Source organism: Saimiri boliviensis, chromosome 9, assembly GCF_048565385.1.
Source record: "Saimiri boliviensis isolate mSaiBol1 chromosome 9, mSaiBol1.pri, whole genome shotgun sequence".
NCBI classification, from domain to species: domain Eukaryota; kingdom Metazoa; phylum Chordata; class Mammalia; order Primates; family Cebidae; genus Saimiri; species Saimiri boliviensis.
The window spans coordinates 102,364,075-102,425,022 of record NC_133457.1 but is presented as its reverse complement, the minus strand read 5'-3'; the positions used below and the strand labels follow the sequence as shown (position 1 = coordinate 102,425,022).

The 60,948-nt window shown below is 49.3% G+C and overlaps 1 protein-coding gene and 1 long non-coding RNA gene across 4 annotated transcripts; both read right to left on the bottom strand.

Annotated features, from left to right (window-relative positions):
* Positions 1–3,723: 3,723 nt before the first annotated feature.
* Positions 3,724–37,807, bottom strand: BPI (bactericidal permeability increasing protein). 3 transcript variants are annotated; one of them, XM_074406514.1, is made up of 15 exons: positions 37,588–37,807; positions 34,219–34,333; positions 32,811–32,939; positions 31,204–31,365; positions 29,946–30,009; positions 24,444–24,507; positions 23,776–23,867; positions 19,854–20,030; positions 18,798–18,857; positions 17,190–17,357; positions 15,942–16,009; positions 11,907–11,949; positions 8,555–8,618; positions 7,384–7,475; positions 3,726–5,888 (listed from the first exon to the last, which is right to left on the bottom strand). In XM_074406514.1, the coding sequence occupies exons 1-15, from the start codon at positions 37,715–37,717 to the stop codon at positions 5,754–5,756; spliced, it is 1,563 nt and encodes a 520-aa protein (XP_074262615.1). In that variant the 5' UTR covers positions 37,718–37,807; the 3' UTR covers positions 3,726–5,753. The 3 variants fall into 3 exon arrangements, with proteins under 3 accessions (XP_074262617.1, XP_074262615.1, XP_074262616.1); XM_074406515.1 differs by having other exon boundaries at positions 7,384–7,460; XM_074406516.1 differs by lacking the exon at positions 18,798–18,857 and having other exon boundaries at positions 3,724–5,888.
* A 13,391-nt stretch (positions 37,808–51,198) lies between these two features.
* Positions 51,199–58,661, bottom strand: LOC141585537 (uncharacterized). Its single transcript, XR_012519081.1, has 3 exons — positions 58,542–58,661; positions 56,014–56,153; positions 51,199–53,152 (listed from the first exon to the last, which is right to left on the bottom strand). It is a non-coding gene; the product is annotated as an uncharacterized LOC141585537 (long non-coding RNA).
* Between the last annotated feature and the right edge of the window lie 2,287 nt (positions 58,662–60,948).

The following is a 60,948-nucleotide window of genomic DNA, read 5'->3' as shown; positions in this document are numbered from 1 at the left end:
TGGCCTGGATTTGAATCCTGACTCCCCCATGGGGTGACTTTGGGCACTTTGTGACTCAGTTTCCTCATCTCTAGTTGGGTTCAGCCAGAGGGTGGGATGGCAGGAGGTCAGATGTCAGGGCACATTTCCCTGCTCTCTTCTTCTCTTGATCATGTTAAAAGTAAAATGCTCAGTGCCGCAAAGTGGAACCGACACTCAAGCAGAAGTTTTCTCAGCAAGGCAATTTACTTCTATGGAAGGGCGCCTCCTGCAGGCAAGGCAGAGGCAAGGGAGAGGGCTGAGAAGAAGGGAGGGCAGGATCCGAATGACGACCCTGTTCCTGTGTCCTCCCCCGTGGGCTGTGGTCAGATGGCACAATCTAGGCTAATTCTGATTGGCTATTGTTGACTTCATCAAAGGAGGCGAGGGTTGGCTTTTGCCGGGTTGGAAGGACGGATACATAGGTGGTGGGAGATGCTTGGGTGTGTTTGGTCACAGCAGAGATAGGGAGGGCTGATAAATGAACGGGTAAGCTTAGTTTTTAGATAGAGCAAAGAACCAGAAACCAAAACCCCTGAAGAGGAACTATTTGTTCTTAACGACAGTCCCAAGTGTGGCAGTGGCTGTGCCCTTCCCTGTAAGTCCTGTCCGGGGCTCCCACTCTCTCACTGGGCTGGGATACCCAGATGCTTTCCTTAGCTGCTTTCCCTGGTTGGTTTTGGCCAGCTTGTCCCCCAGCTTAGAAATAGCCTCTTTATTCAAATCCCAAGAGCCACTGGAGTTGGGCTCTCCTTTCCTGCCTGAACGCTGACGGACACAATCAGCAACGCCGAGCACTTCTTCTGCACTTCGTCACCCTTTGTGCAAATGCCTGCCTCTTGCAGAGAGCTTTGAATCTTTTTCCAAAGTCTGTACAGGTTTTTGTCGAGGCCCTGCTCCTAACGGGCTGGGGGAACTAGAACAAATGCCACCCCTTTCTGTTCCTCTCGTTCCCCCAAATGCAGATGAGGGCTGGGGACTAGGACAACTTTTCAGAAACAAAGATGTGTAGGCAGATCATCCAGGGATCTTGTTTAAATGCAAATCTTCCTCCATCCTGTTCTTCTGGGGGCTAAGCCTCTGCATTTTAACAAGCTCCCAGGTGAGGGTGATGCTGCTGACCATGGATCGTGCTTTGAGCTTCGGGAACAAGAGATTAAATGAACTCTGAGTTCCCTCCAAGCTCAGCAGTTCTCTAACTCTTCACTCTCCTTTTCCATAGTTTTCTATGACGGTGCCCACACTCCTGAGAACAGTGACTCTTGAAAGAGAATGATGTTATGCATTCCTGAAGTTCTGAATCCCTGCAGGGTACTTTGGAGTTGGGAGTTTAATATTTATGGCAGCCTTTCCCCAAGCTACATCACCTGCAGATCTGAATGTGTGCCTGTGTGCACACATACGTACAGACACACACACATGAACCCTGAGACACGCGAGCCTGCAAAATGAAAGTGGTAATGTCAGTGACGATCCTTTGTGGCTTGAAGGTTGCGTGTCTTGAAATGCCAGCCCTGGAGCAGGGCTGTCCGTGAATACACAGCTCTTCACCCCAGAGAGCCCTTGTGTTTACAGATGGGGAACTGAGACCTGGAGAGGGAGAAGAACTGGTCCAGGTTACACTGTGAACCTATTGCTGGAGAGGATAAACCCAGATGTCTGGCCAGCCAGGGCCTCTGATTCGTGGGGTCAGGCCTATTCAGGCAGACAGACCTGGATTATACTTTGAGAATCACTGACATAATGATTTTGGGTCATGCAGATGTGGGTTGAAATCCCAGATTGTTTTTAAAAGAAACGCTTATTGATCACCTACCATATGGCAGGCATTGGGAATATTACTGTGGCAAGACAGATATAGTTTGTTTTTTGTTTTTGAGGCAGAGTCTCACTCCATCACCCAGGCTAGATGGAGCGCAGTGGCATGATCTCAACTCACTGCAACCTCCACCTCCTGGGTTCAAGCGATACTCATGCCTCAGCCTCACAAGTAGCTGACTACAGGGATGTGCCACCACACCATGCTATTTTTTTATTTTTCATGGAAACGGGGTTTTGCCATGTTGCCTAGGCTTTTCTCAAACTCCTGGGCTCAAGTGATCCGCCCGCCTCAGACTTCCAAAGTGCTAGGATTACAGGCGTGAGCCACCGCACCTGGTCAGATACAGTCTTTACAGTATAGTAAGAACTGTGTTTATTCAAATTAGAGCAAACTTGGATTACTCTTGTCAACCCCTGTACCGCAGATTTGACATGTATTTGATCCTCATAACAACTTTATGAGGTAGGTAGTATTATGATGTTCCCTTTATAGATGAGAAATTGAAAACCTGAGAATTAAGTATACTGCCCAAAGTCACACAGCTGGTGAACAGCAGAGCTGGGGTTTAAACCCAGGATGTCTAGGATCACAGCTCATACTCTTAACCCCTGTGCCATGACCCTATCAATCATACCTCTGATTCTTCCCAATAACCTCATGCCAAAGAAGACAAGGCTTTATCTCTCCTTTTCAAAGGAGAAAATAGGGGACCAGAGAGGTTAAGTAACATTTGCAAAGTCACACAGCCTTTGGGGGACTGGATTCATGTTTGAAATCACTGCCAGGTGACTCCTGAGCCCACTCACTGAACGCTTAGCTTAGCAGGCCACATACCCTTTCTAGAGACTCCTCATCTGAAAACGGAAGGCCACCTTGTCTACCTTTAGCAGTTGTCATGAGGATTAAATAGGATAAAACACCTGAAGAGATAGACCCAGGGCCAGAGCTGCTCACGGCCACTAGAGATAGATGGCAAAATGAGGAACACAGCGCCTAGTTTTCCTGTGCCCCTCCCCGCTTCTCCCCTTGCCTAGGGTACTCTTGCCTCATATTTATTTAATAAGTCAGCATGTCCAAAAGGAACCCCAAGAAGGCAATGCTTATCCTAAAAAGGAGACTGCTCTCATGGTGAGCTTTTAGGCAATTCGGAGTGAACGATCCTTTTTAATTTTCTTTCATTGTTTTCGTTGCCACTTTATTGACATATATTTCACATACTGTAAAATTCACCCATTTAAAGAGTACAATCCAGAATTTAATTTTAGAACATTTTCGGTACCACCCAAAGAACCCCCCAGCACACATTAGCAGTCATCTGCAGCAGACAATGCTTAACCTGAAGGGAGAAGCTGCTCCAGTAGTGCTGCTATAGCCAACAACCGCTGAGTGTGTCTGGGAATGCTGCTCCAACCCTCACCCAAACAACTGCCTTTCCGCAGCCGTTGGAGAGAAGTTTCCAGGCACAATGTGTTCCGCGCACCAATCTTCAGGTCCAAGAAATATTTAGGTAGACGCAAAAGTAAATATGGGTTTTTTGCCACTAAAAGTAATGGCCAGGCCGGGCATGGTGGCTCCTGCCTATAATCCCAGTACTTTGGGAGACTGAGGTAGGTGGATCATCTGAGGTCAGGACTTTGAGACCAGCCTGGCCAACATAGTGAAACCCCATCTCTACTAAAAATACAAAAGTTAGCCAGGCATAGTGGTGTGTGCTTGTAATCCCAGGGAGGCTGAGGCAGGAGAATCGCTTGAACCTGGGAAGCGGAGGTTGCAGTGAGCTGAGATCAAGCCACTGCACTCTAGCTTGGGTGACAGAGCAGGACCCTGTCAAAAAAAAAAAAAAAAAAAAAAAAAAAAGGCCGGGCACATTGGCTCCTTGGCTCCCGCCTGTAATCCCAGCACTTTGGGAGGCCGAGGTGGGGGGATCACAAGGACAACAAAAGGTCAAGAGATCGAGACCATCCTGGCCAACATGGTGAAACCCCGTCTCTACTAAAAATACAAAATTAGTTGGGCATGGTGGCGCGTGCCTATAGTCCCAGCTACTTGGGAGGCTGAGGCAGGAGAATTGCTCGAACCCAGGAGGCAGAAGTTGCAGTGAGCCAAGATTGTGCCACTGTACTCCAACCTGCCGACAGAGCGAGACTCTGTCTTGAAAAACAAAAACAAAAAGAATGGCCAAGACTGGATTCAGTGGCTCATGCCTGTAATCCTAGCATTTTGGGAGGCCAAGGTGGGTGGATCACTTGAGGTCAGGAGTTCAAGATCAGCCCAGCCAACATGAGGAAACCCCATCTCTACTAAAAATACAAAAATTACCCAGGCATGATGGCACATGCCTGTAGTCCCAGCTACTCAGGAGGCTGAGGCAGGAGAATTGCTTGAACCTGGGAGATGGAGGTTGCAGTGAGCTGAGATCATGCCACTGCACTCTAGCCTGGGCGATAGAGCAAGACTCTGTCTCAAAAACAAACAAACAAAAGGTTTGAGCAATTCCTATCTTGGGTGATGAAGAATGCTATCAGAATTAAATGAAATCATTTATGTCCTTCACTTGGCTTCTGAGAGTGTTTGATCAATGGTGCTTCTTTCTTGTGTGACCCTAGATCCTCTACCTCCATTTAACAGAGAATCAATGATGTCAGCAGAAGTGTGTACATTTTTCTTTAAAAGTAAAATAAATACCCTTTAGTATTTAGTGAGCTTTTGCTCACTACCAATGCTTCTCTCCAGTTTTACCATCACCAACCTCGTTGAAGCTTGAATAACAACACATTCCTAATTTGTGCCTACCCTCTTTCACTCTTGCCCTTCTGATGCTTTCAGAAGTCACAATAAAACATTTTAAAACTAAATCTGGTCGTGTGATTCCCTACTCCACTGTCCGCATCAAACCCTTCCAGTATGTTGTTGCTCATCCTTCTGGTCTCAGAGCAAATATTAGTAGCGTAGAAAGGCCTTCAAGGACTCCTCAATTAATTTGAAATACAATCCATAAAACCCCATCTAATGGACTGAGATAGTCCCATCTGATGTCCCATGGGAGGAAACGGCCCAAAACCCCCAAGAAAGCTCCTCAGGATTCTAAAGACAGTCTGGGCTGGTGATCTGGCTTCCACACCAGGGCCCAGAGAGTCAGGAGTGCCAATTGCACTCAAAGTTGTCGCTGAAGCAGAAAGCCCCAGTGGCCTCTGTCACCTGGTGCAGTGTTCCGCTTTTGGGCACAATGGCTGGTTAGGAGAGCATGGATGAAGGAGGTCATAACCATGGAGCCCGTGTGGAGCAGGGAAGATGGGCTGAGCAGCCTAGCTGTTCAACACCGACACCGGGTGGTGGTGGCGGGAGCAACAGTCCTAGTGGACGGGTGACTACTACACAGGACAACGGGCAGGGCAGAGCGCTTGGTCAACAGCGACACCATGTGGCAGTGGAAAGAACAACAGCATAGTGGGCTGATCGCTCTCCAGACACTGTATGACATTAGGAATCTGGACTAAGAAAATTCCAAGGACACTTGGAACAATGAGACTCTCTGTTAATGGAGGCTGTGGGGACTCAAGAGATTAATTACAGAATTGAAAAGAGATGGTTATATCTGTGCTGTAAACTGGCACTGGCAGCCACATTGGTTACAGCCAATGAATCATAAATAAATGAACATAAAACAAGAAACAATGCTAGCACACAGAATCCACAGGAAAAAAGCCAGAAGTTTTTTTTTTTTCGTGAAGCACAAATGGAAATTTCTTGGTTACAATTGAAACAGAATTCCTGGAGGAAATATCTGTGCAGCCTTAGCCCTTGAAACAAGCTCACAATCCCTAAAATACACAACACACACTTTTCCAGTGAATGAAGTTTCCTCATGTTTAGATCATTTCTGAAACCGAGGAAATTTGCAAGGGGCTCTTGGTTAAGATCCGGAGAGGATTCCCTGGGGAAAGGCAGCTTGTGCCCCACGGCCCATCAGGAACAGGTGCGCTGACAGCCCCCAGCACCCTGGGCGCCTTCTTTTATAGACAACATCTGCACCAAACAGCAGGAAGTTCTAGGGAGAGATGAGAATGTCATCACCAGTTGAAGACGCACCCCCTGTTTGTGAGTGTGGAGCTGCTGGAGTTTTAAGAAGGACATTTTGGGAGCCTGCCTGTTGGGAAGGAGAAAGGCAGGGCCAGTGGGGGCCATTCAGTGTCTCGTAGCCCGGATCTGCTCATCAACAGCTGCCGACGCCCGCGAACCTGTCAGCAGCGTCCCTGGAAGCTGCCTCCTTCTCAGACTCGGGGGCCCCCCGGGCTGTTTTAGAGGCCTTCATCTGTCATCCCTGCCTCATGGCAGCTCAAGGGAGCACTTGTTCCAATCAAGGCTGCAAAACCACTTCTCTTTGCTCCTTTGTGCCTCTTACTCAGAATTTTTAGAAATGAAGAAATTAAATGGTGCCATGGGTCACTGTTTTTAAAGCACGAACTTGGTAAAATGTGGGGAGCATGCAGTATGTGCTTCCTTTGCACTCACGGCTATTTCTCTACAGCCTCTCAGCCTCATTAATGAGCTCCCTGGTCTAAAGAATTGGGAATTGATAGGCTGGACACTGGGGGAAAGGGAGAGGGAGGGGTCTGGGTGATGTGAGACTTTCCATGAGGGCAAGTTATCGGGAAAGCTTTGACCAAGGTAAAGAGTGCCACGCTGGGCGACGGTTTTGCTGCAGAGGTGACAGCTTTGTGGGGACATGCTGGGTTTAAGAGGCCTCAGGGTGGCGACATTGGGGGAGCCCTCAAATGCACAAGTGGAGAGTTTGGAAAAAAAAATGAAAAGACTGGGAGCATGGCTGGGACACCGGTTAGCACATAGGTGGCAGCTAAGCCTGAAGAGCTTGATGAGTGTGAGGAAGGCTAGTCAATTACCGGGGAAGAGAAGAGGTCTGGGGAGGGGTCCTGGGGATCTCCAGCTTGCAGAGAAGGGGCGAGAGAACAAGCCGAGATGGCAACTGCCCGGCGTGTGAGGCGGGCACACACCCAGGAGCCAGGGGAATGCTGGAAACTAAGAGAAGAAAGCAAGCCCAGGAAAGGCGTCAGGGGCAAATGCGGGTGGAGGTCAGGCTGGGCGAAGCCTCGAGGGAGGCTTCTATGCTGTGTCTAAACCTGCGAGACATCGGCCACATGTTACACCCCACAGTGCCTGCTGTGAGGCTGGTGCAAAAGGCGTGCAGCATATATATTTGTTAAATATTTAAATGCACCTTATTATAAAAGAGGCTCTTTGGCCCATAAACGCATTTCATTTTTGCCGACCATACCGTGAGAACGAGGCAGTGATGGTTCAAAGCCGGGAGCCCGGCTTTGAATCCGGACTTCATCTGACACTGTGTGGCGTTTCTGAATTTTGATCTTTCTTCTTTGTTTATTCACAGCACCCACATCCCAGGGTTGTGGTAAGGGTAGAAAGCGCTTGATGCAGGGCTCGTGTGCAGGAAGCACTGCAGCAATGGGCTGCTACTGGTCACGATTGTTAGGGGAGATTTGTGGAAAAGAGATCCTGAGACTCACCTGGTGAGACTGAAGCACCATGTTGTAGAGCTGGACCCTGGCGGGCATCGGGAGAGGGAAGCCTTTCTGCAGCTTCTCTGTGATGGAGACCACTGGTAAGGACCAGGAGAGGAGAAACAGAAGGGCAGGGGAGGAGGGAAGGCCAGAGCGCCTTGGTAGGCAGCCTCTCTGAATCTGCATGCCCGGGCCTAGGAAGGGACTGGCATGGGCATACGTGCCTGAGAGGAAGGCTGCTCTGAAGTCTGTCCCTCCCACCTGTGGCCCATCAGCCCCAAGTCCACTTCTAGGACCAGTGTGGGCTCCATCCCCATGATGGCCCGCCTGAGGGAGCAGCGTAGCTGGTAGCCACTAAACCACAATCCGCTGCGTGCAATGGTGTGGATGGATGTGGGTGTGTAATCAGGGGTATCTATGCATGCGTGCATGAAACCCCTCCACGTTGAGGATAAAGCCAGAGGTGGACAGTGGCCAGGGCAAGCACCCCAAATACCACCACATGGAACTTCAGAGAACTCTACATTAGAATGTGATCTCCCAGGCCACTATAAAGCTACATTTCTCAAGGTAGGAGGACAGGTCAGAAGACTGATGGATCACATTTCACACGATAATTTGTTGGATTGATCGATAAGTTCTAAATATCCTAGTCCCAGGTTTTGTGGGCCTCTATTTGTACTTTTGCCCCTTGATCTGAAGGTCGGGGGCAGGCCCGCCTGAGGCTCTTACCAGCGTGGTGATCTAAGCTCTGCGTGGGGTTACCAGGAGACCCCCTTATCCTTCTACCAGACTTGGAAAAAGACCATGGGCTTTGGCTTTAGAGATGGGATCAAATCCACACCCCACCTTTTGCCTGCTCTGTCACCTAAGTCACTAAACTATTTTGTTCTTCCACTTCCTCCCGTAAAAGTTGGAGATGTTAATAATTCTTCATCTCAAGGGGGTTTTGTGAGGGCCGGAGGCAATAACGAATCAACCCGTGTGTAGTAGGCCAGTCCAGGTAAGCTCCCTTTTTGTTCCATCCCGTTCCTGGGTTAGATGCTATTTGAGCTTCACTTGGCAGCATCGTTGCCCAGCCCTCCTGCCTGGGGCCAGGTATTAGGTGACTCTAGGTAATAAACCCCACCCTCTTCCCCCATGACTAAAAACCAGTGAGTTCTCCAAAGTTCCTTACCATTAACCCTGGGCAGCACAAGAATGGGCACAAGGTAGTTCATGATGTCTTGCAGCAATTCAACCTGGAAATCAGAGGGAGGATGGGAGGATGGCCCTGTGTGGCCAGGGCCCCGTGGGACCGGCAGCCCTCCGTCACCCTCCCTCTGTCAGCCTCCTTTCCCCTAGCTCTGCTCGGCAACCGCACAGCGGGCAGGACTGCGGAGAGGTGGATGCGAGTGACATGTGAAGCCTTGGCAGCCCGGCCAAGGTCATGGAGGTGGGAGGTGGTTCATTTTGCTCCGATGGTTCCAGATGTAAAGCATGGTCTCCACTGTAAGGTGCAGGGCCTTACCACCCACGACAATGATGAGGAAGGTCATCAGAGAGTATTTAAATGGGAAACACTTGGCTTCAAAATGTGTCCTCTCAGACGTGGCAGTTAGAGGGCAAACGGAATCAACCGTTTTGAGGGCTAGTTGGAGCAATGTTCATCAGAAGCCTGCGTGTGCCTGCTCGGGCTTGGTGGTTCACGACTGCAACCCCATTGCTTCGGGAGGCTGAGGCAAGGGGATCACTTGAGACCTGGAGGAGTTCAAGACCAGCCTGGACAGCATAGCAAGACCCCCATGTGCCTTTGGGCTAGCAAACATGCTTCCGAGGAATTTATCCTAAGGAAATAATGTAGGGTATAGGAAAAAATTTGGATGCAGGATGTTGACCAAAGCCACAAATTTATCCAAAACAATAAATTAAAAGCAACCTCCACATCCAGCAATAGGGGAATCACTTGGTGGAAAATGGTAATACTTTAATAGAAGGAAATATCATGCGACTGTTAAGAATGATATTGTAGAAATGTAAGTATCAACACAGAGATAACCATGATACATTTCTGAGTGAGGGAAAGCAGGCTGTAGAAATCACATCATTCCATTTTTTTAATTAAATAGGCGTAGTAGAAAGTCAGTAAGAATATTCTGCTGATTTTTATTCACTAAGTGATGAAAATTTGCAAATCTGTAAGTTCTGATTGCCCTACAGTACATATGTTTTGCTTTGGCAATAATAAAAAAAAATTAAAAATAGTGTAAAACACTCAAGGTGCTTGACTGTAGTTGTGAAATTTACAGCTTGTAAATGTATATGTTTTTGTCTCTGGAACAACTGAGTCTCCTTCCCTGGCCTGTTACTCCCCGGCCTCACCAAATGCAGTGCCCCCCTTCCTGTGAATCCGGGGAACTTTAAATTTCTATTTTCTGCAGAAGTAGAAATTAGTTATGGACTTAGTCAAGCCACCAAGACAGCCTTGGAACCAGTCAGTTCATGGAAATACAGTGACGCTGCATTTGGTCCTTCCGTTTGGAATCTCATCGGATGGAAATGGCTGGTTGGATTTATATCAGATTTGAAGGGGACATTGGGACCGTATGACTTTGGGCTTGGGGGACTTACGAGGCACTCACTTGGTGGGGTCGCCTCAGGAATCTAAGGAAATGTTCTGCAGAGCAGCAGACACCGGGATTCAACCAGAGCCCACCGGGAGATTCAGGCCAATGTAGCAAGACCCTGGACAGCCGACTGCGGCTTCTGAGGTTACACGCAGGCAGGGGCTCTGTGTGGCTGGCGTTGAACAGCAAGGGTGACTACTTCCCAGTAACAGGGCAACTCATCATCGGCGCCCCTCGTGAGGGCCGCAGGGGCAAATCTACTTAACGACGAGCAGTGACACCCGGGCAGTGGAACCGCCTGCTGTACCTGAGCTGGGGCTCTCCCTGCTCCTCCCTCTTCTACCAGACCTTTCTCATGTCCCTACATGGCTCTGCCATGCATCCAGCTGCTTCCCCCAAAACTCCAGAATTCACCTGGGCAATCCTTTCCTTCCCCACATGGCCATGAGGGAGGCTTCTGTGCTGGGTCTGGATCTGCCAGACACTGACCCCATGTTATACCCCACAGTGCCTAGTACAATGCTGGGTGCGACATATATTCATTAACTATTCAAATGCACCTTATGAAAGGGGCTCACATCTCTCCCTAGGTTCTGTCTAAATCAACTTCCAAAATATGTTTCCGATCCACCATCTTTCTCTTCTCCCGGGCGGAGTCCCAGCCCCCAGCATCTCCCATGGCCAAACACACCAGCCTCCCCTCATCTGTAATCCACACCCCCACCCCAGCCAGGGGGAGCTTTTACAAAGTTATAAATCTGCTGCCAGCGTTCCCTGCAGGAAAGGGTGCACTGCTGCTCACTGCTGTGAACACACCACGTCCCCTCCTCTAGCCCAGCCCGGAAGGCCCTGGGCGAGCCAAGTCCGTGCGGGCCCCTCTGGCCACATCTCCTCCGATGCCCGCTACTCACTCTGCTCCAGACACACAGGCTCCTTCCAATCCCCAAACGCACCAAGCTTGTTCCCACCACAGCGCCTTTGCCCCTGCTGTTTCCTCTGCTGGCTCCTTCTCATCCTTCAGTCCAACATCACCCCCTCGGGGCCGCCTTCCCTGACCACACCCTCTGATGCTTCATTCTCCCCCATCGCTTTCCACCCATCCCAACTTTGGTTTTCGCAGCTTTGATTATGACTGAAATGATCTTCTCTTTCTTTCTTTCTTTTTTTTTTTTTTTTCAGATAGGGTCTCACTCTGTTGCCCAGGCTGGGGCACAGCATCGCATGACCTTAGCCCGTGTAACCTGGAACTCCCAGGCTGAAGCCATCCCCCTGCCTCAGACTCCCAAGCATCTGGGACTACAGGTGCATGCCAACACACCCACCTAATTTTTATTTTTTATAAGAGATGACATCTTGCTATGTTGCCCGGGCTGGTCTTGAACTCCTAGCCTCAAGCAATCCTCCTGCTTTGACCTCCCAAAGTGCTGGGATTGCAGACGTGAGCCACAGTGCCTTCATTTCTTATGGCGCTGTCTTCCCACTGCCATCTAAGAGTCTGAGAAGGCGTCACTTCCCTGTCTTGTGCATCAGCCTAGCCCACACTTGGAGTAGCACTTGGCACCTAACAGGTGCTCAATAAAGTAATTCATTTGTTCACTCCACAAACATTTGCTGAGCAGATTTCCTCTATCAGACCATGCATGTTTAATCCCATTTGAACTGTGCTGTACTCACTCCGGGGGGGGGAAGGCCCGGAGTTCAGAAAAGGGAAGTGACTTGCCCAGGGCCCCAGAGTTGGTGGGCACGGAGCAGGGATTCTGACTCAGATCCCTCTGCCCACCAAGCTCCACAAACCATTAGTTCACAACCAAATTATATGCAAATGAACCAGGAGCCACCTAAATAATGCCACGAACCTGTAACATGTCCCCACACCCCGCCAGGCCAGGAGAAGGAAGAAGCCACCAGGGGCCTCAGACTCACCGGGAAGGGGCCAATATTGGAGTGCTTCAGTTCCAGGAGCAGCCTGTGGGAGGACGAGGAGGGGCCTGAGGTCACCGATTGCTTGACTACTGTGAGAACCCGTTTCTAGAGAGGAGAGACCCCGCTCCAGTGATACTACCCAGTCTTCCCACCCACTATCCGTTCCCCTTCCACCGGTCACAGACCCCGATGTTTCCTCTGGAGAATTCACACCTTCCCTGAGTCGTCAGTGCCGTTGACTCCACACTGAGCTCCGGGCCGTGCTGGCCAAAAGACCTTATCCACCTCTCCTGCCACAGTCATCGCTGCAAGGATGGACCTGTGACCTACACTGTCTCGTGAAAGTTGGTCCCTGGACTTCCGCTGGGAATATTGGGAATGAAGTATTTTCTTTTCTCTGGGAAAATAAGGAAGCTCCTGGTGACTATTTTGCCGCCACTTGGTGACAGCCTGCTGGGGAATGAAGCCAGCATAGAGGACAGCAGAGCCAAGAGATGGAGACAGATTCCTAAGTACATCATTTGAGCACCTGGGTCTTTTCCTTGTCTGAAAACCTTGGATTTTTCAGTTTCCTGAGCTGATCTACTCTTCTCCCTTTATGGCCTTTTCGACATTTTAACAGTGATCTCAGAGAAAGGGGGGACATTCGCTGTTTTCTAAACCCCAACCATTCGTTAGCTGTGTCGGGTTCTTTGTTCCACTGAATCCCAGTAACATTCCAAGAGGCAAGGGCCATTATACTCATTTCTACAGATGAGGGAACTGACACGCAGGTCAAGCGATGGGCCAAGGTCACACAGCTAACATTAGCAAAGCAGGGTTTCTTTTTTCCCTTCTTCTCTGAGACGGGGTCTCACTCTGCTGCTCAGGCTGAAGCGCAGTCACAGCTGCACTGCAAAGCAAAATCGCGGCTCACTGCAGCCTCAACCTCCCTGGGCTCAAGTGATCCTCCTACTTCAGCCTCCCAAGTAGTTGGGATTACAGGTGTGTGCCGCCATACCCAGCTAATTCTTATTTATTTATTTTTTTTGTAGAGATAGGGGTCTCACTCTGTTGCCCAGGCTGTAAGAAAGCAGGGTTTTAGCAAGGCACGGTAGCTCACACCTGTAATCCCAGCACTTTGGAAGGCCAAGGTGAGCAGATCACCTGAGGCCAGGAGTTCAAGATCAGCCTAGCCAACTCTGGGAAATCCCATCTCTACTAAAAATACAAAAATTAACCAGGTGTGGTGGTGTGTGCCTGCAGTCCCAGCTACTCAGGGGGCTGAGGCAGGAGAAACGCTTGAACTTGGGAGGCGGGGGTTGCAGTGAGCTGAGACCGTGCCACTGCACAGCAGCTTGGGTGACAGAGCGAGACTCTCTCTAAAATAAATAAATATGTAAATAAATAAAGCAGGGTTTCAAACAGGGCTCCTTGAAGGCAAAGTCCTGGTTGTCTCCAACACTGTACAAAGCTTGAAAGCTTGACCTTGCTCCTCAAGAGTCAGTAGCCCCAGGGTTTCTGCTCCATGGGTTCTCACACCCGCCCCCCATCTCCTGAATGTCCCAGAAAGTCAAAGTCTGTGCTCAGCCCACACCCAGCTGTATCCTCTCAAACTCCTTTATTTGAGACGCCCATGGGTGTTTCAAGAGAAATTAAATCCATATGTTTCCAAAGCAGTAACGCTTGTCAACATGATGCCGGGATAAATGAGCAACACGTGAACCTCTGAGGCCCGTCTCAAGGTTAAGAAGGACGGCTTGTGGCAGGGAGAAGGCGGGACTGGGCAGGGATGTGGGTAAAGGCTGCGTGAAAACAGTGCAAACGAGCTGAAGGAGTGGGTGCCAGGTCTAACTGCGGGGCCACCACATCTGCTCGCTCAGGGTGTCTCCTCTCTGCCCCCACGCTCCCTCCCTGTCTCTCTGAGTGTCTCCCTCGGTCTCTCTGAGTGTCTCTGTCTCCCTGAGTGTCTCCCTCTGTCTCCCTGAGTGTCTCCCTCGGTCTCCCTGAGTGTCTCTGTCTCTCTGAGTGTCTCCCTCTGTCTCTCTTGTCTCTGCCTTTCCTTTTCTACGTCTCCTTTTTTCCTTTCCTGCCACAGTCATTGCTGCAAGAATGGACCTGTGACCTCCGCTGGCCCCATGAGAGTCGGTCCCAGGACTTCTGCTGGAAACATTGGGAATGAGGTACTCTCTTTTCTCTGGAAAAATAAGGAAGCTCTTGGTGACTATTTTGCTGCCACTTGGTGACAGCCTGCTGGGGAATGAAACCAGCGCAGAAGACAGCAGAGCCAGGAGACAGAGACAGATGCTCCCTCTCTCCCTTCCTTGTGTTGTTGCCTCTGAGTGTCACTCTCTCTGTCTGCCTCTTTCCCTATGTCTCACCCTCCCTTTTTGTATTTCTTTTTCTTTAAAAAATCTGTTTGTTTATTTTGAGACAGGGCCTTGCTCTGTTGTCAAGGCTGGAGTGCAGTGGTCGAACATGCACTGCGTCCTCAACCTCCCAGGCTCAAGTGATCCTCCCACCTCAGCCTCTCGAGTAGCTGGGACCCCAGGCGTGCACTACCATGCCTGGCTAATTAAAACAAACTTTTTTTTTTTTGAGACAAGGTCTCACTATGTTGCCCAGGCTAGTCTCGAACTCTTAGGCTCAGGCAATCCTCCCACCATGGCCTCCCAAAGTGCTTGGAGAGAGACGTGAGCCGCCACGCCTGGCCCTGTGTTTCTCCTTCTACATTTCTGTCTTTCTCCTTCCCTCTTGCATATTGAGTGTTTATTCTATACCTGGAAGTGTTCTAAACACCTCAGCACATACTAATACCTCGTTTCAGCTCACAATGATGCTGTTGGCAAAGATTACTGGGCTTGTTTTTTACTTTTTGAGATGGAGTCTCACTCTGTCGCCCAGGCTGGAGTGCAATGGGGCAATCTCAACCTCCGCCTCCCGGGTTGAAGCGATTCTCCTGCCTCAGCCTCTCAAATAGCTGGGATTATAGGTGCCTACCACGATGCCTGGCTAATTTTTATTTCACCATGTTGGCCAGACTGGCTCAAACTCCTGACCGCAGGTGATCCACCTGCCTCGGCCTTCCAAAGTGCTGGGATTAGAGTTGTGAGCCGCCACACCTGACCTTACTGGGCTTATTTTGTTGCCAGGGAACTGAAGTTGGCAGCGTTTCGGTGCTTGCCAAGGTGAGCTGCACTTCAAACACAGGCAGCCTGCTGTCGGGGCCTCATTCCTAACTACAACCCCCCCCCCTCGAATTAGGGTCATGTGGATTCTAGTCTCCCAGCAGAGCTGGTGGTTAAAGTCCCAAGGATGGTGCAAGAAGTTGAAGTGGGATTTCCAAGAGTCACGGAAAGCCAGGACATGGTACTGCTGGATGCCGCTGTGGCTCAGTGGGGATCATAGCTGATGCCTCCCAGCCATGACGACTGGCAGTGTCCCAGAATGCAGGACTGTCACCGCTAGAACTGGGACACTCAGCTGGTCGCAGTGGCTCATGCCTGTAATCACAACACTTTGGGAGGCCGAGGTGGGTGGATCACCTGAGGTCAGGAGTTCGAGACCAGCCTGGCCAACACAGTGAAACCCTGTCTCTATTAAAAATACAAAAATGAGCCAGGCGTGGTGGCGCATGCCTGTAATCCCAGTTACTTGGGAGGCTGAGGCAGGAGAATCGATTAAACCTGGGAGGCGGAGGTTGCAGTGAGCCAAGTTAGCACCACTGCAGTCCAGCATGGGAGACAGTGAGACTCTCAAAATAAATAAATAAATAAATAAATAAATAAATAAATAAATAAAAGAAAGAAAAGAACTGGGACACAGGAATAAACTGAGATGGTTGTCATCTACAGTGTGACCGCGAGTGAGTCACTTTTTATCTGAGCGTCAGGTTCCTGGTCTGCAAATTGGTTGTGTTGTGGCCATCACACACTAGCTGAGGCTTTAATGTGATGAGTGCACAATACAGTGCTTCTGTACATACAGGACCACTACCATCCCACAGCCGCCAAGGACAGATGGGCAGCCCCCTCCTCCCCTCACAGGCCCCCTTACCTATCCACCTTGAGCTCTCCAACAAGCCTGTCGGACCTGGCGCCGACCTCCAGGGAACCATGCGTGCTCTGCCAAAAGAACAGCCCAGGGTGAAGAGCCCCGACCCGGGCGCCGTGCCACGGGGCCTCCGAGCCAAGGAGGGTGAGCTTCACAACAGCTCAGCAGGGCAGTCCACACCCATGCGGGGTGAGGCCACACAGCTGGAGGAGTGGGGAGCCTTCCTGTGGCTCTGTGGCTGCTGAGTCCTAAACTGTCAGCCAGTTTCCATTTTCTCTCTCTACTTCCAGGACAATTTCAGAGTTCTTGGCCACTCTCAGAGGGGCTGTATAAGACAGACCTCAGGGCTGCAGTCCAGGCCAGCCCTGTTCTCACAATCCCTCATTCATTAATTCATTCAAAAAATATGTATTGAGGAGGAAATCCCGGCTTCCCACCTCAGCTATTCTGTGCAGTCTGCGTGATCCTGGACGACTCCCAGGACCTATTCTATCTGCAAAGTCGGGTAACAGGTTGCAGCCTGGGAGACCCAGTGGACCTGCCTAAGGCCTCTAAGTGCTTCTTGGTGTGGAGAGTGTCTGAACCACGCCCTCAGTGGCCATACAGGCACCACCAAATGACTGTGGCATGACGGAGTTATCGAAGGGATGAATGCATAAGGCTGCAATGGAGTGAAAACTGAGGCAAATGGAAGATTAAACAAATATATGAATGAAAGAATAACAGATATGCATGAATGAATGATGGATGAATGAATGAACAAATACACAAATGAATGATCAATTGAACAAAGGTGTAAGTAAATGAATAATCGAATAAATGTATCCATGTAGGAATCAGAAAAGGTATGACATATTTCAAGTCAACAATCTAATAAATAATGGAATGAATTAATAATTGAATGAATGAACAAATACAAAAATGCATAATTGAATTACTAAAGATGTAAGTGAATGAATTGGAAATAGTACACATATTTCAAGCCAACATGGAATGAATAATTGAATGAATGAGAAATTGAGTGGATGAATAATTGAATGAATAAGTAAACAAATGCACTGGTGAGTGGCTGGGTGAATGAATGCTTGTAGGAGCCAGCACAGTTGAGTAAGCGGCTCAGTGTCAGGCTCTGGAGTGACACAGTCCAGGTGTGAACCCAGACCGGATTCACACGTGGTCTCCTGACTCCAAGGACAGTGCTCTTGGGACTGTCCGGGGCTCCTCATCTGTCCACACCCAGGAACAGCTTACCATGCCGATCAGGAAGAGAGAAGCCAGGGAGGAGTTGGCGAGGACGGCAAAGGCCTGTACATCCAGGTCAGGGAAGAAGGAGAGGCCGGTGGGCTGCACAGACACTTGCGGCGGGGCGGAGGCCGAGATGTGGATCTGTATCTTCATGTTGGGAAACATCTTGGCCACCTGCAGCCCCCAGTGGAGACAGCCAACAAAAGGAGGAGTTCCTGTTGAAATGTTTCTAAATCCTATCTTGCCCCGCCCTGCTTAAATACCTCCAGTGTCTTCCCATTGCTCTTAGAATAAATCCTAAGATGGCAGAGTCTGGCAGCTGGCACCCTGCCCACCCCACCACCTGTGCCTCTGCCTCTTATCTTCCATCTTCAGCCACATGGAACTCTTTCTGTGCCACAAACTCAACACGCTTTCTGGTCACCTAAAACCCTTTGCACTCTCTGTTCCTCCTTGTTGAATGCTTTTCCTCACATTCTTCTCTATCTTGGCTCTTTCCGTTCCTTCAGGTCTCTGCAGATGTCACTTTCTTAGAGAGCAGTAGTGGCTTCCAGGGGGAACTAAGGAGGGCCTTGGTGACCTTCTTCCCATCTCTCTTAGCCTCTGATCTTCCCCCAGGGAAACCCACAGGCTGAGTAAAAAAAATGTGACTGTTATGCAAATGAAGCTTCAAGACAATACCCCTGGATACCACTACCAGCCTCACCTCTCCCCACAACAGAGCTTCTCTGTATAGAAATTTCTGGGGTTTTACCACCAGAGAGGCTGCTATAAACAGAATGTTTGTGTCCCTGCAAATTCGTATGTTGAAGCCCTAATTCCCAGTGTGGCTGTATTTGGAGAAGGGCATCTAAGGAGGTAACTAAGGTTAAGTGAGTTCATAAGGGTAGGATCCTGATTCAATAGAATTAGTGCCCTTATAAGAAGAGACACCGAGAGCTCGCTCCCGCCCCCGACCACACATGCACTGAGAAAAGGCCCTGTGAGAACACAGCAAGAAGGAGGCAGTCTACAAGCCAGGAAGAGAGCCCTCACTAGAAACCAAATCTGCCGACACCTTGACCTTGGACTTCCAGCCTCCAGAGCTATGAGAAGTAAACCCTGTTGTTTATGCCACGTGGTCTGTGCCATTTTATTACAGCAGACTGAGCAGATAAAGACAGAGGCCCTCCTTGACCACCTTGTCTAAAACAACCTCATCCACCTGTCGGTTTTACCGGTCACATTCCACATTATTTTGGTTATTGTTTTGGGTATCTGAATGATATTTTTCTCTCTTCTCTGGTCTGGGAGCTCCAGGAGGGCAGGGAGGTGGTCTATTTTGTTGGGTTCCCAACATAGGGCCCCAGGCACATGGTGGGCATTCAGTAAATATTTATTGCATGAAAGGCCCCCCACCCCCACCCTCTGCCAGCATCTGCTCCCACACTTGGTCAACTGGGCACTTGGAGCCTTTCTCTGTTCTGGGGATTAAGCTATTTCCACCCCTTCATCCTGGGTTGCCTCTGGATCCTGTGTGTGTATGTTGGTGAGGGGTCTCATCATCCACTCAGCAAAGCCCTGTCCTCCCTAGAAGCCCCCAGGCTCACTAAAGGAAAGCAAGGTCCTCCTTGCCTCGGGTAGGAAGCTTCCAAAGAATTGAGTTGTCAGTCGAAATTTGGACTCCTTTGGAATCTGTAGCAAGAGAAGAGAAAAGGATCTCGGAGGATGCTGTTATAGGCAGAGCGGAGGGGGTGAGTTCTGCATGGGGGTGAGAGACGGACTGTACACACAGTGGCCAGCCCCTATGTGACAATGGAGTAACTGACCCACAACCTCTGCAGCAACCAGTCCCGAAACCACGCCTTCTGCAGCAGATGGTCCAGAATGGGCAGGAGCCGGTCAGTGCATGCCTGCTTGCTTTTTGCTCCTGAGAAAACCCAATCTGCCTTCAAACCAATCTCACAGGACACCCCATTTCCAGCAAGACCTGTCTCTGCCTTAGCCTGATGTTAGGACTAGATGACGGTCTGACAACTACTCAATCAATGTAGCTCTTTTTTTTTTTTTTTTTTTGAGACAGAGTCTCACTCTATCACCCAGGCTGGAGTGCAGTGGCACAATCTCAGTTCACTGTAACCTCTGCCTCCTGGGTTCAAGTGATTCCCTGCCTCAGTTTCCTGAGTAGCTGGGATTACAGGTGCCTACCACCACGCCTGGCTAATAATTGTATTTTTAGTAGAGGCAAGGCTGGTCTTGAACTCCTGACCTCATGATCCGCCCTCCTTGGCCTCCCAAAGTGCTGGGTTACAGGCGTGAGCCACCGTGCCCAGCCTTATGTTTCTTATTCATTACTTCCTACATTCCAAGCTCTGTGCTTGGTCCTCTCATAGACTAATATCTCATTTAATCAGGCATTAATACCTCGTTTAATCTTCACAACACCCTTTGGAGAAAAACAGTTACTGGTGTTTTACAAATGACCAAACAGGTTCTGAGAGGTGGAGTAACTGACCTGGGTCACCCAGCTGGAGGGGGGTGGGGCCGATACTGGAACTCAGCTCTAGCTGACTCTAGAGTCAACACCTTAACCTCCCGCACTGTGAGAAAAGCTCTTTCCAGATTTTCTGGAAGGTCTGCAGGACTCTGAGTCCAGTGCTCTTCCCATGCCCCCACACAGCCCGGCCTTACCATGTCATCCGTAAGAGTCATCTTCAAGACCCCAGCCTCTTGGTATACAAGCCCAGCTGTGTTGAAGAAATAGTCAGAGAGGCCCAGGTATACCATGCGGTCGTGGGCAGCGGGAAACTCCATCACTGGTGGAGCAAAAGGAGGTGGATTGTGGTGGTTCAGACGGTAAAACTCCCCCTGGGGGTAGAGGCAACAGAGTGAGCCCAGATATTCTTCAGGAAATATAATTCAACATCTCCATTCAGGAAAAGATGAGCTGAGGACACCAGCTGTACACTCGCAAAGGAAACAGCAATGACCGGAAGCTAACGGTAGCGTCAAATGCCTCCCAGGAGCTGGTTTCAGAGTGCTCCTCATGCCAGTCCTGGGAAAGCAGGTATAGCTATGCTTACGGTACAAGAGAGGACACAGAGGCACAGGGAGGTGAAGTGACTTGCCCAAGGTCACACAGCTGGTAAGTGGCAGAGCCAGGAATTGAACCCAGGCTTCCAACATCCCATGAACATTTTCCTCACCGCTCCATTGTCTCAACCTCAACCTTGCTAAGAAGCACAGAAACCCTATGAAAAAAAAAACGGTGAAATCCTGTTGGTTTCATCTGTGAGGTTAGTAAAATGGGAAAAGAGGTAGATTGTTTTGAGTGTTGCATGTGCTTTGAACTGACGCTATCCGGTGTTTGGTGAGAGCACTCATAAGCTGCTAGGGCTGGTTTTTATGTTTCTGAAGAGCACTTTGGCAATATGTTGTAAAAGCGGATCATTCATTTAGCAAATAAATGTTGAGCTTAAAAAAGCAAATTCTAGTTGGATACATATGGTAGGATACCACTTACGTAAAATTTAGAGGCCCATAAAAACTCTAAAAACACAGGCCAGAAGGCCACACACCAACATCATCAGCGTGGTTCTGGGGTGGGGGCAGAGGCACCCAAGGGGGCCTCATTAGTTATTTCTACAAGATTTTGTTGTTTAAAAAATCAGAGGCAAATAGGACAAAACGGTAAGATTTCTTAAATCTGCATGTTGGGTACTTGGAAGTGTGTAGCATTCTCTATACCTTAGAATTATTTTACTGCTTAAACCTAACAAACGTAACCTCTATATTATGGAATACATGCAATTCTTAATGACAATAAGATGGGCTGGGTGCAGTGCCTCACGCCTGTAATCCCAGCACTTTGGGAGGCCGAGGCAGGCAAATCACCTGAGGTCAGGAATTTGAGACCAGCCTGACCAACATGGTGAAACTCTGTCTCTACTTAAAATACAAAAAATTAGCCGGGCACGGTGGCGGGCGCCTGTAATCCCAGCTACTCAGGAGGCTGAGGCAGAAGAATCGCTTGAACCTGGGAGGTGGAGGTTGTGGTGAGCCAAGATCGTGCCACTGCATTCCAACCTGGGCAACAAGAGTGAAACTCCATCTCAAATGATAATAATAATAAGATGGACCTATGCACTGACTAGAAATCATCTTTAATATATATTGCTGAGAAAAGTGAGTAGAAGAATAGTGTATATCCATTCATGTAGATGATCAGCAAAAATCTAGTTGGATTTTCTTGTGCATTTATGTGAATTCTTAGAACCAGGGACCTGGGAGGTGAGCACATGCCATGGTTCTCAATGGTCAACTCTGGGCAGGAGTCCAGGAGGTAAACAGGACTTCTCTTATTCACTGAGGATAATTACGTATTGCTTTAATTTTTTATTCTGTGGTATCATTTAGATATGTGTAGGTATTCATTTTTTTTCTTAGTATGCCATTTGGCTGGCTATCCCACTTCTAGGAAATGCTCAAGGATGGACAGAGGCATAATTGCAAGGATGGTCACTACAGCTTTGGTTACGTTTGTGGGGAAAAAATGGAGATCCCATGTGTCCCAGGAGGGGGCACTGTCCTCATACCTTATCCCAAGCTGTCCTCTGAAAAACCAAGCAGCCAGGAAAGGGCTGCAGGGGGACATTTCATGGATGGCAAAGCTGTTCCTGTCATACGTGTTGATTTGTAAAAGTTGTAAAGCAGAATGTATAACATGACACATGCACATATATGTATGTGTGTTTTTTGCTGTCTATATGTGAATACATGTGTGTGCATTTTTTCCTATTTCCATATTTTGGGTTTTGTGTGTATTTGTTTTTATGCCTATATATGTGTACATTTGTTTCCGTGTGTTTGTGTGTGTATCTTTCTGTCTCTGCAAAGACAAGGGTTGGAGGGAGCTACATTTGTGTATTGATAGTGCTTATCTCGAGGTTGTAGACTTGGGTAATTCCTCTCTCCCTTTTTCTTTCTTTTCCTTCTTTCCTATATTTATTTCTGTATTCCTCTGCAGTTTCTAAATTTTCTTTTTCACATTGAATTTGTTTTGAAACAAGCAAATAAACTATAAACAAGCAAATCATCCATGAGGAAGGACTGAAGGAGGCACAATCCAGAATGAATTTCCGAGTGGGACCCACTCTTGCTGGAGCGGTAGTGAAGGCTGCTCTGGGAGTGACAGCTGAGTGGACAGCCACGTGGAGTACTATAAGAAGCCAGCAGGGGGAGGTGGGCATTGGGAGGGAAGGGAGTACCAGGCAGAGGGAACAGCTAGGACAAAGGCCCTGAGGTGGGAGCAAGCTTCACCTACTTGAGGAAGTATAAAGCCAGTGTGTCTGGCTGGAGCATGGTGAATGAGGGAGGGAGCAGCATGAAATAAAACTCCATCCATCCATCCACCCATCCATCCATCCATCCATCCATCCACCAATTACATCCATCCATCCATCCATCCACCAATTACATCCATCTATCCATCCATCCACCAATCCATCCATCCATCATCTATCCATTCATCTATCCACCCATCCATCCACCCAGTTATCCATTTACCCACTTATCCATCCATCCATCCACCCATTTATCCACTTATCCACTTACCCATCCATCCACTCACCAATCCATCCATCCACCCATCCATCCATCCATCCATCCATCCATCCATCCATCCATCCATCTATCCACCCACCCACCCACCCACCCACCTATCCACCTACCCACCCACCCATCTATCCACCTGCCCATCTATTTATCCACCCAACCACCCACCTACCCATGAATCCATATATTCATCCATCCATCCACCTACCCGTTTTATGCTATCCATATATAGGCATAAAAATAAAGACACACAAAACCCACAATGTAGAACCCATTCACATACCCATCCACCCATCCACTCATCCATCCATCCATCCATCCATCCATCCACCAACACACCCACCCCCCACCCACTTACGCATCCACCCATCTATCCACCCATCTATCCATCCACCCACCCACCCACCCACCTTCCCATCCATCCATATATCCATCCATCCATCCATCCATCCATCCATCCAACAAATACTTTGTTGAGCACCTACTATGTGCCAAGCATTGGTTTAGGTGCTGCTCATGGTAGTGAACAAAGCAGTTGCAGCCCCTTCTCTCATCACAGTGAGGGAGATAGACTTAAGAGTGTATGTGTGTGTGCACACGTGTGTGTGTACTGGTAATAAAGCAGGATGTGGGGGAAGAGGAGAGAGCTATTTCAGTGATAGTGATAGTGATCTGGGAAGGCCTCTCTAGGGAGGGAATGTTTGAACACAGACTTGAAGGAAGCAAGGGAGAGCTGTGTGGAAACCTGGGGGAGGGCACCCAGGCAGAGGAAAGAGCCAGGGCAAAGGTCTTGAGGAGGGGCAGGCATGGTGTGTTTCGGGAACAGTGGGGAGGCCAGTGTGACTGGGGCAGGGAGAGTGGGGAGAGTAGAGAGGGTGGTGGTAAGTCAGATAGGAATCAGGGGACGTCGTAAAATTTCTTTCCAAGGACTGTGGAGCCCTGGAGTGTCTGAGACAGGTTCTCAGGTGTGAGGGTGTATGGTTCTCGGTGTCAGCCTCACCTTCATCTGTACGTCCAGGGTCTCAGCTGTGGTTGTTGGAGGTGCCACCAGACCATAGTTGATTCCAGCCACAGCATCTATTTTGGTCATCACTAGAAAGAAAGAAGACAGACCATGAGCTGGCTCCCATGGTAGCATCCCTGGAACCTGAAATGCAGGATCGGAATTTCCTAAAATTGGATCAAGAACTGCAGTGTCCCGCCTCCTCCAGGGAGCCTCTTCAAAGGAGCTCGCCTACAGGGAAAATGAACCCACACCCCACATTCACAGACACCGCATACTCTCTTCTTCCAACATCCCTGAGATGGGTGGCTAAGGTACAGGGTCAAGGGCACGGACAGACCTAGGCTTGAATCGAACTCTACAACCTTGGACAAGTCCTTGCACTTCTCTGAGCCACGTTTTGTCATTTGTAGAAGAGATAATTCTAGTGACCTCACAGATGCTGGGAGAGTTTTGCGAGAAGGTGAATGCCCAATGCCCGGTACATGCAGAGGCTCAAAAGCCAGGGAGGACAGTTGTCAGGATCATTGATAGTTTCGCAGGCTGAGTCCCGGCTGGCCCAGACCTGTCTAGGAAAAACTTGCTGGGCCCATCACATCCACCCTGACTTCCCCACCCCTCCCCTTTCTGTTCCTTTCTGTCCTTGATCCTCGTCCAGCCCTCACCTGGCAGAGTCTGGAAATACGGTTGCAGCTTAGAGGATACGGAGCTGGTGACTTCCTGGCAGACCTGGGGAGAAGCAAACAAGTTATCAGGAAGGTCTTCCCGTAGTGAAAAATATTCTTTGGCAATAATGGGCCAGACATGCCTTGCTTTCCTTGAATGTTTTCTTGAAAATTATGTAGCCAATCAAATTTCTCTTTTCTTTTTGGCCACTAGGGAGACCAAGTTGAACATGCAGCTTAGAAATAATAACTGTATCTGACTGCATGGCCTACATATCTGCATTCTATTTCCTGCCCTGGTGTGTGGAACTTTCCTGAAGAGTGTTTATGCCTTCTACTTTATAAGGTGAGTTTGTTTTATGGTCTTCTTTCTGTTTGATTTTACTGTCTCAGATCCTTTTCGGAATGAAGTGGTAAGCAAACAATAGGTAGTCAATGGTCAGCTTTCCCTTATCTGGGCTTTGGGAGCATGGGCAGGCTTTCTGCTTAAGTCTAGGTGGGCACCCTCACATTTGCCATGTACGGCCTGCCTGCCTTTGCCACCCCACCCCAATTCCCCTGTCCCCTAGCCCGTGACTCGCTGTGGAACAAATACTAGCCCGAGAAGACCTATGTTGGGTCACACACTGACTGTGATACTGCTTTTCCATTTATCTAGACCTTTATTTCTTCATCTGTAAGATGGACCATGGCAAATAATATTTTCCATGCCATCTGCTCTTCTGTCCTGTGGCCTTGGCACACCCCACCAGGAGATGGAGTCTGTGAACTTGCCACTAGAATCTGGGCTTGGCGACTTGCCTCTAAGCAACAGAACACAACGCACCTCACCTTTGTGTAGCTTAGAGGTGAGGTCACACGAGGCTATGCAGAACCCACTCAATGCTGTGAGAAGCCCAGGCGCCACAGAGGTGAGGTCACACGAGGCTGTGAGAAGCCCAGGCCCCACAGAGGGACCACACTAGTGGTTTGGGTCAATAGTCCCAGCAGAGCTGAGCCTTCAAGTCTTCCTAGCCCAGGCACCAGAGATGGGAGAGAGGCACCCTCCAGGTGATTCTAATCTGAAACCTTTGAGTCTTCTGAGATAAGGCCCCAGACCTCATGGAGCAGAGAGCTCAGCCACCCCCGCCACACCCGGCTGATTTCCTGATGTGTGGAATCCATGACCAGTGGTGGTTGTTTTATGATACCAAATTTTGGGTTGCTTGTTTCCAAGCAATAGAGAGCTGAAACATAGGATTAAAACCATAGCCTTCCCCTAACTAAGAGACTGGGGCTGGGGCTGGTGGTCAGACAAGCTCTTCTCATCTCTCTCTGACATTGCTCCCGAGTGACCGTCCCCTCAGTCATTCAGCACAGTCTCTTCGATCCCTGCCTTTCCTGACTACTGGGTAGCTCCTGGCATGGTTGCCCATTCTCTTCTAGAAACACTCCAAGGCCTTCTGCTCTCCTATCCCCTACAGGCTGTTCCCCGGGCTCCTTTGCAAGCTCTTCCTCCTTCCCTGGAGATGTGGGAGCTCCGCCGGTCTTCCTTCCTGGCTCCCTGCCCCTTCCACTTAGATCTTCTTCTTGAACCATTCCAGGCATCCCCCGGCCCCTGCGGCAGATGCTCCAGTGCCCACCCACACTCTCTGGACTCAGAAGCGCCAATAAGTCAGGTCCTTAAGAACGGTCTTCAATGAAAGAAGGGTGGGAGGTGGTAGACAAACCCCCCAGCCTTCCTCCTGCTTCTGGAACAGTTCTGAGGTGTGCTCCCCACCATTCCTTTGAGAATTGCCAGCAGGGCAGAGTCCCAGTTATCTGTAGCAGGAGCCCACTCAGTAAAGCCCCTTCCCTGCCTCCCAGCCTCCTTCCTCTGCCTCCCAGCCTCCTTCCTCTGCCTCCCAGCCTCCTTCCTCTGCCTGGGAACCCCTCCCAATAAATGACTTGCACCCAAGTCTGGTATCAGCATCTGTCTTTGGGAGCCCAAGCCAAGTCACCTCCACTGCTCCCAACACGTGGCCAATACTCAGGCCCTACTTTGCAGCCCAGGTGTCCCCTCGGAGCTCCAGCCTGGGGACCCGGCTGCCTGACGAACAACTGTCCCTGGGTGTCCTACTGGTCCCCAAGGCTGGCACATCCCAAACCAAACTCCTCAGGTTCTTACTCCTCCTTAAGGTTGGCTGCGCCATCTGCCTAGAGTTCACTTCTGTCTTCCGCTTCCCCTCCTTCTACATTGCCAATCAGGTTATTTTTCCTGGGAGATGGAGGGAGGAAAAGGGGAAAGAGGGAAAAGGGGAAGATAAAGAAAGAAGGAAGAAAGAAAGGGAGAAGAGGAGAAAGGGAAGGAAGGAAGAAGGAAGGGAAAGAAAGAACTGAATGGAAGGGCTGGATGCGGTGGCTCATGCCTGTGAGCACTTTGGGAGGCTGTGGCGGGTGGATCACTTGAGGTCAGGAGTTTAAGACCAGTCTGGCCAACATGGTGAAACCCCGTCTCTACTAAAAATACAAAAATTAGCCAGGTGTCGTGGCAGATACCTGTAATTCCAGCTGCTTGGGAGTCTGAAGCAGGAGAATCTCTTGAACCTGGGAGGCGGAGGTTGAAGCGAGTTGAGATTGTGCTACTGCACTCCAGACTGGGTGACAGAGCGAGACTCCATCACCAAAAAAAAAAAAAAAAAAAAAAAATGAAAAACGAAAAGAAAGGCAGAGAGTGGGAAGAAAGAAAGGGAGGAAGGAAAGAAGGGAAGGAAGGAAGGAGGGAAGACAGGAGTGGGAAGGAGGGAAGGAGAAAATTTGGTTTCCCTGGAGTGTGTTTCTACCATGTAAGTCGCAAGAAGTCTCAAGAGGACCTTGCCTGGCATTCTCTGAGGAATGCGCACCTCTTCTCCAGTGGCTCAGGGACAGAGGGCAGCACAGCTGGCAGCTGTGGCCCCGCTGGACTCCTGAGCTGCCCCTCAGGCATGATCACCAGTGTTGCTCACCCATTGGGGCCCACAGATGGCTCCAGATAGCAGCAAATCCCAACCTGGTGGGAGCCCAGCTCCCTCACTGCTCTTCTCTCCATGTGCGGGGGGCCTGCATTGGTACCTGCCTTGACAAACACTCCTTCCCTCAGACACCCACCCTACACACTGTATTCCCTGGGGGCAGACTCCCCGACTCACTCCTCACCTTTTCCAGCCCCTTCTGGCATCATGACATCTCATTCATTCATTCAGGCCAGTACTCGCTTCTAAATTGGATCTTATGATTAAGAGTGAGGCTCATCGCTGAGGTAGGGTAGCCTGGATTTCAATCCAAGCACTATCATTTCCTCTTTCTGTATCTCAGTTTATTATGGGGATAATCGTGGAATCTCACAGGAGATTAAATGAGAGAATGTGTGGATTAAATGCTGGAATCCATGGAAAGAGTTCCTAGCATAGGGTTAGATCACTGTAAGCACTCAGTACATATGGGCCAACATCATCACCATCGCCACCATCAGCATCACCGTCATCAACCTCACCATCACCATTGAACCTGCCCAGGATGGGCTCCTGCCTTGGAGGAAGAAAATGCCTATTAAATGGGCATATACTTACCAGCATCACCATCACCATCACCATCACCATCACCATCACCATCCCACAATCACCATGATCAATCTCACCGTCACCATCACCACCATCAACCTCACCATGACCATCACCATCACCACCATCAACCTCACCATCACCATCACCACCATCGACCTCACCACCACCATCACCACCATCAACCTCACCATCACCATCACCACTATCACCATCAACCTCACCATCACCATCACCATCATCATCATCGACCTCACCATCACCATCACCACCATCGACCTCCCCATCACTATCACCACCACCATCACCACCATCAACTTCACCATCACCATCATCATCATCATCATCGACCTCACCATCACCATCACCATCACCACCACCATCACTACCATCGTCTTCACCATCGCCATCATCATCATCACCATCAAGTCATTATCATCTCCACCATTACCATCACCATCATCAACCTCATAATCACCATCACCATCACCATCACTATCCTCAACCTCACCATCACCATCATCATCATCACCATTACCATTAACAGCAGCAGCAGCATTACTACTTACTAGCTTGGCTGCTATGGAGGGGTCACTTTTAGGTGGTACTAGGAAATAATCGTTTTAATTGTTCCAAATGTTAAATATATCCCAACCCTCCTCTCAGACTGTCACTTGATTATACAGACAGCTGAACTGCAGGTGAGCTAGCCGTGGGAGTGAGCACATTTTCTGCATCATCTCATGAATCCTCACAGTGCCTTGGTGAAGAAGGTATTCATGTTCCCATTTTACAGATGGTAAAACTGAGGTTCAAGTAGGTCAAGCAATTTCCTCAAGGTTACACAGTTAATTAAGCCCTGGAGCCAGGCTAAATCCTGCACCAAGATGCTACCCTGAGACTTTGGCTGGGGATTGTCCTGCTCCTTGGAACTGTCCATCGAATCCCAACCGTGCCACTGGCTCCACTCTTGCCACATGACTCTAAAATCCATTCTATAGTCCACTGTGTTATGCATTTTGACAAACGCGCCTTGATTTTTTGCTTTTTAAACTTTTGACACAGTGTCTTCAGATAGATAATCTCACTTGATTGATATACCCCTACCTGTGTTTTCAGTGTCTTTAGCAAGGAAACCAACGTCTTCCACTTAGAAGACCCACGAGCCCCCTCAGTGGTCTCCGTTCCCCTACCCTTGGCCTCTCCAGTCATTCCCACAGCAGTCAGGGAAATTGTTCTAAAGCACAGATCTGATCAGGTCACCCACTTGCCTAAAACCTTCAATGGCTCCCATTGCCCTCTGGAGAGAGGCAAAACTCATTGCTTTTTGAGATAGGCTCAGATGATTCTTGAAACTAATAATTTGCTAATGGAAAACCAGCAAAATGAATGGTCTTATCCCTTAGCGGAAGTACCCGAGTTGTGGGTTTAGGCTGTGGGCACCGATGGGGGAGTGCCAGCTGACACCTCTCTCTTGCACTAGTTCCAGCCTGAGGGAATGGGCTATGACCAGGGTTTGGCCAAAGCCCAGAATTGCAGCTTCATCAGTGGCATTTGTTCTGGATGGGGAGCACCAAGGAAGGGACTTGGGGTGGGGTGGGGTGGGGTGGAGGAAGGAGCTAGCAGGGCTACAGGAAGAGAGGAAGGCAGGAAGACACTGGCATTTTCTCAGCGGGGAGGAAGGCGGGGGGAAAAGCAGAGGTGGCCCAAGCAGGCACGGGGAACGTTTGCTGGGAGTGTGGGAACTGATCGTCTCGTTGTCTCTTGGTGGACTCTTCAGCAAAACACACATGACTGGCTTTTAGAGCTGGGGTTGTGGTTTCAAAGGGCTCTAAGGACTGCCAAGGGGTCTGGAGTGACAGCAGAGTGTTCATAGAAGGGGAGGTGTGTGATTACTGAGGGCCCTTCCCCTCTGATTGCTGATGGGGCTCCGAGCCCCTCCTACCTGGCTGTTCAACTTGTTTCGAAGCGCAGACTCAATTTTTTTGTGGAAGAGTTGGATCAGCCACCTAAAGATGGACAAGTAGGGACATAGATGAGCCTTTCCGGTTGGATTCAGAAGGCTACCTTATCTCAAAAGCTTTCTTCCCTCCTAGAAATAGAAATTGGTACTCTTGCCCCTGAGCTCTAACTGCACAGACTGCATCTGACACTTCTCCTCGAGTTAGTGACCTGTTTATGGGGTTATCTCCTGAATCCCTGTGTGGCTGGGCCCCTGCCCCTGTCTCATTCCTCACCAGTCCCCTCCCTCGCTGCACACCAACCATACCGGCCTGCCATGACCTCTGTCCGGTGCATCCTCCCACCACCAACCCTTTGCACATACTGTTCCCTCTGCTTAAAACACCCCTATCCCCAACACCTCCCTAACTAACGCCTACATATCAGTTCAAGTGTCCTTTCATGGGGGAAGAGTTGACCTGCCCCTCGACGGGGTCGGAGTCTTCTGCTCTATGTGTTCATAAAGTTTGTACCTCTTTTTCTTAGTTCTCATCTCCTTTTGTAACTCTGTGTGAGCCATTCACGCAATGCTTTGGTTAATGATTGTCTTCCCCACTGGGCTGAAAACTTTAAGAGAACAGGACCGTGTGGCTGAGTCTGGGTCAAATAGACCTGGACTTCAAAACTCATTAGCTGTAGCAACTTAAGTTATGATCTACCTCTCTGTGCCTTGGTTTTCTCGGCTGAAAGTGGGGTAATAATAGACCGAACTCACGGAGTCACGGTGTGGCTTGAATGAGATAATGAGTGTGCTCAAATCAGGGCTCGGCACAGTCAGCCTCTGACCAACATGAGCTCTTACTAAGTTTTCATTGGTCACTCCTGTTTCCCGGTCGTGTTGCACAAGCCTGGCACAGAGCTGATTCTCACTAGATATTTGTTGAGTGGATGGTAGATAAATGCTTACAGATTTGTGGTGAGGATACGGTTTAGTGCATACATAAAGTGCTTAGTCTGAGCCTGGGACATAGTAAGTGCTCGGTAAAGTCTGCTGAATGAATATGGAATGAACAAATGATGCCTTGAGAAAGACACAGTGTCTACTTCATCTGTGGGCCCCGGGCTCCCATACCATGTCCGAGGCCTCTAAGCAAGGCCTGGCATGCAGGCGGCACTCCAGATGTGTTTTCGGCATAACAGGGATGATTAAGAGAGTTTTTCTTCAGGCCCCTCCTCCCAGCCGCAGGCCCGGGAGTCCGTACCCCACTTTGCTGTCTGAGATGTGCACGTGGACACTGCTGATGTGGCTGCTGCAGCTGGAGCAGGTGACGGTGGGCTTGCCTGACGTCAGGTTACTGCCCAGATTCAGATCAGCCGAAATGGACATGCCTTCTATACTCAGGTCAAACCTGCCGCTCGTTTTTCTGAAGAAAAACAAAGAGGAACGTAGGACACATCCTTTCTTCCCACTGCCATTCAAACTTTACCCCAGCACGGGAAGGCGGGTTCTGCTACGATCCCACTCCAGGTGAGGAGGTAGAGTTCAGAGGGAAGAGGCACCTTGCCCAAGGTCACACAGCAGCCGAGTGGGAGAATCAGGATTCCAACCCGAACTCTGAACTCATGTCTGCCTGGCAGAAACCTGCTCTTAATCATTGCCTCAGCCTCTGCTCTTGCTGGGTGGCTTTGGGCATGTTTCTTACCTCTCTGAGGTTCCATTTCCTCCCTCGAACCCTGGATCAGCAGTTGGACACCAGGGTGTGTGTCTCAGCTTTGCTACTAAAAAGCTGGGTATTTGGGGCTAATGGCTTTCATTAATTAAGCCCCCATTAATTCAGTAATAAGGTTAAGAACTCCTCCTTCAGGAATAAAATGAGTTTTGGATAAGACAGTGAACCTTCTGTTATTTTTGTGTGTGATCGATCAATAAGGGAAAAGATAGATGCAAAAGAGCCCCGGGAGAGAATGTGGCGATTCTTACTGTGGGGAGGAGGCACACCCAGCAGTTCTTACAAGGGCGGGCAGACTCACGCCCCTTCCATTTGCCAGGGAGGTTTCTCCTCCATTTTCATCTCTAGACTTCCCAGAAAGGAGACGTTCCTAAAGCGATGGTCAGTCTGAACCACTATTGCCAGTGGGCAGGGGAGCTGTGGGGAGAGCCCAGGATTTGGATTCGGAGTTGTCGTTTGGGTAATTTGCCCCCATTTTTCACCCTCCCCTTCATCCATACACCTGCCATTGCCTATCATGGCAGGATTTGGGGGGCGGTGCCTTTGCTTGCTCTTGACTTTGGGCTTGGCCATGTGAAATGATTTGGCCAGTGGTACATAAGTTCTGAGCCTGAGCCTTCAGAGGACCTGTGTGTTCCTGCTTTCCCTTTTGGCACCTCTGCTATCACAAAGAATATGTGATACGTGGTTATTCTGCATAACCCACTGGTCCGAGGAGGAGGAGACACAGGTGGAGGCAAGCCCCCTCTGCTAAGCCCAACCCAGCTCAGCTGAGCCACAGCCGACACACAGATACGTAAGTGATGATATCTGATTGTTGTTTCAAGCCACAGAGGTTGGGATGGCTTGTTACCCAGCAATGGCTAACTGATGAACAGAATAAATTAAAGGTTTCACTTAGCTTTCCACCTAAGCCACATGCACCAACTCAGCCTTGCCACTATGAGATGTGGATGCATGCTCAGCTATTCACCAAGGGTTATGTTGAATCTTCTCATGTGAAGAATTTCCTGAGGAATGCTGTGGCGACAGGTGGTGATGGGCAAGCAAAAATTGGGCATTCCAGAGACCCTGACTGTCTAATCATGTCCAAATATCACCAAGAGTGCACCCAACAAACCGCATGCACAGGAACGCACAAGAAACTTTTGTGTGCCCTCCACTTCCCGCTGATCTTGATATTGGCGTTGCTGATGGAGAACTTAAGGCCCACGTTGGGCACCATTCTTATCTGGGAACTGGGAAGCTGGAATTCACGGATGTCCATGCTGCAAAGGAGAAATGTGAATTTCATATAACTTCATACAATCGTAGGTGCCCACATGGGGACTTGGTTAATGATTCATGCAGACTCATCTCCCAGTGCCCAGTCCTTCACCCCATCCATTCCAGGAGAAGCCCAAAGCTGAGACAACAGCCTTGGCAAATATGTAGGCAACTGGAGCGGCTTAGGTTTTGAAGTCAGACAAAACCTGCATTTAAATCCTGCTCTTTGAGATACTATTGGGTTACCTGGGTATATCATTTAATTACCCCGAGCCTCAGTTTCCTCATCTGTAAAATGGGCACAATGATCTCTATCTTGCAGGGTGTGTGACACTCAATGAAGATAAAATGGAGGCCCTTTATCTGGAAGCTCTGTACAGGAGAGCTCTGCACAGCTCTGTTTTGTTTTATTCCTGCAGCCCCAGAGCCTGCTGTGTCAGATATACAGTGGATGTTCAAAATACATGGGAATGAATGGGTGTATAAAACTTTGTAGAGGACTTTTATGGGTTTTTTGCCCAGCACACAGCCCCCTTCCTGTGATAATAGAACTGCTAGATTACTTAGGGGGAGCCCCTCCCCACATCTGTTCCATGCCACCCCAAAGAATGTTGACCTCACGTCCATCTTTAGGGGGTGAAGGTTGTGACTTAGACTTGGCCAAGTACTGTATTTCATTCTCTGGCCACAGTGATTGGGGGTTTACTATGTTGCCCAGCTGGTTTCGAACTCCTGGGCTCAGGGCTGTGTAGGTAACCTAAGGTGGGTCAGTCAGAGTGAGTCTTAGGGCCTTTGAATTGCAAGGAGATCTAGAGAGATGTGCTGGTGGCCGTCTTGCCTCTAGAGGGGACACTCTGCCTGCAAACTAGGCTTGTCTAAGGAAGAGATGCTGAGAGGTGATGAGAGAAATGGGGCCCAGTGACATGCGTCTCAAGCCGAACCTGAAGCCAGACTCTTACAGGGACTTTCTGGCCATGTGAGCCAATACAGTCTGCCTTAAGCCATTTTGGATAAGATTTTCTGTCCTTGAAACCTTGCAAATTCTGACTGATATGTGGGACAGAGTTTTGGGGTTTGTGACACATTTTCTAGGAGTCACGGTTTCTGTGGCTTCCTCCACGTTCAGCTTGGAGGTTGCCTCCCTTTGGGATGATGTAAACACATGCTTTGGGATATGAAAGTCTGTGAGTTGAGGAGTCTGTGGCTCTGCGTTCTAGCTCTTGATGGCCCCAGAACACCACAAGTCCTGCAAATCGAGGATTGAGCTCTGACAGGCCTCACCTGTAGAAGCTGTAATGCCCTTTCCCGAGATGCTTGATCTTAAAGCTTCCTGAGTAGTCAGGAATCTTGATCCTCTCCAGCTCTTTCTGCAGCGCGGCCGTCCCCTGCTGGGTGGCTGAACGGGGAAGGCAGGGGTGACAGTCAGAGACACAGGCTGAAGCAGGGGACAGAGGGGCGGAACAGGCTCTGGACCCTAGACCCCCGTTCATAGCATGGAGAGTGGCACTGGAAGAGTCAAAAACAGGGATCAATTAAGGTTTCCTAGAAAAGGGCAGACAGTAAACTGACCCTTAATGGGAAACCAGACTGTCTCTGTCACAAATACTCTGCTTCGCCATTACTATGCAAAACAGCCATAGACAATATCATATGCCTGTATGCACCTGCATTCCAATAACACTTTGTTCGTTGGCATTGAAATGTGAATTTCACATCATTTTCACATGTTGTGAGATAGTATTTCTTTTGTTGTTGTTTTGAGAGACGGTTTCTCTGTGTCGCCCAGGCTGGAGTGCAGAGGCGCGATCACAGCTCACTGCAGCCTTGACCTGCTGGGGTCAGGTGATTCACTCACCTCAGCCTCCCTAGCAGCTGGGATCACAGGTGTTTGCCACCACACTTGACTAATTTTTTAAAAAAGGTTTTGCAGAGATCCGGAGTTTCACTATGTTGCCCACCTGGTTTCGAACTCCAGGGCTCAAGTGATCCTCTCACCTCAGCCTCCCAAAGTGTTGGAGTTACAGACATAAGCCACCATGGCTGGCCCTTTTGATTTTTTCCCATCATTTAAAGATATTAAAAACATTCTTTATAACTCAATCAAGACAATTGCAGGTGGGCAAAAAAAAAAAAATTCTTGGCTCAAGGGCGTACACAAACCGAGGGCTGTAGTTTGCTGACCCCTGGTCTAAAATATCACCCCTGAAACACCCAGTTATGCACCCTCCTAGTATTTGTTGGATACTTAATTGTTATTTGCTCTGTGCTACACCTCCACAGATCCCCCACCTCTCTGGGTTTGGGACTGTCTCCCCAGGGCCTTTGCACATGCCATTCTTGCTCTCTAGGAAGCTCTTCCCTCCTGTCTTCACCTGGGCAGCTTCTCGTCAGCTCATTCATCACTTCTTCTGGGAACCCTCCCTGGCCCAGCACATCAGAGCAACATCCTGTGTTATTCTCATGATGCTGCAGACGGCTTCTCCAGAGCCCCTGTTACCATTTGTAATTATACATTTATTCACTTGACTCTGACTAATGTCTCTCCCCTACTACATGTAAGCCCTCTGTGGTCAGCAGCAATCTGTTTTATTTACTAATGTGTCCCTTACATTATCATTGTGCCTGACACTTCCAAGGCACTTAAGATTTGTTAGATGAGGCCAGATGTGGTGGTTCATGCCTGTAATCCCAGCACTTTGGAAAACCAAGGTGGATGGATCACTTTAGGTCAAGAGTTCCAGACCAGCCTGGAAAGCATGGTGAAAACTTGTCTCTACTAAAAATACAAAAAATTAGCTGGGCGTGATGGCACGCACCTGTAATCCCAGCTACTCGGGAGGCTGAGGCAGGAGAATCGCTTGAACCCTGGAGGCGGAGGTTGCAGTGAGCTGAGACGGTACCACTGCACTCCAGCCTGGGCAACAGAGTGAGACTGTCTCAAAACAAAACAAAACAAGATTAGATGAATAAATAATACCCCAATGGCAGGAATTCTACCACCAGTTATGATGTGGCTAATAGCATCAAAGAAGCATTTAAAAGGCAGACACATTAACTGAAAAGGAGGAAGTATCAAGATGAGGAAGCCCAGTTGTTGTGTTTTCTCAGAGCCAGTTAGGAAATAATAATACCAATGAAATGTATCGAGCTTTACTCTGTGCCAAGCACTGTTCCAGGCTTTGTCCTTGTATGAACTTGTACAATCCTAGGAGGTAGTTCTTGACACTACCCCCATTTCACAGGTAAGGAAGCTGAGGCAACTTGCTAGGGGCCACACAGCTGACAAGGGGCAGAATTTGAACCCAGGCCTTCTGGTCCCAGAGCCCATGCCCTAGAGAAGGCTTTCTGGGAGTTCAAAAGTAAATGACATGCAACTGGTCACCGTGTGAGGGAAAGGAAAATATGAGGTGGTCAAGATCTGTAAGTGGCAGGCGCCAGACCTTAAAGGCTCTCAAATGCCATGGAGATCCAAAGGATCAGGATAGCTTCTGAAGGCAGGAGGGAGCCACAGACAGTGTGAGCAGGGGGAGGACATGAACAGATTTGCTGCATTTCAGAAAATTCACTCTGATTGTCACATGCAGCCTGGGTAGAAGGGGAAACTGAGGCTGCTATGATGGGGCATGAAGACCTCTGAACTTAAAGACCCTGACTGAGCCTCTGCTCCCCAAAAGCCTTCAGGACCATACTCCTTCTTGCTAGCTCTTCTGTCTTCTGTGATCTTCTGTCTGCCCCCTAGGGTTCAGAGATGAAGTGCCAGGAGTGGGGTGGGAATTCAAGGATGGGAAAGCGGGTCCTGCCGAGTCCTGTCTGTTTCCCCAGGGCACACCAGCTGGTGAGGCTCTCTCTGCCTTCCCCTTGGTCTGATTCCTCTGGGGCTGGGTATCACCCACCGCTCTGCAGGTCATCTCTCTGCCACCGGGAGGCAGCATTGAGCAACCCCACACTGGGGCATCAGGCAAGACCAGAGTTCAAATCCAGGCTGCCCACTTCTGGCTTGTACATGTGGATAGCAGCAGTTTGTCTTACACAAAGCCGAAGTGAGGGCAAATGAGACTGTGTGTGTCAAGTTCCTAGCTCAGTGCTTGGCGCAGGTTAGAGCAGGTCAGCAGGGGCGTGTCATGCCTTTTTCTCCTCTGCCTGGGCCTGGGTGAGTGGTCTGGGAAAGTACCCTCTTTGTGTCACCCAGCAGAGCACTGTGCACAGTATGGCTGCCAGCCCCTGAACTGGGGAGAGCGCAAGGTTGGCGGGGGAGTCCTCACACAGTCTGCCCCGACCCTGCTCAGCCTCCTCAGCATCGAGAGGCAAATGGTAAGGCTGAGAACTGGCTTTGGAAAGAAGAGAAAGACTTAGAAGTCCAAGATGGAGGCTGCACAGAGGGAAGAAGGGGACCATGAGGACCCTCAGGGGTCTGAGCACTGGACTTGGAGTCCTCTAGACCAGTGTTCCAATCTCAGCTCTGCCATCCTAGCCCTGCGATCTTAGGCAACTCACCTTGCCTCAGTTTCTTCCTATATAAAATGGGGGCAAGGGGAGCTGCCTTGAGGAGCTATGAGCATGTCAGGTACTGGAGCTAAAGGGCTGCACACAGTAGATGCTCAATAAGTGCTCCTCAGAGGGGGAGAGGAGGGAAGGGAGGTATCCAATTACCGTAGTCCAGGCCCTTCTGGGAGATCCTGACCATGACGCCAGGGTTGATGGCTGCTGCCACGGCTGTGCCCACGACGACTAGCACCAGCAGGGAGGCCCATCTCGGTGCGTTGCAAGGGCCCCTGGCCATGTCCTCCCTTGTCCCCCAGAGCTGCCAAAACCTCAAGGCCTTGGAGTGGAACCAGGGAGCTATAAAGGAGTCGGCTGGGGAAACGCAAGTCAGTAGAATGTGGAAAGGAGGAAGGAACCTGGCGAGGGTGGGAGAGAGGGAGGGCGGCTGTGGTTTCCCATCGTGGTTAGGGCCCCACGGGCAGGGAGCAGTGCAGCCTGGGAGGCTCGCATGTGTATGTGTGCGTGCAGGTTGGTTTCCCTCCCTAAGCGCCCCATCCCCCGCTCTGTGCCCTCACCCAATCCCCCCACCTAAGGACTCCTTTGAAGCTGGGTGGCATGGACCTAAGGATTCATATTTTTCTTTCTACTTTTGATTTTTTGTATTTTTGATAGTAAAAGAAGAGAAATATATAGTACTGCTCCCTCTCTGGATTGTGGTGAAGAGAAAATGAGCTTGAAACAGCATAAAGCATTTAGCACAGTTCCCGTGCAAAGTAAGTATCCGAATCTAGCTATTAATGTTACCCTGATTTCAAAAGTAATCCACCTTCCTTGGCTAAAATTTGAGAAAGAAGGCCGGACGCGGTGGCTCAAGCCTATAATCCCAGGACTTTGGGAGTCCGAGGCGGGTGGATCACGAGGTCAAGAGATCGAGACCATCCTGGTCAACATGGTGAAACCCCGTCTCTACTAAAAATGCAAAAAATTAGCTGGGCATAGTGGCGCATGCCTGTAATCCCAGCTACTCAGGAGGCTGAGACAGGAGAATTGCCTGAACCCAGGAGGCAGAGGTTGCGGTGAGCCGAGATCGCGCCATTGCACTCCAGCCTGGGTAACAAGAGCGAAACTCCGTCTCAAAAAAAAAAAAAAAAAAAAAAATTTGAGAAAGAAACAAGAGAATACAGATGACATGTAATTCCCGCTTCCAGAGATAAGCCAACGTGTATTTTAGAGTATTTCTTTTCTCTCTCTTGTTTTGGTAAGCATGGGTAGAGAGTCCATGTTTGTCTGTTAACAAATAAGGGATCATCTGGTCAGTTCTGTAAAGGAGGGGACCATGTAGCGGATGTTCTTCTCCAGCGTTAAATATTTCCTTGCTTCCCCACCCCACAGCTTTCTTATCCAGGCATATGTTTTTGTACATTTCTACTTCTTCCTTTGGCAGATGTAGAACCTGAGGCTTCACCAGGGGAAGTGTTCTTCCCACAGTAACTCAGCAAGCTGCTAGCAGAGTGAGGATCAAAACACAGCCCTCCAGACGCATCCCACACCAGCCCGAATCCCTCAGCGCCTTGGGAGTTGGGGGGATGTAGACACTCCCCACCGCCAACCCAGCTTTCCAGACAGGTCCCTGTCTGCTCAGCTCCTGCCCCTCCCTCGGCAGCAGCCTCAGGCCTTGGGTGGGCAGGAACCCCGCAGGGCAGCCTGCTCCGCCTCCATGGTGATGAGAGGAGGGGCGGGGCTGCAGAGGGGGCAGCAGGCTTCTCTCCCGCTGGGTCCTCATCAGCCCCCTGGCGCCCTGTCTCCCCGACTTTGGATTTTATGAAAGTCTAATGAAGTCGGCTGAGCCCAGAGGACGTAAGACCTTCTGAAGTTTTCTTCTTTTTTTTTCTTAAAAGTTTTTTTCTTCCTCTCTCATTTAGTTCTAAAAGAGTCTCCCCTCCTCCTTTCATATGCAACAACTAGAATTCTTCTGGCTTGATTCAGAATGAAAGCAGTGGCCGTGTGTGAAGCATCCACTGTGTGCCAGATGCCACACACGCATCATATCCAAGCCAAAAAACGACCTTGAGAGAGGGTTGATTCTTCCCCAGTTTGTTTTATGATTACTATAGAGATGGGGTCTCACTATGTTGTCCAGGCTGGTCTTGAACTCATGGGCTCAAGTGATCCTCCTGCCTCCATCACCCAAAGCGTTGGGATTACAGGCTGAGCCACACCACACCTGGCCTTTTCCCCATTTTGGAGAAAAGGAAACTGAGACACAGCAATCCCATCACCGACATGGCCATTCCTCCTTTCATGGAGAAAATATTTTCCCTTACCTGAAGCAGGCACCAGGAGGATTCATTACTGTAGGCCCTCGCCCCAGCTCTCCCTTTTTCCAAGTGACCTGAGCCCCCAGACTCAGATGTCTGCTTCTGAACCAGATGTCTGCTCTAAGTAGCAGCCAGAACACACAGATTGATGACTTTTCCCAAAATTAGATTTTTGCACATTTTAAACACTTCCAGCTCTTAGTTATCTGAAGTTTCTGAGTTCCCCAAGGCCCAGGAGATGTAGTACCGCTGAGGATGTCAGTTAGGAAAGGAACATTAAGATGAAATCACATGACAAGGACCTACCTTGCTATAAAATAAGAATTTTTTTTTTTTTGAGACAGAATTTTGCTCTTGTTGCCCAGGCTGGTGTGCAATGGTGTGATCTTGGCTCACCACAACCTCTGCCTCCAGGGTTCAAGCAATTCTTCTGCCTCAGCCTCCCAAGTAGGTGGGATTACAGGCGCGACTGCGCCTGGCTAATTTTGTATTTTTAGTAGAGACAGGGTTTCTCCATGTTGGTCAGGCTGGTCTCGAACTCCCGACTTCAGGTGATCCACCTGCCTAGGCCTAGCAAAGTAAAATTAGAAACTTAAAACCAGCTGATGGCCAGGTGTGGTGGCTCATGCCTGTAAATTCAGCACTTTGGGAGGCCAAGGCAGCTGGATCACTTGAGGCCAGAGTTAGAGACCAGCCAGGCCAATGTGGTGAAACTCCTTCTCTACTAAAAATACAAAAATTAGTCAGGCATGGTGGTGGGCGCCTGTAATCCCAGCTACTCAGAAGGCCAAGGCATGAGAATCGCTTGAACCGAGGAGGCAGAGGTTGCAGTGAGTTGAGATAGCGCCATTGCACTCCAGGCTGGGTGATAGAGCAAGACCCTATTCCCCCACCACGCCCCCCTCCCCCCCCCAAAAAAAAAACCCCAGCTGGTAAGTTTCTGAACAAGCAACCCCACTGGCCTGCTGATGTCTCATGCCCAGCCAAATCTAGATGAGCCCGTCAGTGGCTTTCCACAGCTTCCTGTTCAGCACTGCTGGTGATCATGGAGCTGCCCCTCTGCTTCAGATCTGACCCTCTATCCTGTTATCAGTGACAGTGTCTTCAGCCCAAGCATCAGAAACTACTAACTCACATTGCTTCAACAATAAACAAATTTATTATTGCAGAGAGGAAGTCTGGAGGGAGGACAGGTTTGAGCTTCTGATTGACTCAGCAAGTGACAGACATCTACAGGATCATCTCTCTATCCCTCTGCTCTCCCATCCCCATGTCTCAGATTTGCCCTCACACTGGCTTCTTTCATAGTTGCAAGGTGGCTGCAGCAGCTCCAGCCATCCCATCTAAACAGACGCTTCCCCAAATATCTTTTCCTCTTCATCCTCCTCCTGCTTTTTGTTTTTTCTTTTTCCTAAAATTATTATAAAATGTTTCAAACCTGTTAGACCATCTAGGTTTATAAAACCTCAACATCATGCCGTATTTGCTTCCTAGGGTTTCTTTCAGTTCTAGCAATTTTGATACGTGTATAGCTATGTGTAACCAGGACCACAGTCAGGATATAGAAGAATCCTGTCATCTCCCAGAACTCTGTCCTGCTACTTCAATTTGACACAGCTTAAATCATAGGGAAAATGTATTATTCTCAGTAGAAATTCACAAATGGGGGTGGATCAAGAGCTGGTCAGTTCAAGGGCTGGTTCTGTCTATTTTCCTGCTCTCTGTCCTTAGGCTGTTGACTTTTTCCAGAAGAAAGTGAATCGGGTTTAGAGCCAGCCAGACCTGGGTTTATTGTGCCAGCCATGCTACCCTGCTCTGTGAGCCTGGCCAAGTTCCTCCGCCTTTCTGAAATTTGGGTTCCTCATTTAAAGATGAGGAAACACTGCTCATCACAGCGATTGGGTTGTCCTGAGGGTGAATCGATTTGCCCAGAGAAGGTGCTCAGCAGATAATCACAAGTTAACCTTCATCACTAGCTGGCCAGGGAGCCCTAGAGCGCCCAGGAAAACACAGAGTGGCACCTCAAACTGAGCTCTCGGCGCTCTGGCCTCTGGGTTTGGACTGGATAGGTGAAAACACAGAGGACTCTGTGGCTTATCTGGCCTCCGTGAGCCTTCCACTCTGCCAGGGGCTGCCAGGAGAAGCAGCCGCTCCTGACCTTCTGAGAGCCCCACAGCGCAGCAAGGCTGTTAAGGGCGTGATTTGGAACCCGACAAACCTGGGCCCGGATCGCAGCTCTGCCATTCCTCGCTGTGTGAATGTGAGCTTGCTGCTGAACCTTGTTGAAGCTGTTTCCTCCTGTCTCCACACTCCCTCCTCAGGCACGGGTCCTTCGGGTCCTTCATTAGATCCAGATGCTTGGGTTTAACCTGAAGTCACCCTCGCTGCCACCTGAGGCGCGGTAAAGCTCTCCCTCCCTGCAGTGCTGATTCTCCAGCCCTTTCCCTCCCTCACCCACCAGGGTCCCCCTTCCTCCGTGTGTCCAGCTTCCAGACTATGCTACCAGCCCTTCTTTGATCCTCAGTGGGGGATGCAGGTGAAGGAGGGGCTCATGGCAGATGCTGGAGGGGGAATGAGGGGAGAGGAGCAGGCTCTCCTGGAGATCTGGCCTCAAGGTACAATATGGAAAAGACAATCAGGCCAGCACAGTGGGAACCTGAGGTGGGCAGATCGCTTAAGTCCAGGAGCTCGAGACCAGCCTGGGTAACACGTCAAAACCCCGTCTCTACAAAAAATACAAAAATTAGCTGGCCTGGTGGCCCACACCTATAGTCCCAGCTGCTTGGGAGGTTAAGGTGGGAGGATCACTTGAGCCTGGGTGGCGGAGGTTTCAGTGAGCCGTGATCTGCACTCCAGCCTGGGTGACAGAGTGAGACTCCATCTCAAAAAAAAAAAAAAAAAAAAAAAAAAGACAATGAGACGTATTGTACATTTTGTATTATGGCATAAACTCTTGAGAGGTGTCTCTCCTGCTTTGTTATGCTAAAAAACACTGTCTCCTTCCCAGCTTCGCGTCTCATCAAAGGGCCCCTTGGAGTAATCTGGTCAGAAGGATACAAACCTCCAAGGCGCGCAGGGCGGGGGCTGATCTTCCTCGATATTATCAATACTAATATTAATTATTATCATCAGCAGTCCCAGAGTGGGACACAAGATATACTCGAGAGTGAATACACTGAAAGAAGAGTCAGAGCATAGTTCCAGACCGTAAGTGCTTGGAGACGAAGGACAAGCTCAGTCTGGCCTGGCAAATCCCCAAGGCTTCCAGGGGGAGACGTCTGCCTGGGTGCCTGGGGGCTGATGGGAGGAGGATGGCTCCTCAGACTGAAGGCCTGAGCCCTGCGCAGAGGGCAGCGTCTGGGACGAGCGGAAGGCCGAGGGGAAGGAAAACAAGACCTAGTGCTCTCCAGGGGTGTGGGTGGGGGAGGCCTCGCTGGCTTCTTTTGCTCAGGAAACTGGAGAGCTTCCCCTGTGCCGCAACGTTGGCTCACGCAGGCCTGGCCTCCTCCAGCCTGAGGGAGGATCACGGGAGGAAAAGCAATATGGGCAGTTGGCTGTTGCCAAATGTCCAACGGTCTCTGACACTCGGGGTTATTTCCCCTCGGGCACATTAGGAAATATGTGTGTTTCCGGCCAAGGCCCGGCAGGCTGAGCCCCGAGAGAACCTGCGCCAGCCGAGACCCGCTCCAGGCCCAGCTCTGCCCTATGCTGGGGAGAGCACGAGCTGGGCACATTGGCAGGCTGGGGTTAGAGAGAGGTCAGCGGAGACCGGGGGCTTTGCCTCTGCTTGGCTGTGTGAACCTGGACCAGTCTTTGCTCCTCTCTCCTTCGTAAGAACAGCCACCATCTTTGAAGGGCTTAATTCATGTCAGAAACCAAGCCATGCCCTTGGCTGACATTCTCTTTGAATCCTTATCTAACCCTGAAAGTAGATATCATTGGCTCCATTTCACAGATGAGAAAATTGAGGCTCAGAGAAGTTAGGTAACTCGCCTAAGGCCATGCAAGCAGAAAAGTGGCAAAGGGATGTCGAAGTCCTCAAAATGAGGAGAGCGGGCACCTCCTGTTGCGTTATGTGATGAAGGTGACTGTGGATTTCGGACTCCTGGAGAAGGATGAGGGGTATTTTGTAGGCAATGACAAAAAGCCATGGATCCTTAATGTGACCACGTTTCCACCCACAGGTTGGTGAGGCCCAGAAAAACATCAAAAATAGGGAACTATCCTTTCAAGCTTCTGTGCCCTTGGCTATGCCATTTCTTCTACCTGGAGACTTTCTTTCTACAACTGGAAAACTCCTAGACATGCTTCAAGGCCCGGTTCAAATATCACCTCCTACATGGAGCCTTCCAGGTTCTCTGTGCTCCCTTCAGAGTCTGCCTCCATAATTGCTGCCCTGTGTAACTGTCATCCGTTTACTTGCCCATTTCTCCATCTCTCAGAGGTTGAGAGCACGGGTTCGTAAGCCTGTTTGACCTGGGTTCAATTCCTGCCTCTGTTGCTTTCAAGCTGTGTGACCTCGGGAAAGTCAGCGACCACTCTGAGACTCTTTCCTTTTCTGTAAAACGGGATAAATAATATCTGCCTTGTGTCGTTAATGTTAGATTAAATGAGCTAATGCATTACAGTTCATACTAGATGCTCATTTAGGCAGCCATGTCTATTATAAATTGTGGTTGTTAAGACTCTAAAATTGCTTTCAATTTTTTGTTTTGAAATAATACAGAACTTACAGAACAGTTTCAAAAATAGTATAAAAATTTCTACATAAACTTCACTCGAATTGTCCAAGTTAGTAATATTTTACTAAACTTATCTTTACAGACATATCTATATATGAATACATATGTGTATAGATGTATGTATGTAAATATTTTTTTCAGAATTATTTGGGTGTAAGTAGACACATAATATTTTAGTTTGTGTTTCCTGAAAACAAGGACACTTTCCTGCATAATCACAGCACAAACATACAGTATTACCAGCTAATCCACAGACCCCATTCCCATTTCACCAACGGTACTGATAAGGATGCGAACGGATCTCGGGTTCAATCCAGGACCTCCTGTTGTGGATTGTGGTTCCTGCTCATGTCTCTTGGTCTCTTTTCCTTCTTTCTTTCTTTCTTTCTTTTTTGAGATGGACTCTCGCTCTTGTCACCCAGGCTGGAGTGCAACAGAGCAATGGCGTGATCTCGGCTCACTGCGACCTCCACCTCCCAGGTTCAAACGATTCTCCTGCCTCAGCCTCCTGAGTAGCTGGCATTACAGGCATGTGCCACCACGCATGGCTAATTTTGTATTTTTAGTAGAGACGGGTTTCTTCATGTTGATCAGGCTGGTCTCGAACTCCCGACCTCAGGTGATCTTCCCGCTTCAGCCTCCCAAAGTGCTGGGATGACAGGCGTGAACCACTGCGTCTGGCCCTCTTGGTCTCTCTTAAGCTGGAACAGTTTCTCAGTGTTTTCATGACTTAACATTTTTGGAGCCTGGTTTGCTACTTTGCAGAACGTCTATCAGTTTGGGTTTGTCTGTTGTTTCCCCGGGACTGGATTCAGGTCGTGCCTTTTGAGCAGGAAAATCACAGAAGTGACGCTGCGTTCTTCTCAGTGCATCAGATCATGCGACATCAAATGGTCCTGTTGCTGGGGATACTGATGTTGACCGTGTGATGAAGGTGGAGGTGTCATACGTGAGGAGGGGCCGGCAGGTGGGAGTCCCTGGCCAGTGAGGGCCAGGGTGGCCTCCCCAAGGACCTCACCTGGTCACCCCGTCTCCGGTGGCCAGGGTAGCAGGAAGGCACCCAGGGTCTCAGGGCAGTGTCTAGGTACCAACAGGCAGGAAGTGCGGCTGCAGTCACTGCTGTCCTTAGGGAAGCCAGAGCCCTGGGCAAATATTTTGGAGTCACCCTAAATCAGCATGTCGGGCCATTCTGGCAGCCCATTTCTACATGACCCCACCAAAGTCGCACTGCACTGGCCAGCAGGTATGATCAGCTCTCCAGGCACCCTCCTGAAACTGGGACCTGGCCCCAGGGCCCCAGGACGCCTCATAGGAGAGTTCCAGAGCTCTCAGCGCACCTGGCAGACCCATCCTCAGGGTGCAGGGCTGGGAAGTGCCCCACAGGGAATAGATGAGGAATGAGACGCAGGCTGGGGCCTGACCCTGGGTCTGGAGTGCCCACACCGATGGCACTGCCATCCCTGGCTGTTCTAGGTGCCAGTGGGACCTAAAAGGGTCTGAGGAAGGGACTCGATGTTGTGGGCACCCTGAGGTATGGGCCCACGGGGGCCTGACCTGCCCGGGTGCGAGGGCTGCACTGCTCATTGGTTCCACCTGCTCTCCAAACCCAGTCCCCCCGTCACCTCCTCCATAAAGCCGGAACCCAGGGAGCCCTCCTCAGGCCCTCCTTCGCTCTTTCTCTCTCCTTTTTATCCTCTTGACCACTTGGAAATCCAGACCTTGATTCCTGCTGCCTGGCCTCCTGAGGGCTGCTCCCGTCTTATCTCAGATGGTCAGGCTCCGAGCTGTTCACCTACACCTGCCAAAGAGATCTCTCCGAAGCCCACAGCACCATCCCCCTCTGCTTCACGTCGCCAAGGGACAACGCCCACTTCCTTCACTTAGGCTCACTGGGCCCTCCGCATCCCACCCCATAGGTTCTCGCACCGCCACTACAACCACCCAGAGCTATGTGACTGTGCAGATTTCCACCAGTAAGCCCCGTGCCCTGATCCTGAGTAGAGGGAAGCGACGGGGTTGGGAAGCCCCTCTCAAGAAATACTAACGTAGAGAGATAACCTTGAACACGTGACGCTTTGCCACGCCTCCACACCTTTGAAGATGCATTTCCCTCCACCTGGTATGCAGTACCGCGTCCTCCAGGAAGCCTTCCCTGACCTCCTTCCCTCTCATGGTATCTTAACGTTTATTCCACACAAAATGTACAGCCCTTGGCATGCCAGGCCTGAGCCAAGGAGGCAGTTATCACTCTTTGTCGGGGGGATAAATGCTGATTGTGTGGCTCAGCTGGATCCTACTCCCAGAGGAAGCGTCTAGGAGTGGGATCAGAGGGTGGTTACCTCTGCCATCTGTTTCTTCATCTGTGAAGTGGGATTGTAATGCCAGCATATAGGGCTCGCTGGAGGAGTCAGTGTGATCAAATGTGTGCAGGGCACTTAGGAGCTGTTCTGGCACTGAGCAAGCGTTTGCAAAGGTTGGGGTTCCTTTTTTCTTCTCTCCTGAGACTTCCAGTTCCTCCCACTGACTGGAGCCATGGGAGAGCCTCTCAGCAGCTCAGGTGACTGAATATATTCAGGGAAAAAAGGGCATCTTTTTTTTTTTTTTTTTTTTTTTTGAGACAGGATCTTCCTCTGTCGCCCAGGCTGGAGTGCAGTGGCGTGGTCTTAGCTCACTGCAACCTCTACCTCTTGGGTTCAAGTGATTCTCCCACCTCAGCCTCCTGAGTAGCTGGCATCACAGGCACCCACCACTACACCCGGCTAATTTTTGTATTTTTTGTTTGTTTGTTTTATTTTTCTTTTTGGTAGAGATGGGGTTTTATCATATTGGTCAGGCTGGTCTCAAACTCCCGATCTCAGGTGATCTGCCCGCCTTGGCCTCCCAAAGTGCTGCGATTACAGGTGTGAGCCACTGCGCCAGCCTTGAGGGACATCTCACAGGCCAGGAAGTGGCAGGACTCACACCTCCTCTGTCAGGCAGGCAGGAGTCTCCTGTGGAAGGGGAAGGAGGCGAAGCCCAACCTGCTTTCTCTGTTGCTTCATCTTCCTGATTCCCAGAAACCTGGGCCTAGGTCTGTCACCGTCAGACGGCCACTGTCCAGGAGGAAGATGACCCTGGTGGAAAAGCCAGGTAACTGGCTGCAGGGCAGGGCTCAGTGCAGGCAAGGTGACCAGATATGCACTCGTGGACCTGTCCCTCTGCCTGCTACATGTGTGGGTGGGGTCAGGCAGGGAGTGCTGAAGGCTGGAGGGTGTGAGGAGGCTGGTGGCACAGTCCAGGCGGGACACCAGTGCCCCTCTGAGCTGGCATCTGTGATGGCCGAGCATGGGCATAGGGGAAGGGCAGGCCGGGTGGAGGGAACTGTTTAAGCAAAGGCACTGAGAGGCACCTTTGGTCTTGCTCTGGGTGGCGTGTGACCCTCCAGGTTTTTCAATTACAGAGGTCCTCTCGTGCTGGCAGTTAGATCTGCAAACCACTGATTGAGAAAAAGCTGCTGCGAATTTAGCAACTCTTCTAAACACATTTGCGATTTTTAGTCCCAGTTTACAGCCATCCGACACGGAGAGGCAGGGGCATGTGGGATGACATTTAATCATGTTTGGCTAGAGGGACCTTGAAACAGAATGCCCTAAGCTTGTCCTGCCAGTTCCCTGCCCCTCCCTGCCCCCCACCCCCACCCCCTGCACTCTACCTGGGGAAACAAAGTACTGATTCATTGGCTGCGGGGCCAGTGGCCTTTAAGCCACGGAGCCTCCTGCCCACTAGAAAACAAGGCTCAGTCAATGTCCCCAGATCCAGCCAATCAGAGTAGCAACGCTGAATTCCTAGAGGAGGGAGAAGGAACCAGGAGAGCGGAGAAGCAGGCAGGAGGCGGAGGATGTGTGCTGGCCTGCAGACAATGCTCCATGGCTCTGTGGGTTTGCAGACCCATGAAAGAATTCGGAGCCTGCACCACCTCCCCCATCACGAGTGCCCACAGCCCAGAGGCCAGGATTTCCATGGTAGACAACTGGATCTATGAGAAGATTTTGAGCAGAAGTGTCACACCATAAGACGTGCTTTCATTATTATTGGATAACATTTACTGAGCACTTACTTTGTGCAAGGCACAATGCTAAGTGTGCTTCTCAGCTAATTTTAATGAGGTTTATTCTGCCTTCCAGGTAGAGATCTGGAGAATCCCCTGTGACTCCATAAGTCAAATAATATCCTTTTGAGAAGTTCTTTTTCTGCTTAAATCAGTCACTGTTGCTTTCTGTTGCTTGCAGTTAGGAAGCCTGGTTGATGTAATGCCCATGAGTTTCTGTGTATATGTGAGGGATACACGAACGTGCATATGTGGCATCAGTAACTGAGGTGACCATAGGTGGTCAGAGCCAATGAAGGCAGTGTCCTGGGGTCTGTTCCCAGATGCCTGATAGTCTGAAGGTGGAAGCTTTCTTCCTGAGGGAAAAGGGAGAATGAGCATTTACAAAACCCTCAAATGCCTGCATATGCAACATCTTATTTAATCCTTTCCACCAAAAAAAGAGACTGATGTTTGCATTTTACAGATGAAGACACAGAGGGTCAGAATGGTTGCTGACGCTTCACAGGTAGTAAGAGGTAGATTTGAGGGCAAGTCCCCACCCTCATCTCCTCCCATTGCACCCGATACCTGTCCCATGGGACTCACAGATGTACCTTGAGGACTAATGGATGGGAGATGAGCCAGGTGAGGGCATAAGAAGGGGTGAGGCACTGTGCTGGCTTTGAGCACTGTGACTTTTAAGAGGAGCCCTGGCTGGGCTGATGAATACCACTTCCAAGCCCACCCCAGCTCGCCTCCCCAGCACATTACTGGATTCTGACATGGGCCTTCCATGGACTTAGCTAGAGATTCACCCATAGGGTACCCCAGAGGGCCCTGCTGGCCACCAAGAGCCTACTGTGCGTCTCACCCTGTGCTGTAAGCTCCCCAAGGAGTGGACAATCACCAGGCCCTGTGCCCAGAAGCTGCTGCCAATCCAACTGGGTACAGCACCCACTATACAATGAAGCCACCCTTGCTGAACTCCTACCATTTGCTGGTGCTTTCCACGGGTAATGGGACACAGTCGCTGACGGCCGAAGGTGCCCAGCCTCTGCTGGAGCCCTGCCTGCTGGAGAGCCTGGCTTGGCCAACTCAGACCTTTCCTCTCCCCCGCCCTCCCAGGAAGGGCTGCAGGGTTTTCTTGGGTTCTGGGTGCAGAATGCAGAAAGGGGTGGGGCAGAGGAAAACCAAGGGTCCGGACTTTGCTCTGGGGAGACCTCTGGAATCTACATGTGGACAATGGGCATTTTTCATCTGTTTTGTTTTCCAATTTATTCTAAGAGCCTAGCAGAGCAGCTGGCACTTTGCAGGTGCTCACTAAGTGCTTGTTGGCTGAATGAAGGAAGTCTGGAGAAGGGGGACCTGTAAAGACATGACAGTGACTGTGCTGAGGAAGTGGACAGTGGAACAGAGGCGAGCGCTAGGAAGCGGTTCTGTAGACTGCGCCTGTTTCCTTCAGGATGCTCAGAAACGCAGGTGAAGTCCTTGAGTGATTATAACATTATTATTGGGCTGTCAGGACTACAGTCCTGTGGCACACACATGCCCTGAGATGGGACCGTAGGCTTACACGTCAGTCTGCTGGGTTTTTACAACAATCCTCCTAAACATTGACTGAGCATGGAAATGGTGCCAGGGGTGGCTCTAAGCTCTTTGCACATGTGTATATGCATGTATACACACCCAGCATCCCCACCAGGCAAGCACTGTCTTTACCCCCATGTTCGGCTGAGGACCCAAGGCACAGAGAGGATGAATAATTGGCCCAGGGTCACAGGGTTAAGTGATTAATTGGGGGTCGATCTGATGGGCACCAGAGGGCACTCTCTTGGCCTTCCACTCATCCACAGGAGTCCAGGCGGAAGGGTGGGGCCGGTAAGTGGGAGCCACTGGTTCAGAGAGGGCCAGGCTGCCTTGTGGCCTCTGGAGCGGGCTTCTGAGTCTGACTTTCTGCTCCCTTCTTCCAGTCTCCCGCCTTGTCTGCCTAGGGAGGAAAACTAAACATAGACAGGACGGGGCCCAGGGTTCATCTGGAGGCTGCGGTTTTCCCAGCTGCGGAGTGGCCACCTCCTCCCAGCTTCCCTGAGCCAGCCGTGGACGCCAGCGGGAAAACATCGTGGGAAACGTAGTGGGAAAACAGTAAACCCAGGGAGCAGAAGGAAATAAAGTCCGGCAGTGACTCCTCCATTCAGGGACACTTGTGGACACCATTTGTGGCGTTCCTCCAGCGTTCCTTTTTTCCACACACGGTGTGTGCATGTATGTGTGCCTTGGTGTACATAGACTTGTGTATTATAGCGTTGTGCAACATGGATATTCATTGGACAATACTGTGAATGTTTTCCCATATGATTAAATATTCTTACATATCACATATTTTTCTTTCGCTTTCACATTGTTGGTTTATTTTAATTTACAAAGGCATTACCTGCGACAGCTTTTATAGCTTGAGATTCTTTATTGAGGTGTGATTTACATATTGTAAAATTTACCCCTTCTAGTGTATAAGTTTATGAGTTTTGATAAACCCATAGTCGTGTAATCGTCACCATAGTCAAGATTAGAGCAGTTCCTTCACCCCCCAAACGTCCCATGCCCCTTTATAGTAAATCTCTCCCACCCTCCCCACCCCCGGCAACCCCTGACGTTTTGTTTTCCTATAAATGTGCCTTTTCCAGAATGTCATATAAATGGAATTACAGTGTACGTCGTCTTTTGCGTCTGGCTTCTTTCACTTAGCACGGTGCTCTGAAGTTTATCCACAGCGTCGCCTGCATCAATACTGTTTCTTTTTGTTACTGAGTAATATTTCATTGTGTGGATGGACCCCAGCTGGTTTATCCATGCGCCGGCTGAAGGATATCTGGGTTGCCTCCAGTTTTGGGCGAATGGAGCTGTGATGAACATTCACATACCGGCTTTCGTGTGAACAGGAATTTTCTTAGGTTCTTAAGAAAATACCTAGGAATGGGTTGCTGGGTCCTATGGTATGATACCTAGCATATACAACATCTTTTTTTTTTTTTTAACATGGAGAAAGTGAACTATGATTTATTTATGATTGCCTGCTGTCACTATAAAAATTCATATAATATACTGGGATGCTAAGAAGATAATTTTTTTTAAAGGCAGATGACACAGACAAATCATTGGTATATATCGTCCCTTTTTTGTGATTTGTCTAAGAACATACCTCTAGATAACATTGTGAGGGTTATACTGTATCTCTATGCCGGTCCGTAGTCTGCGCTTTTCAATTTCTCTTTCCATGTCACCACCTTAAAATCTACTATATCTTTTTAGATGACTGCATAATGTTCCGTTGTATAGATGTACAAAAATTTATTTAAACAATTCCTTTTGTTGCCTATGCAATTAGATTGCTTTCTGATTTCGGCTTCTATAAACGACATCTTTGAGGTTAATTTTTTTTTTTTTTTTTCATTTACAGTTCTTTAGGATAAACAGGTAGCCACAGACTTGCTGGGACAATGTGTTGCCTGCCATTCTATTTTGCTTGGGTTTTTTCTTAACATTTTTTTCCTCACGTGTATGTGAAAAGGTGGCAAGCAACACAACCTGCATTGAAAATCCGGGAGAAAAGCGTGGTCTTCCCAGGAAGTGGTCCCAGAGTAACTCGCTATTTACGTGGAAGAAAATAAAAATGATTCCTTATCTCATCCCAGTGGATCTTTAATCCATTCCAGATGGATTAGAGATTTAAATATAGGTGGTAAAACTTTACAATCTCATAATAAAATATAGGAGAGCAACTTTATGACAAGATTCCTTAATGAAACTTTAAACACAATGAGATTAGGCAGCTGGATCACCTGAGGTCAGGAGTTCGAGACCAGCCTGACCAACATTGTGAAACTCTGTCTCTACCAAAAATACAAAAAAAATTAGCCAGGTGTGGTGGCATGTGCCTGTAATCCCAGCTACTAGGAAGGCTGAGGCTGGAGAATTGCATGAACCCAGGAGGCGGAGGCTGCAGTGAGCTGAGATGGTGCCACTGCACTCCAGCCTGGGTGACAGACTGAGACCCTGTTTCAAAAAAGAAAAAAAAAGAGAGAAAAAGAAAACAGAAACACTGTAATATGAAGACGATCATATGCTCTACAGCAGCCCCCACTTATCTGCCACTTTTTGTGGTTTCAGTTACCCGTGGTCAACCTCGGTCCAAAAATAACTGAAAAGTTCCAGAAATAAACAATTCATCTGTTTTAAACTGTGTGCCGTTTTGAGAGCACGATGTTTAGTATGCCTTGCCTTGCCCATGGAAACCCCAATAAAGCCTCCGGCCTGGTGCTCTCTTTGCTCCTGCTTCTACCTGCTCACCCAAGGGTGTCTGTTCCACAGGATGTGTGGGAAACATGATGCTGGCATTTGCACAGCTTCCTGGCGCTGCTCCTGTGGCCCTGTGTGGCATCGTGTGCTGCCCTGTCCTGGAATTGGGAGTAATGAATTCTTCTTTCTCTGTATGTCATCATTCACCCCCATAAAGTAACATCCCTGCTTCAATCATTGAGGAAGGGGGGTTTGCTCGGGAAGGAGAGTTCGGAGAGTGTCAGGGGTCACGGTGTTCCATTTCTTTGTCTCTATGGCATGTTCCACAATAAAAATGAAAAGAAATCCATAATTACATTCATTTCCTATATAAAAGTAACACATCATTGTACTGAAGTTAATTTCCTAGTTTTGATAAATGTCCTGTGGTGATGTGAGATGTTAACATGAGGGGAACCAGGAGGAAAGGTATCCTGGAATTTTTCATACTGTCTTTGCAACTCTTTTGTAAATCTAAAATTGGGATAAAAAGTTGCTATATAGCAATTCAGAAGCTGAAGCCTGGACGTCACTTAAAAGTGTTTGGGTTTTGTTCTTTGAGCAGTCGGGGGTGCCTGGAGGGTTTTCAAAAGGTGGGCAGGACCCAATGGGCGTGATAACATAAAATGCAACTTCTGAAGAATTTCAAATATTGTCATAGATGTGGAGGCGGAACTTCCCTGCGGCCAGATGGAGATTGCTTTGACCACAGGCCTGTGCATCCCCGGGGTGAGGCCATGGCCCCTGTGAGGCGGGGACACCTGGAGGGGAGCCAGAGAGAACACAGCATGCATTGATCAGCAGGACAGCTGTGGGGAGGGAGAGATCCACAGGACATAGGAGGGACGCTGGGAGAGATGGGAAGGAAACAGAAGGACAGAAGCTACCGGGGTGCACTGGGGATTGGGAGGGAGGTCTGGGGACAGAGAGCGGGCTGGAGCCCCGACACCCTGCAAGCTTCCTGTATCCCTCAGCCAAGCGCTGAGGCTCCTCCCTCCGCAGGGCCGTGGCAGCCCGGCAGGTCCTCACTCAGCAGGTCTCCCATCCCAGCCATGCACACACACGCACCTGCCTCTCCTCCTCCCTCCCTCCCTCTCCACACCCAGAAAAGGCCCGACCCGCCACCTGCGGCCTTGCCTTCCTTTTCTGATATACATGTTTTTTGTCTTTTCAGCTCACAAGATTTTTCATCATAAAATCAGATAAGAAACCCTCTTGATCTCAGGCTTCCCTCTGGCCACCACACTGGACTCCCTGCTCAGCCAAAGCTCCCCAAAGCTTCACGTGTCTCCCGGCGACTTTCCACGCCTCCATCTACCTCTTCTGCTCCCACCCACTTTCTACCCACAAGCCACCCTTCCCCTTGTCCATCGGGGACTTCCCCTGGGCTGCTTTCTTCCTCTCCAGCTCCCTGGCCTCCTGAGGTGTTATAGACCCCTTTGCTTATCACCTCCCTTCCATCACTCGATGTAAGGCCACTGTTACGAGTCAAATTGTGTTCCCCCTCTGAAAATTCCTATGTTGAATTCCCGACCCCCTCAATACCACAGAATGTGACCTTATTTGAAGAAATGGTCTTTACAAAGGTACCCACATTAAAATGAGGTCATTACGGGAGGCCCTAATTCAACAGACTGGCGTCCTTGTAAAAAGGGAATATTTGGCTACTCGTACATCTGGCAAGGATGCCACATGAACATGAAGACACACGAACAGGAAGCCAGGCTGCAACAGAGCCTCCCCTTCCAGCCCTCAAAGGAACCAACCCAGTTGACACCTTGATCTCAAACTTCTGGTCCCCAGAACGGCGAGACGATAGATTTCTCTTGCTGACGTGACTCCATCGGTGGCATATTGTTATGGTCGCCCTAGGAAATGAACCCAGCCTGTGGGGGCAGTGAAGCTCTGCTCCTTCATCAGTTCCAGTGCCAAGAACAAAGCTGGGTGCACAGCAGAAGCCTCACAAACATTTGTGGTTTGGATACATGAAAAAACTTCTTTTCAAACTCAGTGGACACTCCTTTTGATTATCTGATAATCATTTAAAAAATATATATCACTGGGCCGGGCGCGGTGGCTCAAGCCTGTAATCCCAGCACTTTGGGAGGCCAAGGTGGGTGGATCACGAGGTCAAGAGATCGAGACCATCCTGGTCAACATGGTGAAACCCCGTCTCTACTAAAAAATACAAAAAATTAGCTGGGCATGGTGGCACGTGCCTGTAATCCCAGCTACTCAGGAGGCTGAGGCAGGAGAATTGCCTGAACCCAGGAGGTGGAGGTTGCGGTGAGCCGAGATCACACCATTGCACTCCAGCCTGGGTAACAAGAGCGAAACTCCGTCTCAAAAAAAAAAAAAGTATATATATATATTTTTATATATTTATATTTATATATTTATATATATATTTTTCCTGGGTTTTCCTGGGGGTTCTGTTCTGTCCTGGGCCCCCTTATCTCCCAGTTCAATAGTCACTAATGAGTGAGTCTCATAACATCTGATGTTTTTTTAAGGGGCTCCTCCCTCTTCACTTGGCACTCACTTCGTCCTGTCATCCTGTAAAGAGGGTGCCTGCTTCTCCTTTGCCTTCTGCCATGATTGTAAGTTTCCAGAGTCCTCCCTAGCAATGTGAAACTGAGTTAATTAAACTTCAAACTTCTTTCTTATATAAATTACCAGTCTCAGGTTTTTTTTTTTTTTTTTTTAGATGGAGTCTTGCTCTGTCACCCAGGATGGAGTGCGGTGGCATGATCTCAGCTTACTGCAACCTCCACCTTCTGGGTTCAAGTGATTCTCCTGCCACAGCTTCCCAAGTAGCCGGGATTACAGGCTTGTGACATGACACCTGGATAAATTTTATATTTTTAGTCGAGCCAGGGTTTTACCACCTTGGCCAGGCTGCTCTCGATCTCCTGACCTCAAGTGATCTGCCAGCCTTAGCCTCCCAAAGTGCTGGGATTACAGGCATGAGTCACTGGACCCAGCTGGGGATTTCTTTATGGCAGTGTGAGGATAGACTAACACAAAGCCCCAACACTGGCTTCTTACACTTTACAAAAAGAAGAGAAAGGAGAATTCTTAGCATGTCACATAAGGTCCTCCTTTGAACCCGCCAACCTGTCTCCAGCCTCACCTTGCTCAGGCCTCAGGACCTTTGTGCTCACTGCTCCCTCCTCCTCGAACGTGCTTTACCCAGATGCTTCACCGATCCCTGCCTTGCCTCCTTCAGGTCTCCGCTAAGGATGTCTTCTCCAAGAGGCCGTCCCTGGCTACCTGTCATGAAATAGGAGCCGTTACTCTGCGTTCCTTCCCCCTCAGCACTTATCTCCTCATGAATATTATGCCTTGGTTTGCTTAGTGGTTTAGTTTTCTTCTCTTTCTCCTAGAATGGAAGAACCATGAGGGCAGAGGCTTTGCGTGCATTTGCTCATGGTGCCTTAACCCAGTGCCTGAATAGGGCCCTGCATACAGTAAGCACTCAGCAGGTGCAATAACCTTCTTGTCTCTTTCTGCTGCACAAATCTGGGCTCCTGCAACACTGAACTGCTTTTTGCTGCCCATCCACGCCACTCTTACTCACCTCCAAGCCTCTGCTCATGCTGATCCTCCTGCCTGGAGGGTCCTTTGTTTTTCAAATTTTCATTTAATTAAAAAAATTACTTGTATATATTTTTTTAGAGATGGCTCTCACTCTGTTGCCCAGGCTGAAGTGCAGTGGCACAATCATAGCTCACTGCAGCCTCAACCACCTGGAGTCAAGCTGTCCTCCCGCCTGCCTCCCAAGTAGCTAGGTGTGCACCATCATGCCAGCTAAGTTTTTCCTTTTCCGTAGAGATGAGGTCTTGCTCATCTGGTCTCAAACAAACAAAATTCAACCAACTCCTTGCTCAGGCTGGTTTCAAACTTCTGGCTTCCCAAACAACCTTCAGCCTCAGCCTCCCAAAGTACTGAGACTATAGGCATGAACCACAGTGCCTGGCCATTTGCATAGATATATTCTATGGCTCCTTGAGGATTCGCTCCCTGACCACTGTCCTTCTGCCTGGTCAAGTACCCTTCCTGGGCTCCTGCGGTGTTTCAGACATCTCAGTTGCAGTACTCATCATTGTGCTCCTGAAGGATCTGTTTGTTGCTTACATGCTTGCTTACTGTGAGCATCTTGTGTGCAAACTCCTGCTCTGGAAACCCCTTGGCAAAGGGCCTGAAGTCCTCAATGGTGAGTGAATGTGTTTATGAATAAATGAATGAAGGAATGTATGAATAAAATGAATGAATGAGCTGTGTGCCATGGCTCATGCCTGCAGTCTCAGCATTTTGGGAGGCTGAGGTAGGCAGATCACCAGGTCAGGAGTTTGAGACCAGCCTGGGCAACATGATGAAGCCCTATCTCTACTAAAAATACAAAAATCAGCCAGGTATGGTGGTGGGCGCCTGTAATCCAGCTGCTGGAGAGGCTGAGGTGGGAGAATTGCTTAAGCCCGGAGGCAGAGGTTACAGTGAGCTGAGATCGCACCATTGCACTCTAGCCCTGGAGACAGAGCAAGACTGTCTCAAAAATAAATAAATAAAAATAAAATGAATGAATGAATGGAGTTAGCTTGAGTCCAACCATAGGTCTCACTGAGTGACCCTGAGCAGTCCCTGTCTCTCTCTGGGCCCCAGTTTTTCTCAATCTGTATAGTCAAGCTGGGTCTAACTAACCAGCTGTGTTTATTAAAACTGCAATTCTGGTCCTAACCCCTGGGGTTCTAATCCTGTTGAGGGAGGCAGATATCTGCCCGGATTACACCCCCATGGGTCATTCTGATGTGCCAACAGCTGGATCCATGGCTTCTAAGGCCCCTTCCCACTCTGCGGACCTGAGACTCTGGCTTATAAGAAACCAGGTGAAAGCAGCACGTGCGGGCTCCTCGAGGACTCGCTGGGATGGGGGAACGCAGGCAGGAGGAAAAGTGACCACCTCCCACTCACCCCTCCCCTATCAGGCTGCAGACTGAAAGAGGGAAGAAAAACAAGCACAGCTGTGCAGGACAGTTTAGCCCTTTCAACACGAGCTAAGTTCCCAGCCACCTGCTGGGTGAGGCAGCAGCGCCACCCCCTCCCTGGAGCCACCACTATAGCATCTGCCCAATTTTTTCACACCGTAAGGAAGAGGCCTGGGGTGTCCTTGGGTGGCCGCAGAGTTCTGAAGTGGGGCCACAGAGGGAAAAGGGCTGTCCCCGTGGAAAAGGAGGGAGAGGAAGCTCGAGTGTTGGGGAGGGAGACATCTCACTGCTGAGAATCCAGGGAGGGGAGGAAGCTGAGCTAAGCTGTGGCTCTTTGGGGTGTGGGTGGCTTGGGGAGATTCTCTACTTTTTTTTTTCTTTTTGCAGCTGTACCACCTAAGAGACTGTGGGCAAATTACGCAAGCCCTCAGGGTCCCCCTTACCTTCTCTGTGAAATAGGCGTGGCAACTCTGATGATGCTGTGAAGAGGCCAGTCAGGTGTTTGCCACTCCTGTGGCAAACATGCTGTGTGGCCTTGGAGAAGACAGTTACCCTCTCTGGACATCTTTGCACAGCAGGCGGGGGCAGAATAGAAATGTCTAAGGCAGCCTGTTTCTCAAGCGCCCCATCCTTACACGGCATATCAAGAGTACACAGTATCATCATGATTTCTTACCGTTGATGTTGGCCTTGATCACCTGGCCGAGGTCGCGTCTGTCAGGTTTCTCCAGGGTAACGTTGCCCTTTCTCCTCTTTCCCATACTGTACACTTTGGAAGGAAGTCACTATGTGCAGTCCACACTTTGGGAGTGGAAGTTATTTATTTATGCTCTATCTCCTCGGGGGCGAAGTATCTGCATAAACGATTTGGAATTCTTCTGCATGGGAAATTTGCCTAATGTCTCCCACTTATAGTCATGTGCTGCATAATAACTCTTCAGCCAACAATGATGGTGGTCCCGTAAGATTACACTGGAGCTGGGAAATTCCCATTGCTTAGACCTTCCAGTAGGACAAGACGTAGAAGTGAAAGACAGTGATATTGATGATCCTGATCCAGTGTAGGCCTAGGCTAATATGTGTGTTTGCATTTTTTTTTTTTTTTTTTTTTTTTTTTTTTTTTTTTTTTTTTTTGCGGGGAGTGGGACAGAGTCTTGCTCTTGTCTCCCACGCTGGAGTGTAGTGGCAATCTTGGCTCACTGCAACCTCTGCCTCCCAGGTTCAAACGATTCTCCTGCCTCAGTCTCCCAAGTAGCTGGGATTACAGGTATGCATCACCATGCCTGGCTAAACTTTGTATTTTTAGTAGAGACGGGGTTTCATCATGTTGGCCAGACTGGTCTCAAACTCCTGACCTCAGGTGATCCACCTGCCTCAGCCTCCCAAAGTGCTGGGATTACAGGCTTGAGCCACTGCACCTGGCCCGTGTTTGCATTTTAGTTATTTTTGTTTTTCGTTTTATATTTTTTAGCAACAAGATTCACTCTGTGGCCCAGGCTGGAGGGCACTGGAGGGATCCTAGCTCACTGCAGTCTTGACTTCCTAGGTTGAAGCCATCCTACTTATCAGCCTCCCAAGTAGCTGAGACTACAGGCATGCATCACCATGCCCAGCTAATTTTTTTAAATAGAGTCTTGCCATGTTGCCCAGGCTGGTCCTGAACTCCTGACCTCAAACTATCCTCCTGCCTCTGCCTCCCAAAGTGCTGGGATTACAGGCACAAGCCACTGGGTCTGGCCCTGCATTTTAGTTTTTAACAAAAAAAGTTTAAAAATTAAGACAAATTTAAAAGTAGAAAAAAAGCGAATGGAATAAAGATATAAAGAAAGAAAATAGTTTGTAACAGTTGTTTAATGTGTTTGTGTTTTAAGCTGTTATCACAAAAGAGTCAAAAGTTTTAAAAGGTAAAAAGTTTAGAGAGTAAAAAAATTACAGCTAAGATTAATTTATTATTGAAGAAAGAAAAATATTTTTACAAATTCCACGTAGCCTAAGTGTACAATGTTTACAGTGTCTGCAACAGGGCACAGTCATGTCCTAGGCCTTCACAGTCACTCACGACTCACTCACTGATTCACCCAAAGCAACTTCCAGTCTTGCAAGCTCCATTCATGGTAAGTGTATTTTTATGGGTCCTTTTCTATGTTTAGATACACAAATACTTACCATTATGTTACAATTACATTATGTTACAGTGTGTATTCAGTACAGTAACACACTGTGCAGGTTTGTGGCCTAGGAGCAGTAGGCTGTGCCACGTAGCCTAGATGTGTAGCTGGCTATACCACCTAGCTTTGTGTAAGTACACCACTGTTGACACAATGACGAAACTGCCTAACGGTGCATTTATCAGAACAGACCCCTGTAACAACGCATTTATTAGAGCAGACCCCTGTCATTAAGTGACATGTGACTGTTTATTTATGCACTCATTTATCTCTATCAGTGTGTGCTTTATTTTCCTGTTCAAGTTGTTCCATCCAGCTTTGGTTATTAGAAGTTCTTTCAGTTGTTTTATGTGTCCCTTTCACATCCTTCCATCTTGCGGGTTTTTTTGTTTTTTGTTTTTAGTTTTTGTTTTTTTGGCACTGTCTTACCTTCTGTCACTGTACGATGCTGCAGACTCCTCTTGTACATTGTACATTTTCTACCCCAGTCCTTGCTTGCATCAGCCATCTCTGTCTCTCTGTCTCTCTCTCTCTGTTTCTGTCTCTGTCTCTGTCTGTCTGTCTCTCTCTCTCTCTCTCTCTCTCTCTCACACACACACACACACACACACACACACACACACACAGCCTGTTGTCCAGGCTGGAGTGCAGTGGTGTGATCTCAGCTCGCTTGTCAAGCCATCCTCCCACCTCATCCTCCCGAGTAGCTGGGACTGCAGGCACATGCCACCATGCCCAGCTAATTTTTGTATTTTTTGTAGAGACAGGGTTTCACCGTGTTGGCCCAGCTGGCCTGAGCTCCTGGGCTCAAGCAATCTGCCTCCCTCAGACTCCCAAAGTGCTGTGATTACAGGCGTGAGCCACCATGTCCAGCCTGAATCAGCCATTTCTCTAGGGATCCCTGTTTTCTTTTAC

Excerpts from the sequence above, each read along its gene's own strand:
- BPI (XM_074406514.1), bottom strand. The coding sequence starts at position 37,717 with ATGGCCAGGGGCCCTTGCAACGCACCGAGATGGGCCTCCCTGCTGGTG. Across the intron at positions 17,358-18,797 it reads TTGGAAGCTTCCTACCCGAG|GTGGCCAAGATGTTTCCCAA; the intron begins GCAAGGAGGACC and ends TGGGGGCTGCAG. Across the intron at positions 11,950-15,941 it reads GGAGAGCTCAAGGTGGATAG|GCTGCTCCTGGAACTGAAGC; the intron begins GTAAGGGGGCCT and ends GTCCTCCCACAG.